This window comes from Cucurbita pepo, chromosome 20, assembly GCF_057944985.1.
Source record: "Cucurbita pepo subsp. pepo isolate OVF chromosome 20, ASM5794498v1, whole genome shotgun sequence".
NCBI classification, from domain to species: Eukaryota; Viridiplantae; Streptophyta; class Magnoliopsida; order Cucurbitales; family Cucurbitaceae; genus Cucurbita; species Cucurbita pepo.
This window is the reverse complement of record NC_141817.1, coordinates 7,640,040-7,703,976: the sequence shown is the minus strand read 5'-3', so window position 1 is coordinate 7,703,976 and position 63,937 is coordinate 7,640,040. Positions and strand designations below refer to the sequence as shown.

Genomic DNA, 63,937 nt, shown 5'->3' with positions numbered 1-63,937 from the left:
TTCCGAATGCATTACCTCGGTCAATCAGGTGAATAGAGAGTCCATTCATTAGATTAGCAGCTTTACCCTGGGAAATGAATGAGTAAGTAGGGAGAGGAGCAAAGCAAGTCTCCCTTCAAACAAAGACTTACAACTCAGAGAAGGTTCAGGCAGGGGAAGGAGCAGTTAAGCCAGCCGGAGCAGAGCAGTTAAGTTCTCTTGCATTTGGGCAATCTCTACTATAGTGTCCTACCCCTTGACATCTCCAACACTTTAAATCCCTATTTCGAACATTAGAATTTTCTACTTTTTCTTTCCCTGTTCTAGAACTCTCCCCTTTCTCAAATTTAGCTTGCGGCTTCTCATTAATCTCTGGATTTCTATGCTTATAATCATTGTTCTTACTATCCTTTTTCCATGTAGAAGTAGAATTGGGAAAAGTTTTAGAAGAATACTGTTGAGACCTTCTTTGGATTTGCCTCTCGATCTTAATTGCAATGTGAAACAACTCCTCAATATTAGAATAAGGCTGTAAATCAGTCTTGTCTGCAATCTCTGTGTTTAACCCATTAAGAAACCGCGCCATGAGAGCCTCCATGTCCTCATCGAGATCAAGTCGATCCATCAATGTATCCATCTCCTTGTAATAATCTTCCACAGACTTGCGTCCTTGTTTCAATGCTTGAAGCTTTTGCGCCATGTCCCATTGAACTCGTACCATGAATCAATTGGTGCTTCAAGGTTTCTTCTCCTACTTGACATCAATTTATCCCACCAAATTTGAGCATATTGTTTGAATTGAGCAATGCATAACAGTACCTTCTTTTTATCACTAAAATTTTGACAGTTGAAAACCGACTCCACCGTTTTCTCCCATTGAAGGTACTCCTCTGGATCTCCCATAAAACTTGGGAAGTTTTAATTTGATGCTCCCCATGTTACGATCAATTCTATCATCATAAGGAACTCGTTGTTGTAAATTATGATACCTTCTTCCATGGTCTCTTCCATGGTCGTGGTTCATATCACTTTTCATATTCTAGTGTTTTACTTTTGTATTTCCAAGAAGTATGACGTTTCAGAAATATCATGTCTAGGCCTGTCAGACATGAAATGTCTTAGAATGTACTATAGGGGGATACGACTAGTTGTCAACTTCTCCCTACCCAAGGTTATATACGGTAAGCCGTTGTTATTTCTCTCTTTCTTGCTTATATAACGTCTCTTTCAAAAATCTCTCTCTGCCCTCGCTTTCTAAAACCTTCTCTTAAAACCAAGGCCAGAGGCTCGAGTATACGTCGCTCGGCCGTAGGCGACGCAAGAACGAATTGGCTTAGCTTACTTGTCGTTGGAAAGTGAGTGCCGCACAATTGCAAGTCCGCTAACATTAAAAGTGCGATTGTGACAAGTGGTATCAGAGCTTTGTAAGCTCCGTGAAATAGCAAAGACCGAGACATGTCGACGACAAAGTCGACACCCAAAGCACAAGCCGACCGGCTTACTTTATTAGAGGAGGAAATGCTGTTCCTCAAAGAAGTCCCTGACACCATCCGCTTCCTGGAAGCACGGGTGAAAGAATTGAGTGGAAAATTCGTAGAGATCGACGCAATGGGTAACCGCCTGGATGGGTTGCCAATCGCAGAACTGATGTTTCGAGTGAACTCACTCGAAGAAAAGGTTGCTCCTACGAGCAGCCCAAGACCGTCTGGTAGCCTCGATAGCTCTGTCGCACACAAGGAGGGACGTGGCGAAGAGTTCGACGTGCTACAAAATTTATGATGAGTTTGTTCAATGGATTAGCTGACGAATTCAGAACAACGATCGATGACGTGCAAGAAAAGATGTCCGCCATGAGCACCTGAATCAAGGTGACCATAAAAGTCGTGGAGAATGTCTCGGCTGGGCAAACTAATACAGGATCCAACAAACTGAAGTTTTCCGAACCTAGACCTTTCAAAGGGAACCGGGATGTCAAAGAGTTGGAGAACTTCATCTTTGATGTCGAACAGTACTTCAAAGCCACACCGGCTTGTACCGACGACATGAAGGTGACAGTAGCCTCGATGTATCTCATAGACGATGCCAAACTTTGGTGGCGTATGAAAGAATGGATTGTGCACCATAGACTCGTGGGAAGACCTCAAGAGAGAGTTGAGAGACCAATTCCTCCCCGAAAACGTAGACCATCTAGCAATGGAAAAACTAATAGCCCTAAAGCAAACTGGAAGCATAAGGGACTGTGTCAGACAATTTTCGACCCTGATGCTAGATATTAGGGTAGGGGCACATCAGAGAAGGACAAGGTGTTCTTCTTTATAAATGGGTTACAACCGTGGGCCAAAACAAAAATACACGAGAAAAAGGTCGAAGACCTAGCTACCGCAATTGCCAGCGCCGAGAGACTCCTAGACTATGGGAATGAGACGAGTTACCAAAGAAAAACAACACAGGCCCCAAACACTGGGGGCAAAACATATAAGCCGCTAGGTCATCGAAATGGAAGCCCCAATAGGCCAAACGGAGGTAACGACAGACCAAGCGGGTGGATAGATAGACCTCCTCAGAACAACCAAGCGGGGACATCTCGAGGACCTTACCCTCAAAGGAACCACCCAACAACACCTTTACAATGCATATTGTGTAAAGGCCCCCACAAAGTGTCCTACTGTCCTCATCAGGCCTCCCTCACTGCACTCCAAGTGTCCATTCAAGAGAGCAACGACACAAGAGTCGAGACTATGCTAGACAAGAAGAAAGATCAAGACAACCCCCGAATGGGCGCGCTCAAATTTCTGTCAGCCCTCCAACGGAAGGTCGAACCGAAGGAGATAATAGAGAAAGGGCCCATGTTTGTGGATGCGACAATAAACTCTCGATCGAGCAAGAGCACTTTGATAAACTCAGGAGCGACTCACAACTACATCGTCGATCAAGAAGCCCGAAGATTGAGACTCACCATAGGAAAAGACCCTGGAAAAATGTAAGCTGTCAACTCCGAGGCCTTGCCTATTGTGGGAGTTTCCAAAAGAGTCCCCTTCAAATTAAGGACTTGGACGGGAGAGCTGGACCTTGTCATAGTTTGCATGGATGACTTTGACGTGGTACTTGGTATGGAGTTCCTCCTAGAACACAAAGTTAACCCAATGCCACTAACGAAATGCTTGGTGATCACCGACTGCAATCCCACAGTAATACCTGCAAGCATCAAGCAGCCAGGTAATCTTAGAATGATCTCAGCCATACAATTGAAAAGAGGACTCGCACGAGAGGAACCTACATTTATGGCTATACCACTGAGGGAAGAAGTGACTACTGAGGAAACTATCCCAGACGAAATCAAGGAGGTACTAAACAGTTATGCTGACATAATGCCAGAGAGCCTACCACAAACATTACCACCCCGTCGAGGCATTGATCACGAAATTGAACTCCTTCCCGGGGTTAAACCCCCAGCGAAGAATGCATACCGGATGGCTCCCCCTGAGCTAGCTGAATTGAGGAAACAACTAGATGAGTTGTTGACGGCAAGATTCATCCGCCCGGCAAAAGCACCTTACGGAGTCCCCGTACTATTTCAGAAAAAGAAGGATGGGACGTTGCGTCTGTGCATAGATTATAGATGATATGAACCACGACCAAGGAATTTCCATACCTCAAGGTCAAATTACAAGGACGAGAGCCAAGAAGCTACAACAAACCTTATACAGTTATATTCAAGCTATGATGAGCTCATCAAAGGAAATTCTAGAAGACGTTGGAGACCTCCCTTATATGTTATGCAAAGTTGAGCTTCAAGACAGAGATGAATTAAATGCACTTTAAGTTGCATTTAATGAACTCCGCTGAATTTATCAAATAGTCCAAGGATGACTAATAAGCACATTTTATTATTTTCATTATTTAATTATAGTTTAACTATTTGTTGTCATATTTAAGCTAGTTTTAAATATAGGAGTTAAGGTTATATTGTAACCCACATAGGTTACTATATTCCACCATTAACTAGCCATTTTAATATGGAGGTTATGAGTATTTCTCATTTACTAGCCCATTTAATTTTGGAGTTCTGTAAAGGTTTGTAAAGGCTATATAAAGCCTTCTTTTCTTTGATTAGACATCAAATTTTGGAATTAAAAATAGAATTTCTATTTTAGCTTTGTTGAGAGCTAAACTTTCTTTGCAAATTCTTGTGTTTAGAACTTGCATATAGAGTCATTCAAGTGGTATTGATCAAACCTCTTATGAAGTGATTCGAATCACGAGTTTAGAAACGAGTTTTCTTTACTCTTGATCTTGATCATCAAGGTAATCCGAATCTTATTCCCCTTGTATTGATTCCTTATCATATCAATAGAGCCTTAAACAAGGTGACGGTACGCAACAAGTACTCACTGCCGATAATATCTTACTTGTTCGGCCAACTTCATAGGGCCAAATACTTCACGAAGTTGGACTTACGATTAGGGTACTACCAAGTACGTATCGCCGAGGGGGACGAGTTCGAAGACGACGTGCGTGACAAGATATGGGGCCTTCAAGTTCCTAGTAATGCCCTTTGGCTTGACAAACGCCCCAGCTACGTTTTGCACGTTGATGAACAAGGTTTTCTACGAATACTTGGATCAGTTCGTCATAGTATACCTCGACGACATAGTTGTATACAGCACAACCCTAGAGGAACACAAGGTACACTTGAAGCTGATATTTGACAAGCTGCAGCAGAATCAGTTGTACGTCAAGAAAGAAAAATGTGCCTTCGCACAGACATGCATCAACTTCCTCGAACATGTCATCAGTTGTGGACAGATCGAGATGGATAGCGATAAGATAAAAGCTATCCAAGAGTGAAAAGTCCCTACTTCCGTATCCAATGTGCAGTCCTTCTTAGGATTAGCAAACTACTATAGGCAGTTCGTCGAAGGGTTTTCACGATGAGCCGCCCCCTTAACGGAGCTCCTGAAGAAAGACCACCCTTGGTCGTGCTCAAATAAATGTCAAATGGCCTTTGAAGGTCTAAAGGCAACCATGACGAGGGGTCCTGTCCTTGGGTTAGTAGATGTTACAAACCCATTTGAAATAGAAACATATGCTGCCGACTTTGCCTTAGGCGGTGTCCTTATTCAAGAAGGGCACCCCATCGCTTATGAAAGTCGAAAGCTCAATGATGCCGAACGGAGATACACTGTCTCCGGAAAAAGAAATGCTGGCTGTAGTTCATTGCCTACAAGTCTGGAGACAGTATCTCTTGGGATCACAGTTCATAGTGAAGATGGATAACAGCGGCATCTGCCACTTCTTCGATCAACCAAAATTGACGATAAAACAAGCCCGGTGGCAAGAGTCGTTGGCGGAATTCGACTTCAAATTCGAACACAAGGCAGGGAAGAGTAATCAAGCAGCTGATGCACTAAGTCGGAAGGGCGAACATGCGGCCCTGTGCATGTTAGCCCATATTCATTCAAGTAAGATCGATGGATCGATGTGCGACATCATCAAAGAACATTTACACAAGGTCCCATCGGCCAAAGCCATCGTCGAACTAGCTAAAGCTGGGAAGACACGACAGTTTTGGGTCGAGGGAGACCTTCTAATGACTAAAGGAAATAGGTTATACGTCCCAAGAACGGGAGAACTGAGGAATAAGCTCATTCAGGAATGTCATGATACCTTATGGGCAGGACACCCTGGCTGGCAAAGAACATATGCCCTAATAAAAAAGGGGTACTTCTGGCCGAATATGCGGGACGATATCATGCAGTACACCAAGACGTGCCTCATTTGCCAACAGGACAAAGTCGAGAAAGCCAAAGTCTCGGGACTCTTGGAACCTCTACCTGTGCCAACAAGACCTTGGGAAAGTGTGTCTCTGGACTTCATAACACACCTCCCAAAAGTCGGAGAATATGACGCCATCTTGGTTATCGTAGATCGGTTCTCAAAATATGCGACGTTTGTTCCCACTCCCAAATTATGCTCGGCTGAACTAACAGCACAACTATTTTTCAAACACGTTGTCAAGTTATGGGGCATTCTGTTGAGGATCATCAGTGATAGGGATGGTAGATTCATTGGCACATTTTGGACCGAACTATTCGCCTTCTTGGGAACGACTTTAAACATCTCTTCGAGCTACCATCCTCAAACCGATGAACAGACGGAACGGTTCAACTGCTTGCTCGAAGAATACTTACGTCACTTCGTTGACGCTCGCCCGAAGAACTGGATACAACTGCTAGTGTGGCCCAATGCTATTTCATATTTAGAGAAAGCTTCCAAGCTTATGAAGAAGTGGGTGGACAAGAAGCGTCGCCCCCTTCAATTCCGAGAAGGAGATCAAGTCCTCATCAAGTTGAGACCAGAACAGATCAGATTACGCAGCCGAAAGAACCAGCGACTAGTTCAAAAATATGAAGGCCCTGTTGAAGTCCTTAAAAAGATCGGGGCTACCTCCTACAGAGTTGCGCTACCCACATGGATAAAAATCCACCCAGTAATTCATGTGAGCAACTTGAAGCCTTGTTACCCTGACTCGGACGACGACCAGTGAAATGTAATCACAAGACCGAGCATCGATCTAAAACAAAGAGACAACAAAGAAATAGAGGAGATTCTAGCCGACAGGGTTAGGAAGATAGGAAGACCCGTACAGACGATCGTGAATTCCTTGTCAAATGGAAGAATCTCCCTACGGAGGAAACCAGCTGGGAACACGCCGAAGATCTGGACTCCGCCGCCACCCACATCGTTAGGTTCGAAAGTAGTCGGTTGACAGGGACGTCAACCAATTAGGTGGGGGAGGATGTCACGGTCATGCTCGTCCAAGGCATGTTGCCCATGGCCGCATGCCCATGACAAGCCCAACCCTTTATGTCTTTTCATATTCTAGTGTTTTACTTTTGTATTTTTAGGAAGTATGACGTTTCAGAAATATCATGTCTAGGCCTGTCAGACATGAAATGCCTCAGAATGTACTATAGGGGGATATGACTAGTTGTCAACTTCTCCCTACCCAAGGTTATATACTGTAAGCCGTTGTTATTTCTCTCTTGCTTGCTTATATAATGTCTCTTTCAAAAATCTCTCTTTCGAAATCTCTCTCTGCCCTCGCTTTCTAAAACCTTCTCTTAAAACCGAGGCCAGAGGCTCGAGCATACGTCGCTTGGCCGTAGGTGACACAAGAACGAATTGGCGTAGCTCACTTGTCGTTAGAAAGTGAGTGCCGCACAATCCCAAGTCCGCTGCCATTAAAAGTGCGATTGTGACACCATGCACACCCCATGCCTTAAGGATATGACCCTTCAAGTTGATAGGTACTACTCTACCACACCGTAAGTAACCCCCATACCATGGTGCATCACAAGATCATAATTCCTCTTATGGGCGAGATTCTCTATAGTATGTTTTCTTATCAGAATGTTACGTTTGAGCCTCATATTTTTTTACCTCACCTAGATGAGATGTTAGCACTATGTTTTACTTGTAGGATGTCACGTTCATGTTTAGTATTGATCTTTTATGGGGAGTGTTGAGTTATGGAGTCTGCTCCCTGTATTTATAGCTTGGTCAATGGCTATATCCGGTAAAGCTATATATGGTACATAGCTATATATAGTAGATGGTTAAATCTGGTAAAGCTATATTTAGTAGACTGAACCATATATATATCCCGTCCAGTAAAGCTCTTAAATGTACTTTTCTATTCTCTGTACTCTCTTGTTGTACATGCCTGAAGTCATCAATAAAAAATTCTTTTAGCCAGAGTTCTCCTTGCAACTTCTCTCTATCCTTCTCTTTGTGTTCATCTAGATCGAGCGTGTGCGTTGTTGTGCGATCCTAACAACTGGTATCGATCCTAACAACTGGTATCAGAGCAAGGCAAAATTCACCACGATCTGTGAAGATGGAAAGTTCAAAGATTGGAATTGAGAAGTTCGATGGATCCGATTTCGGTTTCTGGAAGATGCAGATTGAAGATTATCTGTACCAGAAAGATCTTCACGAACCTCTGTTGGGGGTGAAGCCGGATACCATGACCACGGAACAGTGGAAGCTCAAGGATCGACAAGCCTTAGGGATGATCCAGTTGACGCTATCCAGAAACGTGGCGTTTAACATCATCAAGGAGAAGACAACGTCAGATCTGATGAAGGCGCTGTCAAATATGTATGAAAAATCGTCGGCTATGAACAAGGTGTATTTGATGCGTAGATTGTTCAATCTACAGATGTTTGAAGGTGGACGTGTTGCGGATCATATAAATGAATTCAATATGATCATAAGTCAACTGGGTTCGGTGGAAATTAATTTCGAAGATGAAATTAAAGCGTTGATTTTGATGTCATCCTTACCCGAGTCATGGGATACTGTTGTTGCCGCAATCAGCAGTTCCCGAGGATCTGATAAACTGAAGTTTGATGAAATTCGAGATGTAGTTCTCAGCGAAAGTATTCGCAAACGGGAAACTGGAGATTTATCAGGCAATGCTCTCAGTGTTGATCGAAGGGGAAGAAGCAAATCAAAGAGCTCAAACAAACATGGGCGTTCAAAATCAAAGAACCGGGGAAAATCTCCAAACAAACCCAACGTAACGTGTTGGAGCTGTGGAGGAAAAGGACACTTTCGGACAGATTGTACAAAGCTAAAGAAGAAGCAGAATCATAAATCTGAAGATGATGATGATTCTATATACACAACAGAAGATGCTGAGGACGTTTTAATCCTTAGTGTGGATAGCCCAGCTGAATCCTGGATTTTGGATTCAGGTGCATCGTTCCATTCGTCTCCAAGTAAGGAATTGTTTCGAAATTTCAAATCAGGAAATTTCGGGAAGGTGTATCTTGCCGACAATAAAACCTTGGAGATTGAAGGAAAGGGAGATGTCTCCATACAAACTCCAGCAGGAAATCAATGGACATTACAAGATGTCAGATACATTCCTGGTCTCAAGAAGAACCTGATCTCTATTGGTCAGTTGGATAGCACAGGCTATGCAGCAAAGTTTGGAAAGAGTTCCTGGAAGATTGTGAAGGGCGCCATGGTTGTTGCGTGGCACAAAATCTGGAACCTTATACACTACTGCAGAGTGTATAAACATGACTGCTGCTGCTGAGAGTGCTTCCAATTCAAGTCTATGGCACAATAGACTTGGACATATGAGCGTCAAAGGAATGAAGATGCTCACTACGAAAGGAGCTTTAGAAGGCTTAAAATCTGTTGATATGGGTCTTTGTGAGAGCTGCGTTATGGGCAAACAGAAACGAGTTAGTTTCACAAAGGCTGCCAGAGAACCGAAGAAAGTGCGGTTGGAAATGGTCCATACAGACGTCTGGGGACCATCTCCAGTTTCATCACTTGGTGAATCAAGGTACTACGTCACCTTCATCGATGACTTCAGCAGGAAGGTATGGGTTTACTTTCTGAAACACAAGTCAGATGTGTTTACCACCTTCAAGAAGTGGAAAGCTGAAGTTGAAAATCAGACCGGCTTGAAGATCAAATGCCTGAGGTCTGACAATGGAGGAGAGTACAACAAATCAGAGTTTATAACATTTTGTGCAGCTGAGGGAATTAGATTAATAAGAACAATTCCCGGTAAGGCAAGACAAAATGGTATTGTAGAAAGGATGAACAGAACCTTGAATGAGCGAGCAAGAAGCATGAGGATTCATTCTGGATTGCCAAAGGCATTCTGGGCTGATGCTGTGAACACAGCAGCATATTTGATTAATAGAGGGCCGTCAGTACCCTTGAAGTTCAAATTGCCCGAAGAAGTATGGACAAGAAAAGAACTCAAGTACTCTCACTTGAGAACCTTTGGCTGTACTGCATATGTTCATGTTGATCCAGAGAAGAGAGATAAGCTTGATGCTAAGGCTGTGAAATGCTACTTCATAGGCTATGGCTCTGACATGTTCGGGTATAGGTTTTGGGATGAGAAAAATATGAAGATCCTAAGACACTGTGATGTGACCTTTGATGAAAATGTCATGTACAAGGACAGAGAGAAGATAAACTCTGAGACTACGAAGCAAGTGGGAGTTGAATTTGAGTGGCAAGAAAATTCACACAGTGATGGTACAATAGAAGCTCAAGAAACTCCTGATCCTATTGCTGAAGAACCAGACGTGACTGATCCTATTGCTGAAGAACCAGACGTGGAGCAAGTTGCACCTGAACAGGTGTTGAGAAGATCATCCAGAACTACCAAAGCACCAGACAGATATTCAACCTCATTACACTATCTGTTGCTGACTGACGAAGGAGAACCAGAGTCCTTTGATGAGGCCCTACAAGTGGAAGATTCAACTAAGTGGGAGCAAGCCATGGATGATGAGATGAGCTCACTTGAAAGGAATAATACGTGGGTGCTGACTGAGTTGCCTACAGGAAAGAGAGCTCTGTTGAACAAATGGGTGTTCAAAATCAAGGTTGAACCAGATGGCAGAAGGAGGTTTAAGGCTCGGTTAGTAGTTAAAGGATATTCACAAAGAAAAGGCATTGATTATGCTGAGATCTTTTCTCCAGTTGTGAAATTAACTACTATCCGAATTCTACTGAGTATTGTTGCATCGGAGAATTTGCACCTTGAGCAAATGGATGTAAAAACGGCATTTTTACATGGAGATCTAGATGAGGAGATCTATATGCAACAACCCGAAGGATTTGCAGCTCCAAGCAAGGAGCACATGGTGTGTAAGCTCAATAAGAGCTTGTATGGACTGAAACAAGCACCGAGACAATGGTACAAGAAGTTTGACTCCTTCATGAGCAAGAGTGGTTTCCACAGAAGTGAAAAGGATCAATGTTGCTACCTCAAGAAATACACTGATTCTTATGTGTTTCTACTCCTGTATGTGGATGATATACTAATTGCTGGATCATGTATGAGGGAGATAAACCACCTGAAGGCAAGCTTGTCTTCAGTATTTGAGATGAAAGATTTAGGTGCAGCGAAGCAGATCCTTGGGATGAGGATTTCTCGAGATAGATCTGCTGGCACATTAAATCTATCCCAAGAGCAGTACATTGAGAAGGTGTTGTCCAAATTCAAGATGAATAACGCTAAACCCAGGACTACCCCCTTGGCAAATCATATTAAATTGTCAAAGGGGCAATCTCCCAAGACAGTTGAGGAACGTGAGCACATGGCATCAGTTCCGTACGCTTCTGCAGTTGGGAGTTTGATGTATGCTATGGTCTGCACTAGACCTGACATAACACATGCAGTGGGAGTTGTTAGCAAGTACATGGCAAATCCAGGGAAGGAACATTGGGAAGCTGTGAAGTGGCTTTTGAGATATCTGAGAGGTACATCCAATACTACACTTTGTTATGGCAATGGCAAAGTAGTTCTGCAAGGTTTTGTGGATGCTGATCTGAGTGGAGATGTAGACTCCAGCAAGAGCACATCTGGGTATATCTACACTATAGATGGAACAACAGTGAGTTGGATGTCTAAGCTTCAGAAATGCGTTGCTCTTTCATCTACTGAAGCTGAGTACGTGGCCATAGCTGAAGCTGAAAAGGAGATGATATGGATGATAGACTATCTAGAAGAATTAGGCCGGAAGCAGTGCAAGAAGATCCTTTATACAGATAGTCAGAGTGCCATACAGTTGGTGAAAAACCCAGTCTATCATTCAAGAACAAAACACATTAGAAGACGGTACCATTTCACTCGCAGGTTAGTGGAAGAAGGCGATATGTGTTTGGAGAAGATAGAGGGTGCAAAGAATCCAGCAGACATGTTGACAAAATGTGTTGATGTTGGAAAATTAAAGCTATGCAAAGCCCTAATTGGTATGATGTAGGATCAGTCTCCAAGTGGGAGAATTGTTGAGTTATGGAGTCTGCTCCCTGTATTTATAGCTTGGTCAATGGCTATATCCGGTAAAGCTATATATGGTACATAGCTATATATAGTAGATGGTTAAATCTGGTAAAGCTATATTTAGTAGACTGAACCATATATATATCCCGTCCAGTAAAGCTCTTAAATGTACTTTTCTATTCTCTGTACTCTCTTGTTGTACATGCCTGAAGTCATCAATAAAAAATTCTTTTAGCCAGAGTTCTCCTTGCAACTTCTCTCTATCCTTCTCTTTGTGTTCATCTAGATCGAGCGTGTGCGTTGTTGTGCGATCCTAACAACTGGTATCGATCCTAACAGGGAGTACTCTAGGGCCACGTTAGGGGTAGTACCCAGGTTGACTATGTATCATGAACCCAAGCTAAGATTATATGTTAGGGTCCTAGTTGTTTTAGAAAAGGACAGTACCTTAACCCAGTCATGGACACAATTAAGAGCCTATAAGTAGTTTACTTACCGAGTTTTTGTACTCAATCTAAATTTTCCGTATTTTTCTGGTAACTACGGAGTTGGTCGATGATGGGAGTAGACTTTGGACTAGGAGCCATAGACTAACCACTGCAAAGCGTAAGCACAAAAGGTGGGACCATTCCCTTGATCTAGTTTACGGAAGCCTTCTTCAAAAACTTAAGAAAACCGTAAGAAGATTCTCTGCTTTATCATGGGCCTGAAGGAAGACATGCTAGGATCGGCCTATACCTCAAACGATTATGCCATAGCCTTGAGAGTCGCCACTCTATTGGACATGCATAAGTGGAAAGTTAATAAGACATAGTAAACCTCTACCGGGCAAAAGAGGTTGTTTGACAAGAATCAAAGGTTAAACTACAAACCAAACATGAGAAACAACAACAAGAGACAAACTCAACAAGACAAGCCCCAATGCTAGAAATGGCATAAGCATCATGATAATGAATGCCTAGCATGAACTAATGCCTTGTTCAATCGTGGCAAAGGAGGCCATAGGAATTGCATACATTGCATGATTGAGAAAACATACATGTAGGTCAGAACTAAGAAAGGTAAGAACCTCAAAATCAGAACCAGAACCAACGAGGCAGAAGAGCACCACCACAGACACGAGCTGTTGCATATGTTACTACGACAAAGAGAGCCGATAGTGGGGTGACTTACTGAGTATTTCATAAAATACTTAAGCCACGTGCTACCTACATTTTTCAGGTAAAGGCAAGACACCAATGTACGGTTGACGGTGGAGCTGAAGATTTCCATGGAAGTTAAAGAGAGGACATAATCATTATAATATGTTGTTATTTGGATTTTTTAGTATTATGTTGTCGTTTGGATTTTGAGTTAGGATGTTGAACGTTTATTTCATTTAAACTTTTGAATTCTGAAAGTTTTATTTTCGGAGATAGGTTTGTTTTTTTTTTTTTTTTGAAATTATGAATCCTTATGAAAAACTAGTGTTATTTTTCCAAAGTTATTTATTATGAGCTTCCGCGTAATGAGCTATGTATGCATGGGCAACGTCACTATTAAGGTTTAGAAAATTAGGGGCATTACACCTTCAATCTCCAAATCTTGTCAGCAAGATGCACCTTCTCGAAATTTCCAGACTTGAAATTTTGAAACAACTCTTTGCTTGGAGATGATTGAGAAGATGCATCTGAATCCAAAAGTCAGGATTCAATCAAACTATCCACATTGAGAATTAGAGCATCCCAAATATCTTCGGCTAAATTTACTGTAACAACCTTAAATTTCTCTACTTAACCTAAGTCCGCTACTCTACATTTAACCCTAAACATTTAATGCAGAACTAACTTTATTGGACCTTCTCATCAATTCAACATTAATTTCATACCTCATTTATAATTTCAAAAAAAAAAAAAAAACAATTAAACTAAATTAACTTTATTGGACCTTCTCATCAATTCAATATAAAGAAATTAACGAAGGAAACAATACAAAATAAAATGTCCTATAATAACCTATATACTACCAAGGGAAATACAATTAAACTAACCTATACTACCATAAATGAAAGTTCGAATTAAACTAACCTATATTTATTAAATGGAAAATACAACTCAACCTACACGTTACTATACTACTAAAGGAAATGCAAATCTATCCTATGCATGTGCCACAGTCTCGGGGTTGTGATGCCTCCATCAGCCTTACAAGGGTGACTCACCTTTATCTGAAAAATGTAGTAGCATGAGGCTTGAGTATTTTAAAAATTCTCAGTAAGCGAACCCCTATCAGGGTTATGATGCAAGAACATGCAGATGCAATGACGGGACCTAGCATACCAGTCTATTTTCCTACGGTACTATCCGAATGGGTAGCTTGGATTTGTACTTTATACTCTACACACGGCTCACACGTGCGAGTGTGGACCCATCAGTTGGTTCACACACCGCTGGGCCCCTTTCCTTGTCGGGCGAGCATGCTCTGGTAGCTCTCTATGTCGGACACCCATTAGAAGTAGTGGCCGTCATGGCAACATTATATAAAATATAATGGTCGTTCTACTACTTAGTAGAGTACGCGTCTGTACCATCGTGGAGGAATAGAGGTATCCCCAATGCATAAGCACACATTAATGCATGAGTCCCAATATTTTTCCATTTTCAACATTATTACATATAACCCCACTATCATTTTATTCATATCATATCATTTCTCATATTAGTTATCAATTCATGCTTATACCGGGGTTATTTCATGCTATTTATCATCTTTCATGTCATTCATATCATGCTATACATGCAATTCATAAGACATAATGTAACGCTTTCATGCTTCCAACATAACAATTTATAACGTGCAAATCATACAGTAGGTATCATAGCAGTCACATAATGTAGTCCGAGCATAACATAACACATCAATATATAACGCATATCAATTCATCCAAAGACAACATAACATTGACATTGCATAACATCTACGTATTAAATCCTAACGTCTATATATACAATTTATGACATGTGAGAAACTACGGGCATGTGCCAACATGCAACATACACTCATAACTTACTATGGAAGGGTCACTTACTTGGTAGGCCTTAGCCGGCCTTCTGCCTAATATTTTAATGTAAGCTCTCGGTCTTTGAAAGCATAATATTTTAATGTAAGCTCTCGCTCTTCGAAAGCATCTTATGTTATCGCCGGTCATCAGTTCCTATTAGATCGTTCATAGCTTTTGTTCGTATTTCACGATAATAATTATAAATCCAACTTGAAATTGTGAAATACGACATTAAAATGACTTTATTTACCTTAATTAAGGTCGAAAACAGGTTCGAGAGGATCGAAACGGTAGAATTTGGCCCAAAAATAGATCCCCGAGCTTAGAAGCCGCACCGGAGCCGCAGTTGAGTCGTTCAAGATGTCGGAGTCTAGAGGTTTTTGTGTCAGATGGTGACACGCGGCGAACTGGGAGCTATCACGTCTGCAGTCTGAATTGGGTTTGAGGCGAGGGTCGCAGGCGGGTCGTTGGTTCGATCACGGGTTCGGTGCAGGCGACTTGGACTGGAGTGGATCTGGGCTGGGTGGAGGCGTCTGTGGACTGCGGAAAATTGGGTTGCAGCAAATCAAGCTGAGCCGACGCTTTTGGGTTGGCTGAACGTTGGAATTGGGCCGCGGGTATTGAGCTGCAGAAACCGGACTGGGCCGAGGATTTGTTGGCGGTATGGGTTGGCGTCAGATGGGTTGAAGGGTTTTGGGCTACGGATCCGGGTTGACACGAAGTCGACCAACTTTGTCTTCTCTGCCTCTTTCTCTCGAAAATATTTGGTGATTTTCTCTCTCCTCTATAACGCCGGTGGCCTTTTTCTCTCGAAAATCCAAAAACTTCTCTTCCTCTATGGTTTACTACGTGCATGGGGCGTCGAAACTCGTCCCCGGTGTGTGTACAGGCCTCTATGATTCCTTTCGTGACAAAGTTCGAATGTATTCCACGTAGGTTTCTTGGTTTCGAGCTTTGTCGGTGTTTTATGTTAGATAAAAGTTATGTTTTTCCTATTTAGGTTATTCACACGTTTCAACTGAGTGAGTTGTTTTGTTGGTTTTTGGATAACTGAATTAACTAGAGCGTATTTGTTGCTGACCATTTACGCTAACTTTGGGCACAAGATTTAGGATAGGTAGTCATTTAAATATGTCACCTAAATGAAAATAACCATCCATCCGGTTTTCAGCTCAAATATTCTCTCTCCCTTTGTTTTTAGTTATTTTCTTACTCGAAGAAGTTGCCGTTTTTTACTCAATCAACCATTTCTCTCAATTGACCGGAGTCAACATTTCATCTTTTTTTTCCTTTTTCCTCTCTATCTCTTGTCTTTCTCAGTGTGCAGGTGTTCTGAGGTGTGAGGTGTGGTTGAAGGTTCAAGGATGGGTAACTGATATGAACCAAAAGACATCAATCATATAATATACTTCAATGAAGATGTGAAGAAAAGATTGTCAAAATTATCAAAAGATGTTTCAATTCATGCCACATTGAAGAAGAATGAAGTTTGATTGCTATAAATTTTGGGTGGGTTACAATTTAGAGTAATTTAGAGTTTATTGTATTTTAAGACTTTTTATTTACTTTAGGTTACATTTACCTAATATGGCTAATTAGGTAAAAAATCCAAGAGATATCTTATCATTTACATAATGATATGAACAAAGAGATATCTTATCATTTGGTATCAGAGCTTCAGGCTCAAGATCGGATATATGTTTCCTTGCGTTTCTTTTCAATTTGTTTTTATCTTTATAGTTTTTAATCGACCCAAAATAAAAAATCTAATTTGGGCTCTACTAAAAAATTTGAGAGGTGAGAATGAGAGCTTCATTTGTGTACATGAGTGCAAACAGAGTGACCTAAAATTCCTTGAGTATATACCTACTTATCAAATTTCATAAAACATCAGTTTCTCAGATTCTCAGGAATTGCTAATCACAGTAACACAGTATCTCACAACTTGAGTAAAGATAATATCAAAACCAATACCTTATTTCAGTTTACTTATAATCCTATTGAATTTACTTTATTAACAAGTACAAGTCTCATAACCTAACAATTAACCATCAATGATTTCATTTTTTATTTTGTTCACTAATGTTGTCGTTTAGCTAGTTATGTCTCTATTATTATTGCAGAGACGAAACCCTATTAGGCACAACTCAAAAGGGATAGAAAATCCCTACTTTTGCACATAGATTCATATAAATTGTCCACGTTTTTAACAATTCTTTTTGAGAAGGCCCAACTTAAGCACTTAAACCCAAAAAACAAAAGCATAAAACAAACGTATGAAACAATGTTAAATACAAATATAGAATGCCATTAATCTTGATCAAACATCATACCTAATTCTTAGTTCTAAATATTTTTTAAGTTATTTTTTCTTTTCTAAAAGTGTTTTAGTGCGTATGGGTGTGAGATTGTTTGATATTAGTGTTAAGTTCAAGTTTTAAGTAACCTTTTTTCCCTTGTACTTTAGTCTAAAGCTTAGCAATTACAAGTTTAGTGTTAAGTGGTAGTTCATTTTTGTTATAAATGTTCTTAGTTGGTGTGGTTGTGGGGTTGCTTGATATTAGTGTTAAGGGTAACCATTTTTTTCATTTTTAGTTCTAAATGCTTTTTAGTGTTATGTTTTGGTTCAACCTTTTTCTAAATGTTCTTTACTTTGCGGGATTGCTTGATATTAGAGTTAAGTTTATATTTTAGGTAACAAGTTGGATGAGTGACGTACACTTTAGACTGATATGTATTAGAGATCACTTGATTGAAGAATTTGAAGTTTGGGCTTGTCTAATTAAAAATCAAATGGATGCTCATTAACTGGCACGGGGTAAGATAGACCCATAGGGTAAACCAAAAGATGATAAAAAGAACGAGAATGAAGCGTAGGTCTATAATATTAGCATAATTTAATGCATAGGAGAGTTTAAAGCTCTGTATTCTCTCCTTTTTTTGGAATACATCAGCTAGCTCAATCTTCTTATTAAATCTATATGATAGTGGTAACTGATCACCATCTAGCATTAAAATAATTACCATCAATTTTGACCAAAAAAACTCTTCTTAGCTAGCAACATTTTTTTTCTTAAATGTTCTTTAGCGGGTGTGGACAAGGGATTGTGTTAAGTGAAGTTTTAAGTGATTTATAATTACAAAAAGTTTATTTTGCATGTTTCACCTTCACTTGATGTGTTATTTTTGCATCGGTAGAAGGAGCTGATGTTGATCTCTTTTGTGCATCGACATAAGCCTCATGCGACGATATTCTACCAAACCGGGGTTGTCTATTGTGAAAAGCTCTTTATGTGCATATGTAATATCAGATGGTTTTAATATACCAAATAAGAGCTATAATTTAATATACCAAATAAGAGCTATGTAAAGTTTAAAATAATTTGTATAGGTTTGGAAGAGATATGGTAAAAGAAATATTAAGGATGTCATTCATATTCATACTGAATTAAATATAAGATATGGAGATCCAACCATTCATGTTATCCCAAATTTGAACCATCGTCAATGAACACTTGGGTGCAAGAGATTCAACGGTTAGAATTGAGTTTTGAAGTCGACAAGATTGTGAACGGAATGGATTTTCTAATGTGTTACTTCGAGAATTTTAGAAAAACTGAAGTTTTCAATGACGGTGAATTCTCAAAGTTTGCATATCGAGTGTATTAAGCTTCTACCTTTTGAGTTTCCTACCATCGAGTTTCTCCAAATCCATGAGCTATGATCGGTCCACCATTTTCTCTCAAATTAGTCCCTACACATTCTAGAAGAAGTCGTGCACAAGTTTTGTGAAGAAGTCGAGGACTGAAAGTGGTCATAGTCATAGCCCCATTCCCCAATTCAATCAACCATTAAAAAAAAAAAAAAAAAACAAACAAACAAACAAAAGCTTCAAATTACAATCCAAGGTTATACGTAAATTTTTCATGTATAACTTAGCTCATACAATTCATGCACTCTCAAGGAGTAATTCTTGTAAAGACTATGAAGGCCAATAAGTTTGGGAGAGGAAAGAATTTAAGATTTTCATTTCGAGTCAATTTGAGGGTAAGTTTCAATTTTTTCTTTACCGTTCATTTTATCGTGAATTGATGGTTCTTTTATTTATAGAGGATTAAAATGAATATTTTTTAGGAAGGAGTTGTGATTTGAGGAAGTCAAAATGGAGCTACTCAAGAAAGCTCAATTTTATGTTTTAGTTGACTTGCAGACCGAAGTATTGACTCTGAAATTAGCCACAATCATCCAAAGTCGTCCTTCAAACATAAACAATTGTGGGCAAATTTTAATAGATTATAACATGATCTATGGTTCATCAAAAAGTATGAAATCGGTTTCTATCCTTACAATCTCATCTTTAAGTTTCTAGAAGGAATTAAAGGGAGAAATGCTCTAGAATAGGCTAGAGAAGTCGAGTCCCAAAAAAATTTATCTTCAATCCAGCCTCCCATTAACGTGAAACTCTATATACGATCTAAAGTTATGACTTTTGAGACTAGTACAATTTCATGGCCATTAGACCATTTTTGGGGCTCAAACCTTTACTTAGGTGTGAAATGACCATATTGTCCCATTGAGTAAAACCATGAATTACAAGAACTTAAGTAACTCCATTGGTCCATACTAACTTTAGGATTGGTTGACATGACATTATCAGAGTTTATGAATGAAATATAATCATGTTCAGGCTTGCTTTAGGGCTGTAGTTGTATCATGAATAAGGGTGTGATATAAATTTTCCTACAAACCAAGGGTTATACAAGTCACCATGCATCAATACACATCCGAGGACCATGTATCACGCCTTGCACACCCTATACCCTAAGGACATGACCCTTCAAGTTGATAGGTACTATTCTACTACACTCTAAGTAACCTATGACCCCTCACGACGCGGTGTATCACAAGACTCGTGATTCTTCTTTTGGGCAGGATTCTCTATAGCATGTTTTCCTATCCGATGTCATGTTTGAGCCTTCATGTGTTTTCTCTCACTTAGATGAGATGTCATGCACTATGTTTTACTTGTAGGATGTCACATTCTTGTTGGGAACTGATCATGTGACCTTTCTCGGACTTTCATGGGGAGTAATCTAGGGCCACCTTAGTGGTAGTAACTAGGTTGACTAGATATCATGAACCCAAGCCATGCCATGGACACAATTAAGAACCTATAAGTAGGTTATTTACTGAGTCTTTGTATTCACTCCAAGTTTTCTATATTTTTCTGATAACTAAACACTTGGTCAAGGATGGGAGCGGACTGTGGAGTAGGAGCCATAGACAAACCACCTTAGCCTCCAACTTTTTTTTATTTTGAATACTTTGAACCACTCTTTATTTTGTGTCTAAACTATGCATTAAAATTCTTATTTTATTTTGTGAAAAATTTAATGTGTTTATGAGTCACGATTCCTACTTTGAAAACTCTCGAAAATTGGATCGTGACAGATTTATATCAAAATGAAGATTTTTCTATGGCTCAACTTCATAGGCATCCCTTTGTGACAAGGGAAGTAGGGTGGTAAGACTCTAAGCTTAAGAATGACCATAGTTTTAAGTTATTAACTATATGATTTTTAGGGTTACTTTTTAGGATAAGATTGAAAGAACCTTAAGTCACATCTACCCTTGAAACCCCACCACCCTCCTTCATGAGGGAAACCTCGGAAACACAAAAAAGCCAAATAGTATAAGTCATCACTACTATCCAAAGCACACAGGCACCAAGGAGTTCTGAAGGGACAATCGAAGAGTCTAGATACCTTTGTTGGATGATGGAAGTCCCACATCGACTAATTTAGGGAATGATCATGGGTTTATAAGTGAGGAATACTAACTCCATTGGTATGAGGCCTTTTGGGGAAGCCCAAAGCAAAGCCATGAGAGCTTATGCTCAAAGTGGACAATATCATACCATTGTGGAGAGTCGTGTTCGTCTAACATGGTATCAGAGCCATGCCCTAAACTTAGTCGTGCCAATAGATTGATAAATCCTCAAATCCTCAAATATCGAACAAAGAACTCCTAAAAAAGGAGCCAAGCCCCTCCTCGAAGGCAGTAAAAAATGACTAAGACTCCAAAGGAGTCGAGCCTCGATTAAGGGGAGGCGTTAGATGATGGAAGTCCCACATCGACTAATTTAGGGAATGATCAAGGGAATGATCATGGGTTTATAAGTGAGGAATACTAACTCCATTGGTATGAGGCCTTTTGGGGAAACCCAAAGCAAAGCCATGAGAGCTTATGCTCAAAGTGGACAATATCATACCATTGTGGAGAGTCGTGTTCGTCTAACAACCTTAAGGACTTCCAACAATTTGATCCATCCACATTTGATGGAGGCAATGTGAAACCTATGATCGTAGAGGCATACGTGGATGTAGTAACGACAACCTTCTAGTATATGAAGTATCCCAAATATAGGTGAGATCAAAAATCACCGTGGAATTTAAAGTCCAAGTTTTCATTAATGTTTACGATGTTTAAATAGAATGCAAGCTACCATCTAATACTTAACCAATTACGAATATCTAAGATATATTCCATAACTAATTATTATAATATATTCTCATACTCCCCCTCAAGTTGGAGCGTGTAGGTTAATAACACCCAACTTGTCTTTACGAGTGTAGGTCAATAAGACTCAACTTGTCTTTGTGAAGAGAGTGTAGGTCAATAACACTTTTGTCTCCCCAATAGTGAAAATATCTGCCAAATTAGCTCTAAACAAGTATTTGCTCATGATCTGTACACATTGATTTTCTTTTTAGACTTCTCAAGAAATTATTGAATTTCCCAAAAAGATGCAAAACTCAGAAATAGACTGCCTTTGATGTATCTCAGAACTTGAAGAGCTTCTTGATTTATGCATAAATAATTTACTCCAGGGTTGGTAATTTGTTCCATTTAATTTTATTGGAACAAAAAGAATACCCTCGTTAATTAGAGTGATGAATATAATAATGATGTGTTAAATAAACATCCGAAGTTTTGAAGTTGGATAATAACACCAAGATCGGTGCTTTGGATCACTTGAGAGGTTGTGAAAGAAAATACTGATATCTAGAATATGCCACCTTTGAGCTTGGTGAGAAATTTGAAGATGCTTATAACATATTCTTGATATTGGATGATCGAGAACAGTTTGCCAACCACAATTCTCGGTCTAGTAGAATGATTGAGAATATCTGTAGCCAATTCAAGATCCAGATTAAGATTAAAAGGCTACCTGTTGATGACGGAATCTGGATAGCTCGCCACGAACATCTTGATAATGAATATGTTCTTGATTTTATTGTTGAGAAGAAAAAATATTGATGATTTGCGGTGCTCAATCAGAGACAATCACTATAGAGATTAGAAATTAACACTTTTAAGATGTGGGCTTAAAAGGATGATATATATCTCAATTCATCTGTCGTCCTCCCTTCTGATTTCTGTCACTTTTCTTTAGTTGTTCCTCTTTTGCTACTCTAAAATTTTCGACTCTTCTAACATGATGAACTAGTGGGTCTTAGTTTGGATAGAAATTGAGTCTAAAACAAAGTCATGATGGAAAAATCCTTCCTTAAACACGATTGGTTTGCGGAATAGTGGGTTTGGATTTTGGAAATTGATGGTATAGTGGGAATTATAGGTTTGCGGAATAGGTGTATATCAAAGTTATTGAATTTGAAAAACAAGTAGGATACCAATAGAAGCTAGGCTCATAGACTATTGCGATAGTAGTGGTAGTGCTAGGCTCATAGACTTGTGACTTGCAGTGATGTATGGACTAGTCGGAGACTGTAATTTATGACTTGAGGACTAGTAGTGGTTGCTTAAGGTTCGGAAGCAATGACAATGGTTTGGAAGCTGTTGAAAGCAGGAAGTTGTGGTTGTTGTGATACTCGATTGGACTTATCACGATGGATGATCGGCGGCTGTAAAGGCTTCATTGATTGAGTTAGGGTTTAGCTTTAGGCTCTGATGGATGATCGGCGGCTATAAAGGTTTTACCGATTGAATTAGTGTTTGGCTTTAGGTTTAACACTCCCCCTTGGTATAAGGGGAGTATTAGGAATACCAAGATCGGTGCTCTGATACCATATTAGGAATGAGAAATAAAATTGGGATCGAAGGTGTAACAAACATAGGTGGGATCAAAAGTCCGAGTGGGATCTAAAATACAAGTTTTCATTCATGTTCGCAGAGATACAAGCTTCCAACTAATACCTAAAAATAAGAAAAATATAAACTAACTAAATACTGAGAATAAAATAAAATATACTGCTAATCAAATCATGAAAAAATATTAACGGGATTACGAATATCTAAAATATATTTCCTAACTAATTGTTATAATATATTCTAATATCCTCTCTTGGATCTAGTTTAGGGAAGCGTTCTTCAAAAACTTGAAACTGTAAGAATATTCTCTGCTTTATCACGAGCCTGAAGGAAGACATGGTAGGATCAATTGCCTATGCCTCAAACAATTATGCCATAGCCTTGAGAGTCGTCACTCTATTGGACATGCATAAGTGAAAAGTTAATAAGACACAGTAAACCTCCATCGGGCAAAAGAGGTTGTTTGACAAGAATCAAAGGTCAAACTACAAACCAAACAACAAGAGACAAACTCAAGAAGACAAGCCCCAATGCTAGAAATGGCATAAGCATCATGATGATGAATGCCTAGCATGAACTAATGCCTTCATCAATTGTGTAGCATGAACTAATGCCTTCTTCAATTGTGAAAAAGGAGGCCACATGATTGTTGATTGCCTATAGAGGAAACAGACGTGTGGGTCAGAACTAAGAAAGGTAAGAGCCTCAAAATCGAACCAGAACCAGCAAGGCAGAGGAGCACCACCCCAAACACGAGCTGTTGCATATGCTACTACGACAAAGAGATCTGATGTCCCTACATTGTAGTCACAGGTACTATCCCCATCCTTGGATACTTCACTTACGCTCTATTTAACTCAGGCTTTACCCACTCTTTTATATCAAAAGAATTCAATAGACAAGCTAAGTTAGAGTTAGAGCCTTTAGAAATACCCCGTATGATTTCCGCACCTACTAGGATAAACTTGTTACCAACTCAAAAAGTAAATGTCGACATGGTTTTTATTTTAAGAAGAGACCTAAAGGTGACGTTGATTGTCCTAAACATGAATGACTTCGAGTCATCCAAAGTATGGACTGTCTAGCTGACAACCATGCCTACATAGCTGACAACCATGTCTACTATAGGGAGTTCAAGAAGGTAACAATAAAGAATAAGTATCTTTTACTAAGGATCGATGATCTCTTTGACCAATTGTAAGGAGTATCAATGTTTTCCAAGATAGATGGAAGATCAAGGTACCATCAACTAAGGATTAAGGAAGAGAACATACTAAAGACCGCATTTAGAAGTCGATATGGACTTTATGAATTCATAGTTTTGGTTGGACTACGTGGTGTATCACAAGGTCCATGATTCCTCTTCTAGGTGGGATGCCCTGTGTCATAACTTCACTGAGAGAAAATAGGTTGTGACCCCCACATACAAGACAGGCAAGGGGTGATCCTCAAGTGGTGCTCATTCAGCTACGTGAGGGCCAAGATTGAGAAGTGTCATGATGTGATCGAGGAGGACGGTGCATCATCCAACACATCAAGATTGTGTATTCAAGCTAAGCCAAAGCATACACAAGGTTGAAGAGAATGAGGTGACATGAGTGTTGAAGACAAGATCGAAGAGGGCTGGGTAGGGCCTCCAGCCATAACCTCAAAAGTTGTGGAGTTAAGTTTGTCTATATGAAAGATGAAAACTCACCAAATTTAGGTGTCAATCGGATACTTGACGAATGATGCACGGGTCGTATGTCTACTTGCCAAAATGCTTCTACTAAAAAAGGATTGGAAATGCCTCGAAATGTACTATAGGAGGAGGCATTGTGTCAGCTCTATACCACCCCTGGGCTTTGTAGCCTAAGCGTGCTACCTTGTGGCACATACGTATGTTAGAGGTAGGCAAGCGTCGCGGGACGAGCATCACGGGCGTAATCTTTTAAAAATGATCTTTTAAGAATAGTATTAGACGACACTCTGGTGTGTCGGTATTGTGCCCAACCCATGAGCTGTGCGCATTTTTAGCTTCTAAAAGGTAGCTTGTATTAGCTGTTGGGTTGCATGCATCTCGTGGGTCACATGTTAGGTTATATGCAAGCGTCCATGGGTTGGCTAGGCTAACCCAATCAAAATCTTGTTGAACCCAATCTGTGGGTTCTTCTTCAATACTCGAGAAAGAGAAACAATAAGACTACTTTTACTCTTTCAACATTCACTGAAACTCCTTTTTACTGATCTTTTGACCACTTTTTTGATCGCCTCTGATGACAATTCGTTCACCATTCGACTGTTACTTGATGAAGGATATCTCCCCTTTGATGACTATCGACAGCGACTGTTCCTACACACGATGATGATCGGGAGAAAACTATCATCCTCCTCTCTAATTTCAAACGAAAAGTTGAAACCCAAAGCTTGAAAAAAATGAAGGAAGGATTTACATACCAATTGAGGCTATTGAAATCACCTATCATTCCACCACTATGAGAAAGAGCTAATCCACGAATCTCGAGTAATGAAAAACGATTATATGTCCGCGAACTTGGATGGATGACATTCCTTGAGTCTACTATGTTTTCTCTCTTAGGGATGGTCGAATTTCACAATTAACCGAGGAAAAATATTTGATCGTTAAAACAGAAAGGAAAATAGTTGTTGTGGGTAGTTGAGATCACGTGAATTCCATCCACTCACCAAAATCCATGCTATTTTGTGGAGACATTTTTTTTTTATCTAACTATAAAGCCCAAACTCAAAATTCATCTCTTTGTTGGGTGATGACTCAAATCTTAACTTTTGAAAGCATGTGCAGCAAGCACCACACTAGCGTATAGATTTTTCTATTTTACAAATCATCTCTTCCTCCTAAAACTACAAATTTTATTGTGAATCAGATGAGTACCGTCACTCAAATTTGTGCATCAAATAGATCTATTGACTAATCTATGCTTTTAAATAATAAACGGTGACTATAGATATAGAGACAACCTTCCTATAAACAAATGATAGACCTAACTTATGTCTAATAAATTGACCTAAGATTATAAATATATAATTCAACAAACTATTTCATCGAATACGGACACGAAAATTAATATAAAATTATACAATTAATCATGAAACATGGGGCACCGCCCATTGCCCACATTATCCATGTCTATGGCATATGCCCAAACCAAGGCCTTGGAAACTTTAATCTCTGCTTAAATATTCTCATATTATTAATCAATTAATATATCATATCATACTATATATTATATATTATATAGTACTATACTATATTATATAGCTCATGTCTCGTGTCATCTACCCTAGTTTTCTTCCCACTCAAATGATGGGAAACATGTGAGTTTCCCAACTCCTAGACACCAATCTAGGCCGTCCATTATTTATAATTATTGATTTCAGTTTATTAATGTAACCACATTATAGGTCATACCATTCATTATTAAATATATTCCATCTCAATTAAATTTTATTTCTACATTTTAATTTTTTTAAAAATTAAAGTCTAATATTTCTTTTAATTTAAAAATATATATTTTTACCACCACATGTTTTATATTTTTAAATCGATTTTGGATAGCCATGATGTCAAAATTTTAGCTTTACAACTTACTTCTACTTTTTATAACTTTTATTCATTTATTTATTCAAACCAACGTGTGAAAAATAATATATATTTTTTTTAACTTTATTGATTAACTTTCGATATAGGAATATTTAAATTCTTAATATTATATATATAAAAAATTAAATTAATTAGGTTTCGTCACATATATCTAACATGGTTATCAAATTTGTCATCTCCACGCTCTATGCATCTTTGAAAGGCGTAAAGGCATAAATCATACCGACTTTTTGACCATTTTAGCTTTGGTTTTTTTTTTTTTTTATGCATTAAAAAAAACACATTAAATTAAATTAAATTAAATTAAAAACAAGGGGGAGTTAGCATATAATATAAGAGTAGAATCTAAGGCAGGGGCTTTTCATTAAAAAAAATAAAATAAAATAAATAAAAGAAAAGTTGATCATTGATGATTATGAAATTAAATCAGGCACATGGAAGAAGTAGTTGCCATAATGGAGGATTCTAGAGGCAATAAGAAATTAATAATGGGGAAACCATTTAAAAAATAATAAATTAATTAATAAACTAACTGAAAACCGACCCATAAATTATAATGGAGGTTTTGTATTTTATCTCCTTCTCGATTCACAAATCATCTCTTCTCTCCATCATCGATTGCTAGCTTCGTTTCTTACCGGGTTGCATCTGTTAGAACGAACACGACTCTCCACAATGGTATGATATTGTCCACTTTGAGCATAAGCACTCATGGCTTTGCTTTGGGCTTCCCCAAAAGACGTTACACCAATTGAGTTAATATTCTTCACTTATAAACTCATGATCATTCCCTAAATTAGCGATTGTTCAACGCGCTCGTCGAAAGTTTTTGTCTAGTTTTTTTTGTTATGCCCAACACCAGTTATGGGTAGTTGATTATGTACATTGTTAGTTTCTCACCAAATTCACTTTACTACTATTGACCATCGTTGTCGCCTTTCAATTTTCATTGTCCTTCTTGATAAGTCTCAATAAGATCTTTCTCTCTCATTTGTTGAATCTGCTAAAGGGTTGGTTTGGTTTGAGTTTAACTCAAGAAAAATGTTAGAATTTGTGAGGAGGTGCCCTTAAAAATGTTAGGATTCCGATTAGGAAGTCGAAATTTACTTGAAACATACCTGAACATGTAATTAATAGCTTTCTGGGAATAGTTTACTACCCATTAAATAAGTAAGGCCTAAAAATATTCTAAATTTATAGGGTTCGGATAGATTAAGACTAAGGAATCAAATAAACAAGTAGGTTCATTATTGAAGTTCGTTTTGGGTAATATGGACAATCAATTGAATATAAATAGTAATTAGACAAATTTTGTTCATTGAAAAGATAAAATTATTTTAAGATGTCGAAGATTATATGCATGATTTTTAGTCAGGATCATCTGGCTCGACCCAAAATGCACAAAAATGTTAATAATGCGTTTGGAATCATAAAATGTAACATTAATTTGTACATCACAAAAGTTCAGGTCTAACTGGTGGTTCTTTGTTCAATTCGAACCGGCAACCCACCTCTCCAGCTAGCCGTCAGACCGGGAGCAAACCGGGCAACCCGGTCAGTTCCAACCAACCGGATCTTAAATTTCCGAATCAAAACCACCGCAGTACATTTCACGTCCATCACCGCCAACTCCTTCCCCAAACAAACCCGTAAACCGGCCTGAAAAACAGGGAATTTAAACGGGTTTACAGGTGCAAAGCTTCCATTCTTGAGCCACCTCTCCGGTTTAAACTGGAGACAATCGGGTCCCCAAATCCGGTCCATCCGACCCATGGCGTAGGGGTGATAAGTTACCCTTGTACCCTTCTGAACAAACGTGCCGTCCGGCAAGATATCGTCTTCCTCAGCGAACTTGGAGTCGAACTGAACCGGTGGAAAGAGGCGCAGATTCTCGTACACCGCTGCGTGAAGATATTGCATGTCTTTAAGGTTGTCGAAACTGGGTACCGCGTCCGGGTCGGGTCCCATGACCCGATCCGACTCGGCGAGAATCTCGTCCTCCACTTCTGGGTTTTGAGATAGTAGCCAGAAGAAGCTAGTCAAAGCCGACGCCACCGTGTCCCGCCCGGCAAGGAGGAAGCTGACAACAATGTCTCTAAGATATCTGTATGGGCAAAAATTTAAAATTATTGATCCATCCAAATATGTCGAAACAAATAAAAAAATTTGACGAGCAACAGATTTCAAAACAAAGAAATTTTAACCATTTAGCTTTGCAATTCAATTTTATTGTTGTCTTCTCGTGAAATAAGCATACATTTTAGTATTTATAGCGGAGAAAATACTAATTAACTTCGTAAACTTTCTCTTCGATTTAACAATTTTAAACTTTCTCCTCAACTTAAGAACACTACACTTTTACTAATTAAAGTGTAAAACTTAGTTCATAGTTATAAAATTTGGTCGACAATTTGACAACTATTACCAATTCATGTATAGTTACTCCATTAGTTAACTTGTTCTACTAAGTCTACTAACAATTTTCATAAATTACTGTATAAGTTGGTAACTTATCCGCTTTCGCTCACCCAATCGAAAAATGAAAAATGAGTAATGTTAATAGTTTTAAAAATCAAACTTTTAACAAATGGGGTCAATCAATTAAGTAAATTTTGTTCTTATCTATGTTTTTTTCAAGAAATTAGAAGGAAAAAACAAAATTTTCAAAACTAATTATAGAAATAAAAGATACCCATGTCAACAAAACACATGTTTGTATGATCCAACAAAAAAAAAAAAAAAAAAAAAAAAAAAGAGAAGAGGGAAATTAGTTAAAAGATTGATACCTGTCATCATCAACGGAAGCCATGAATCTAGAGAGAAGATCATTCCGATGAGAGAATCCAATTTCCCGGCGTTGGCGTATGACTTCCATGGCAAGATGATCCACCATTTTAATAGCATCCCTAAGCTTCCTCTCCGACCCAAATCCAAACAGCCGCTTAATCCTCCACATAACAGGGTAAGGCGTAATAGCCCTCTCCGCCGACAATCTAGACGCCAAGTCAAAGGCAACAGCAAACTCCGAAATAGGCAAAGACAAGCTCAAACAGCCCGGGTCCAACCCAAAGGAGAATCGACAAATATTATCAAAAGAAAATCGTTTAAAAATATCCTGTAAATCCAGCATGTCGCGATTCGAACACAGGACCGGAAGCAGCCTTGTCTGAATCTGAGAGGTTAGGATGTGGAAGGCGTGGGAGCGGACGGAGAGGCTGCCGAGCTCCAAGCTAGCCATTTTGCGTTGGAAGGTCCAGGAGTGGCCGTCGACGTTGAAGATGCCTTGGCCGAGGAGGTCGCCGAGGATGGAGGAGAAGGGTTTGCCCTTTGGGTAGTTGTGGAAGTTGGTTTTGAGGATGTGGTGGACGTTGTCGGGGTTGGCGGTGAGGATGTTGGAGAGGACGTGGATGGTGATGGTGGCGGTGGGGGAGTGGGAGAGGAGGTGGGCGTACCAATCGGATAAGTTGGGGAAGGAGGAGAGCCATGTGGAGGAGAGGTAGGAGTGGCAGATGGGGCAGTTGCAGCAGGGTCTAAGGCGGAGGATGAACAAAGAGAAGGAGAACACCGTGAAGGCCGCCGTGAAGGAGAAGAACAAGATGGAGATGAGGGTGGGGAGAGAGTGGAATAAGAACATGATGGTTGAAGCCATTGTTGTTAGTATGAGGGTTCAGGGATTGATTGGGGTGTGGATTTTATATGATGTTGTTGGGGGAAGGAAGAGATAAAATAGGATTGAAATTGCGTTGTGGTGGGACCGATGTGTTGGGGATTGGTTCTAATTTTAAGTTTGTGGTATTGGGAGTTTTGGGAGGCCGCTGTTTTGACAGGCGGATTGATGGGGACGTAATCGACAGGGAACCCATAATTTAAGCGTGCTTAAATTAACAAAAATTTGGGGACTTCATTTTTCCACCCATTCATTTCCCCATTTACATCACGTGCGTTTTGTTGTTTCCTTTTTTTTTTTTTTTTCGTTGGATTAAACTCATATGATCCCACACTTTTGTTTAATATTTCTTTATTTTGTTCTTTTTTTGTGGAGGTTGATGTGCTTTCGGAATTGGAGGGTTATTTAACTTCTCACCCAAGCATTACTTAGTGTGGTTATGGATAATTTATTTGATATAATTTAAGTTTTACTATATGGTAAACTTCAAGGTAAATATCAATTAAATTAATAAATAAATAAGGAGGTTTGGCCACATCTCGTCCTTCCTAAAACACCAATGAACATGATGGATGTAACGATCGGATAAAAAAAATTGTCAATCACTGGTGGATGGGAAAATTGGTCGCTGGAATTTTTGCGTTCCACACGACAGTGAACTCCACAGACCGCCAAAGGAACTCCCACCCCTCTACCACCTACCTTCGACCTTAGAACACCTGCAAGTTGACAAACGGTGCGAAGGAAGCGAACCCTGGTAATCTTTAGAGCAACTCTTGAGGACCAGGAGCTTATGTTAATTAAGTTAGGAAGTACTTCGACTAAGGCCATCCAAGGAAGTGACCTTACTATAGGATAGACTAGAAATTGTATGAGTTATGATGATATATGAGATGTATTGTACGATGTTGTATGCTAGTTATATGATGATGTATGAGCTATGATGATGTATTGTGTGTCGTACGATGTCGTACACTAGTTATATGATGATGTATTATGTGTTGTACGATGTCGTACACTAGTTATATGATGATGTATGATTTATAATGTATGAGCTATGATGCTTGATGATGTACGTGAGTTATATTACGATGTATGACGTACTTGACATGCTTGATGCGCTTAATGGCATTATGATGAGTATGATGTGTTTGCATGTCGTTTGTTTGAATATGTTGATGTTTTCCATATTAAGCATACTATATGATGATGAGTGTCATATTGCATCACGTCGATAGAGCGACCTAGGACACAACCTTAGGAGTATGAAAATGATATTAATATAAATATCTAACGAGCATGTGTTACTAAGCGTAACAAAGAGATGTGACTATGGTTGTGTCAGAAGAGATGGTAAGATGAGAATTAGAGGGACCTCATGCATGTCGTGTGTACATAAGCATAAAGATACTTCCCCTTTATGATGATGAGTGCAGATGAGCACAGTATGATAATGAGTGCAGACGCACACAATATGATGATGAAACTGTTCATGGGGGAGCATGACACCAGGGATTCCGCTGACCTCCGAACGTTGCTACAGACAACTAACTTAACTAGAGAGGGTCCAGGGGGTGTGTGAGCCGCCTGAGGATCCACACTCGTACATGTGGGTTGTGTGTAGGGAAGTACTACACATCCATATTATTCCGAACTGGAAGCCACCCCTAGCATAAGATGAGATAGAGATAGGTCCCAAGAGCATATTTGCATGTGATTACATTTAACATGGTCTCTATAGTCGGGTCACTTAATGAGTATTCTTTGAAATACTCAGGCCGTGTGCCACATTATTTTTCAGGTAAAGGCGAGACGCCCATGTACAGATGACAGCGATATCGTGAGCAGAGACGGTGACACTTGCATAAGGTAGACTCATACATAAATTCCTTATCTTAGGTTAGAATAGGTTGTTTCGCATTTCATTGATTTAAATTATTTTTTTTTTAATTTTTTATTTCTTTAAATCTTAGTATTTCGCATTAAACACGTAAGACCATAGCTGTGTTTCTGAAAGATAGAAGATGTTTAAGTGTTTTCGACATTTATACTATAGATGAAGTTTTCTTTTAAAAGTTATATTCTGTATTTAAAAGAGCATGAGACGTTAGTAGGAACTTTGAGTAAGTAGAAATTTAGGATTGTTACACTAGATCATTTTGTGTTGAATTGGATTGAAGGAGGGATGGGAGGAAAGTTGGACAACAACCATGAGTTCAAAATGTGTCGAGACTCAAATGTAGATCAGTGACGATTTCATTGGACTTTCTAAGAGACTTTGAAGAGGCTATATTTTTAAAAGGCATAGAATAGGTTTATCATAATCTACTTCATTGAGGGTCCAGCGTCTTCGCTAGCACACTACCTGATGGCTGACTCTAATACCATTTGTAACAGCTCAAGCCCATTGCTAGCAAATATTATCCGCTTTGGCCCATTACGTATCATCGTCAGCTTTACAGTTTTAAAACACATTTGATAGGGAGATGTTTCCACCCCTTATAAGGAATGATTTGTTCCCCTCACCAACCGATGTAAGATCTCATAATCTACCCCCCTTGGTGGCCAGCGTCTTCACTTGCACACTGCCTGATGTCTTAAGCTAGTATTATTTGTAACAGCCCAAGCCCACTGCTAGCAAATATTTTCTGCTTTGGTCCATTATGTATCGTAGTCAACTTCACAATTTTAAAATAAATCTACTAGGGAGAGGTTTTCGAATGCTTCGTTCCCCTCTCCAACCGATATCGAATCTCACAGACCTATTTCTAGCTATTTCTAGCTATCTTATTTATGGTAGGATGGAAGAAATATCGCTATAAATGATTTCTCTATGTTTCTTGCCAATGAGTCTATCACTTTGCTTAAAGGACCGATATCAACCAAGTTCGCTAGCTATCAAAAAATACGTTTTTAGACTTACGAGAGTCAAATTTTCAAATCATTTTCATTAGTTTCCTCTCTTGACTCATTTTAGGACTCACTTGATGAATTTGAGAGGATTTAAACTTCCAAAAGCAAGAAAGCCTAGCATCTAAACCTTACAAATACTTTTAAGTATCCATTTTCAACTTTTTGCACAAGTTTATTTTTAGGGTGACTTGGAATAGCATGAGCATTTAGTTATGAACTTGTATCTGGAAGTATGCATGCATAAGACTAAAAGTCTCATTTAGAATCTCGTGACCTACATTAATTTTTGTTGTACATGAACTTCACAAGATGGATTAGAAAACTTACCTAAACTAGGTACACATCCACTTTGACCCTTAGCATTCCTCTACCCTATCATCCTTAGTGATGCTTAGTATCAACCCCCTTGTTATCCTTCTTTTGGGGCAACCTCTATTCTTTGGTGACAACCTCTAGCGCTCGAACCTCTCTCACTTTGATAACGTGAAGTGTGATGACTTAGATGTGCTCTTGTGCCAACTCCACCCTGGACGACAACCATATAGTCTTACTCATGAAGGTAACATACCCGATTTACCCAAACCCATGACAATATTATATCCCCTCACAACAGGAAACCACCATGGCACTCCTCCCTTAAGTGACTAGCCATGTTTCCTTTTTTGGTGACTACTCCAAATGGTAGCTTCTTCCCCTCATTCCAACTACTACGAGCAGACAGTAATAAAATATGGCTTGTGATTTGCCCCTTTAAACAAGGTATGGCACTAACCTACAATCATGGTATTTAAATACAATCATGGTATTTAAATAGTAGGTTGAGTGTATCACTTTTCATATTTGATCAATTGTAACCCTGGAATCTCATCTATTTTAAGGTTGATCAAAGTTATTGATGTACTCTTAAACAATAGGTGGTTCACATGCCCAATCATTATTACAATCCAATTTTTTAGATTTTGAATCTCATCCCGTGACTAAAAAGAGGAAGAAAAAAGCAAATAAAAACAGAAGTAAAAAATAAGGGAAAATCAAATAAAAACAACACTACCAAAATTAAATACAAAATAAAAATAAATTATAAGAAAGTGTAGTTCAAATTTATTACAAATTGGGAAAATGTTTAGTGTACAATTATAAATAGAAATACAAGACTCGTACAAAAATAGTATGACGCTCTGAAAGGACACCCTATATGACTGCACAACCCTCAAATGCTCCTCCCCTATTTCGACGGTCAGTTTGCAAACACTTGAAAAAGAGAGAGAAAGAGGTGAGTATAAAAATAAACAGGAAGCAACCTCCTGGTAGACTCTTATCCCATCTTTAATCCAATAGGTATCTACAAGCTTTTACTCTAGACTCTAGGAAGTTCGATTATGAAACTTCGAGGCACCCGAGAAGGCCGAACTTCCTAGAGTATTTTCTCTAGACACAAGTTTCACTCTTAGGTATCCACAAGCTTGTGTCTAGGAAGCTTCACTATAGACATCCACAAGCTTCACTCTGGATCCACACGGTTAAGTTCGAAGGTCTAGGAGTTCACGATCCACAAGGATATTGAGTATTTTCTTAACCAAGTTGTAATAATTGACGAAGGTTGTTGTGACATCTAAAAAAGAAAGAGGTACATAAATGAAACGAAACCACATTCGAAAGAGAGTAATCTTAAGGTTAGGATCTCGTCGCGATAGGTAAATACAAAAACCATCAAGTACTGATTCCGAATTTTGAATCCTAAGCATGAGGCGTTACAAATGATATAAGAATCATAGCTCTCCCAATTGGATGTAGCTTGAAAATGAACAAAAACAGAAACTGGTGGACATGTGACACTAGAGTAAAGAAGAGATATATGAATAAACCGAGATCATATTTGAATGAGAGTGAAGTCTTGAGAAAGACTTAAAAAAATTGAAGTCAATACCTATACCAATAAGGGTTCGGATACCGAATAAAATACAAACTCAAAACCATTTCAAAAGGCTAATTGAGCGGTGCAGATGTGACTAAGTGGGCACACCCATGCTTGCAACATTATCAGAATTGCTTTCTATTATTTGGTTGGTGTCAGGGATGAATCCATGTTGGGGGAGTAGGTTCATAAAGTTATTGCCTTTTTTGTATACTCTTTGAATTTGACACGTTTGTTGTTCATGCTCGTGAAAACCACTGCCCAAAGTTTTTTCATTCTTTATATCTTTTTATAACATTGTAATTAAATTACTTCATCCAACACAATATTATATGTCATTGCATTTAAACTTATATTTATACAAAAATAAAATTATAAATTTAGTATATGGCCTTTTAAATTTTAAAATTTGTGCTATTAATTGTTGGATGATAAAAGTCCCACGTCCCCTAGTTAAGGGAACGATCCTGAATTTATAATTAAAGAATACTCTCTCCATTAGTATGAAGCCCTTTGGGAAGCTCAAAACAAAGTCATGGGAGCTTATGCTCAAAGTGGACAATATCATTCCGGAGAGTCATGTTTATCTAATATGGTATCAGAGTCATGCCTTAAACTTAGTCATGACAATAGATTAGTAAATTCTCAAATGTCGAACAAAGGACTCCAAAAGAAAAGGAGTCGAGCCTCGATTAAGGGGAGACATACTTTGTTTTATTAAAGATCTCATTTTTTATTGTAATTCTTTTACCTTCAAATTAAGTTGTATTTCTTGTTTTCATTGTTTCTAAATTGTGTTTGATAGTAACCTTTAAATTAAAAAAATACATTCGCTTCAAGAATTCAAATAAGGAGACCAACCAATATTTTTTTACCAATATTCTTTGGCTTCAAGCATTCGTTTAAGTCTATGATATCGTTTATGAAATATTTTAAATGAATGCTTCTGCACTTATAATCATGTCATGCATGTAGTAGCAATTTTATAGAGTCGTATACCTCATCACACTAGTATGCTCACACAAATGTAAGTCCTAAAACCATTCAAAAACATTAATCATGAAGTCCTTGCCTGTAATCAATTCCCAAACATCATAGACCACTTCTATAATAGATATATCATTCTTTTAAGTTCACATCTTAAAGTTTTAATATCTGATGTCTATAGCGATGGTCTCTAATTGAGCATCATTCCTAACATAGTAGCAGAGCAGGAGAAGAGGAGGAACAGAAAAAAAGTGACAAAGATTAGAACAGAGAATTTTCGATCCCATCTCTATTACTCGTTTGTAACATGGTATCAGAGAATCGTTCTTAATCGAGTACGTACAATTTGAGTTAGGTGGAAGAGAGGGGAATATGAATTACTTAGTTGGTAGGATAGAGTAGGATAGAGTGAAAGATGAGAGTGAAAAAAGAGGAGAGGGAATATTAATGAGTATTGCATGTAATCAGAGACCCAGAGAAGAGCAGAGAACAGATATCGATGGGGCTTTGCATGTTACAAAAATGGCGTTCCATGCACCTCACCCATCAACACATGTCACTTCAGTTCACTTTTTGGTCTTTTTTTATTTCATCCCTATTTCATTTTACTTTATTGGAAACAATTTCCGTAATTTCCATTTTCACTCTAAATTTATTAAAATTTATATCAAATTTTTAATAGTCCATAAAATATCTATTTACTTATTTTTAATACATTTAATCAAAAAATTTAATTCTTGAAAAATTACTTTTCCATGGATTAAAATTATTTATTTTTAAATATTTAATAAAAATTATAACTCAACCTCAATATATATTTTAAAAAATTATCTTCTTAGAAAGAATAAATAATAAAATAAAATAAAAATAAATTTAATATATACATATTTTATATCTTTAAAACAAAAATATTTTTCATTTATTTGAACCCAATCAATTTAAATAAATTTACAATTCAACCTAAATAATATAGGTTGGACGGATCATATTTTGAATGTTTGTGTTTTTTTCTAACTATCTCAAATTATTTTTTTATGTGATTAATAAATTATAATAGTACGATATATAATTAACAAAATTTTGGATATAGTTAGTTTATTTAAGTTAAATTATTAAAATAATTTTAACCAATGAAATTGAATGGTTGAATATCCAAAACTTTGTTAATTTTATTTGAATATACTATATATATATATTTAAAAGTATGCTAAATACTTTGTAATTATTTATTCATTTAACAATGTTTCACATTTATAATTACCCCATGTGATAAATATGTTTGGTTCCTTTACCAGGTTCATGGACCAAAATTTCTCCTCTTTTTAATGAAATTACAAAGTAATATAAAAATAAATAATAATTAAAAAAAAAATACAAATTGAAGCATAGCTTGTTGAAAAGAAAATTACCAATATATTCAATTATTTATTTTATTTCTCATACTAATAGTGTAATTAAATCAGATTAACATGTGAAAAACAAAAATAAGAATAAAGAAGAAGATAAATTAATAATATATTATTATTATTATGTGAAGACAAGTAGAATTAATGTATGGCAGACTTTGAAAATCCACAACTTTGGAGGGTAACAAAAGATTGACGTAAACTTTATTAAATGACGCGGTAAAACTTTATGAACAATATAGGTTGAAAGCTTGAAAAAAATATGGGTTTAGAAATTGTAAGTCCACTCTGCCTTTAAAACGTTCCCATCGAATCATCCTTGGAAAATAGATTTGAGATAACAATTATAGTTTCCGTTGTTTTGTGCCTAACTTTCTATAGTCTTCATTGTGGCTTTCTATGACTTTGTAATTCATCTACTTTCACATTTACACTTGCCCCAAACATCAATCATTTCATACCCTCTTTTCATCCATTTTCATTTTAACAATAATTATAAAGATGACTATTTATTGAGTAGAGGATTGAAAAAGAAATGAGAAAAGAGGTGAGTATAAAAATACTTAGTAACCAACCTCTTTGTAGGCTCTCTTTGCATTTTTGACCTCGTTAAGTTACCTAGACTTTTCTGAGTAGTTCTCTTACGGCAAAAACTAGGGAGGAGGAGAAAGAAACGATAAGGCACGGACGCGATGCAACTTTGACTTTGGGGTTTGACTCGTTGGTATAAAAAGATGGGTAATTTTTTTGCGAAATAAAACAAAGAGAACTTAAACATTATATCAAATAGAGTTCATACATAAATAGTTAAAAATAAAAAAATAAGGAGCAAACACAAAATATTTAAAAATAAATGGGGTTGAAGACGACGGTTGAGGCTTGTCTATGTCACCTGCTCTAGAGTCCACTCTCGTCCTCAACTAGCTCCTTATTTACTTGAGAAAACATGGAGTAAGTAGAAAGACTTAGGAAGTAACTTACTTGTAGGTTCTTATTCATGTCTTTGATATGCTTAGGTACCACTTATCTTGTTCTGATACTTGCATGAATATGCTTAGGTACCACTTATCTTGTTCTGATTCTTGTTGCAAGTACTTAGGCCCTTTTGGTTCTGTCCTTCACTTGTGAGTTCTTATCATGGTCTATCCTAAGGACCTTCGTTCTTGGATTATGAAGTCTCAACCTTGGTTTAGATCTAAGGGATTAGTACTATGGTTCTAGTTTCTTGTCTTCAAAACTTGGATGTTGATTAATGTTCTAGTTCATGATTGTTGTCTTGTACTTGGTTACTTTTTAGGCTCTTGTTTTATTCTTGTTTTGTTCTTGGTTTGTTCTCCAAGACACTCCCCCTAAGATTTACGGTACAAGTCATGAACCCTGACAAACTGTATCCAAGGCTTCATACGTTTCAAGCAACATAATATGTACCTACGTCCAAGGCTTCATGCATTCCAAGCGACGTAGTCTGAATCTGCATCCAGGACTTAATACGTTCCCTGCGACGCGGTCTAAAAACCTATATCCAAGGCTTCATGCGTTCCAAGCAGCATAGTTTGAATACCTATGCTTAAGGCTTCTTACGTTCCAAGTAGCGTAGTTTGAAAACCTACATCCAAGGTTTCTTACGTTTCAAGTGATGTAGTCGGATCCTGCACCCAGGACTTCATGCGTTCCTTGTGATATAGTCTGAATATCTATGCCCAAGTCTTCATACGTTCCAAGTGACGTAGTTTGAATACCTACACTCAAGGCTTCATACGTCCAAGCAGTGTAGTCTGAAAATCTACATCCAAGACTTCTTACGTTCCAAGCGACATAGTCTGAGCCATGAACATGTTTTACCATAGGAGGTTTAGGAGTTCCTTGAGTTTTTGAGTTTGAGGATCTTGATCCCTAATTCTTGAGTGGTACCTAGCATTCTTCTTATTTTAGTGAGTGTAGAGCTTGTGTGGTATTATTCTTGGTTCTCATTTTATAAATTTCTAGGGTTCTTAATTTCTTGAAGCATATGTCGTAACATGCATTCTCAAGCTCTATAGTTATCTATCATTCACAATAGCGCGCATGAGTCATTCAAAATGTCATGAAGCCATGTGTTCTTTAGACCATTCTAGAAGAGTCTTGAATCTTCGGTAATAGTTACTTGAGGTATTTTCTTAAAGCGTTTCTTAGGTCCTAACTTGGTTTAGGTTCCAAACTTGCTCTAATCAACTTGAAATCTTGAACCTATCTTTATGTCCTTAGTAATAGGCCTCATAAAAATTATTAAGTCATTTGGAGCATGTATAAGCCTTGAATTTCACAAGGAGTCCTAGGGGCATTTTAGTCATTTGACACCCTAATCCTTGATTTAGCCTCCAAACATGTTCTAATCACTTTCAAACTTTACCAATTAGATCCTAACCATACTAAGAAAGTTCAAAATTGAGGTTGTGTCCCCATCATCCCTACTTGATTGCCTAGTCACCCAAAAATATTTGTGGGACCTAATGTGGGTTCTAAAATGAAGGGAATATGTGTAATAACGGCTTATGTTCATGCATATTCATATCTATTCTCTCTAAGACACAACATATATCTAATATCATATCCGAGCATACAAGGGGTACATAATTCCTATAACAACTACCGTGCATAATACATACATATGACAATATCCAACATACTCAATTAACAGGTTTATAAACATACGAGATATGCTAGAGTCTTCATTAAAGTGAGACTAATCAAGGTTTACATCATGCAAGTAGAACCTTTAAACATATTATCACGTTAAACCAAAACACGTAAAGGTTTCTAGACTTAACTATATGCAACCTAATTAATTAGATTTGTCATCAAATTTTCTAATAAATATACAAGTAGATCAAATAGACTCGTTACCATGCTGCCAAATAAATATCCAACTGAATTAACTAGGTTTGTCATCATGGTTCCAAATGAATATCCAACTTGATTAACTATGTTGTCATCATGCTTCCTCATGAATATGCAACTTGACTAATTAAGCAAACATGTTTCCTAATAAATTTTGTCAATTGTCCTAATCAACCCCTCTAAGTATTATTTAAAATGATCCACGTGCTACTTACTTATTTGTTGACTTCCTAAGTTTGTTTCAGGTCTTCAAGAGTTTATAAATTCTAAGACAAATCCTCAATTAGTTCATACGTTAAGAAAAAATATTACAACTGTTGAAATTGAGGTTCGAGTCTTACCAAATGGGTTGAGTTAGCTAAGCGGTTCAGGTCAGTGAATCAGGTCTGATTTGGGTAGAAGAACTGAACCGCTTAGCGGGTTGGTCAAGTGCTCGAGTAAGAAGCCAAGCAGGTCTGATAAGATAAGGAATCAACTACAAGGGGAATAAGATTCGGATTACCTTGTTGATCGAATATCTCAAGGCAAGAACATTGTTTGAGATTCGAATCACTCCACAAGCAAGATCGATCATGTCTAGCTTGAATGATTCTTGTTGATCAAATATCTCAAACACTTGTTTGAGATTCAAATCACTCCACAAGCAAGACTGATCATGTCGAGCTTGAATGATTCTACTTGCAACCTAAAACTACATAGAATTGCAAACAAACTTAGCCATTGGCTAAAGAAAAGCACAAATGCTTCTTTTACTATATTTTTCAAGTCTACCTTACAAATACAACATACATGGCTTTATATAGCCTCAAAATGAAACTCTTAAAGGCATTCCAAATTGTAACCCACCCAAAATTTACAACAATCAAACTTCATTCTTCTTCAATGTAGCATGAATTGAAACATCTTTTGATAATTTTGACAACCTTTTCTTCACATCTTCATTGAAGTATATTGTATGATTGATGTCTCTTGGTTCATATCATTCTCCACTTCTTCAAGAGGATTTGTCCTCGAATCTATTTGTGAAACTTTGCTGCAAAAAAATAAGTTATGGAAATACGAAGGACCTTACAACACTCTCTCACGAGTATACACTCAAGGAATTTTAGGACACTCTTTTACACTCGGTTACACAAATGAAGCTCTCATTCTCACCTCCCAAAATTTTAAATAGAGCAAAGATTGAATTTTGAACTCTGGGTTGATTAAAAACTAAAAAGATGAAAATAAATGAAAATCAAATTGAGAAGAAACGCAAAGGAAACATATATCCGATCTTGAGCCTGAAGCTCTGATACCAAATGATAAGATAAGGAATCACTACAAAGGGAGTAAGATTCGGATTACCTTGATGATCGAATATCTCAAGCCAAGAACACTTTGTTTGAGATTCGAATCACTCCAGAAGCAAGATCGATCATGTCTAGCTTCAATGATTCTTGTTGATCAAATATCTCAAGACAAAAACACTTGATTGAGATTCGAATCACTCCACAAGCAAGATTGATCATGTCGAGCTTAAATGATTCTACATGCAACCTAAACTACATAGAGTTGCATAGAAACTTAGCCATTGGCTAAAGAAAAGCACAAATACTCATTTTACTATATTTTCCAAGTCTACCTTACAAATACAACATACATGGCTTTATATAGCCTCAAAATGAAACTATTAAAGGCATTCCAAAAGTTGTAACATTCATACTTAATGGCCATAATTAACCATTATGTAAATGTAACCTAAAGTAAATAAAATGTCTTAAAATACAATAACTCTAAATTACTCTAAATTGTAACCCACCCAAAATTTATAACCATCAAACTTCATTCCTCTTCAATGTGACATGAATTGCAACCTCTTTTGATAATTTTGACAACATTTTCTTCACATCTTCATTGAAGTATATTGTATGAATGATGTCTCTTGGTTCATATCAAGGTCAGGTCAAGGTGGCAGTTCGCGGGTCAAATGCTCGGGTCAAACCACTTCTTCTTCAACATCCCTCGCAATTTTGCCTTCTTTTCTTCACATGTTGCTGAGAACCACGAGCCCTCCTTCTTCGACTTCTCTCCCAAGGACCATCGGCGCTTTCTTCCTTCAAAAAATGCTTAGACCTCGTCGGCTCCAACCTAACCTATTCGAAATAGGCATGCTTTCATTATGGTTTCAATGAAAATGATGGAGGGGTCATTCCATTTATATTTATGGTGTGCAAGAAATTTCTGTATGATATTGGCCGTTAAAGAATTTTTAATTTTTTTTTTACAACTATCTATATTCTTTCCTTTAATTTTTCTTGCCATAATCCACTAGATTATCCCTCCCACCCATAATTCTTTTTTATTTTTTTTCAACTTTTATCCCCTTTTTTTGTTTCTTTTTTCAATGTATTCATTTATTTTTTGTGTGATGTATTTTACTAATCATCTTGTGATCTTTGCACATATATTATAATAATAAATTATATACTACTGGATATAATGTATGGAATAATGTGTACTTAAATATATACGATACAAATATCAATACTTTTTCCATAAAATATATCATGCATTAAAATATACACATTAACATGTACTCAACATTAGCACTTTTGGTATAAATTCAATATAGAATATGATAAAAGACATACTATAGAATATAACATTCACGTGGAGCTCAATTCACGGATGTTACTACCGTATTATATTTTATAAAAATATTTCATATTTTATATTATTTTAAATTCATAAAATATATTATTTTAAACTCGAATCTAAGTAAGATTTCTAAGTCTACAATTCATCCACGTCATCATCTCAATCACATTATGTTTTGTGTATCTAAAAAAAATAGAAAACTTTTCCACGAGTAATTATAGATTTTTGGTCGGGATCGAGTCGTTAGTGAGTGATCTGTACTTAGATATATGATAAGATATGAGTATATAATCATTGTGTTTTTTGTTTAGGTAATAATCTTATTCTCTTATACATGATTTATGACAGGGGTATGAATGAAACAGACCCACTTCGTCTACTTTGGTTCATCGGTAGATAAGTAACATATAAGAGCATACATGCTCGGGGGGCATGCCTTTTTCGATCAGGGCATGTAGAGCTTGTTCCCACATTTGCATCTCCAGACTTTCGGGAAATCATCACCGATGCCTGGAGGTCCCGACAGCACCGACACAAGAACAGTAGTGTAGGGCGTGCAGCTCCCACACTTTGAGCTGCAGTTTGGCGGCGACGATCCCGGCCCACCCAATCCTCTTCTTGGCAAGGTCAACTCCTGATCTTCATGATTAGTTATGGGCTGGCATAGTATATTAGCATTAAATTTTTTGGGTGCAAAAATAGGTATTTGTAAGAAAATATATGAGGAAGGTGATGAATAAGCCATTATAATAGTGGAACTAAAATAAATTTACCTAGATATGTGCATGGATTCAGTAGATGAGCAACGCCTAGTGTTGTCCGAGGACAATATGAAGATAATGAAAAACAAGAAAAAGAAGATGGGTTTAGGTTTAGGTTTGAAATATGCTATAAAGAGGGAAGGAAATTTTAAAAAAAAGGACATTTTCTCCTATAATTTATCTTTTATTTTAAAAATTTTTACTCCATTGGTTTTCTCTCCCTTAGTTAATAATGAGGTCTACCCAAAAATGATTGGAAATGTCTGAAAATGTACCTTAAGGATGACATGGTGTCAACTCTCCACCACCTCTAGACCCTGTGGTCTAAGCGAGCTACCTTGTGGCACATGTGTATGTCACTATCCAATCGTCCCAAGATCTATCGAAGTGATGAACGAATTCGAGTAGGTGGCCGACCCATCTCCTTCCTCTATCAATCCTCTATTCTTCTATGTGTATTTTTTTTACTATGGAGGCCGCTAGCCACAGCTTACGACAAACGGCTACCACCTCTGTTTTAAACTTACAATTTAAATTTTCAGCCGTCACCACGTCCCTCTTCATTTACAACCATTTCCATACAACCATAATACAAGAAGTAGTTAAATATGAATATAAAGTAGGAAAAAGTTTGGCACAATATCATATATCCATTTGGCTAAGCATTAATTTGGAATTATGTGGAAGGTGTTTATGATGTAGAGGGACAAGATTCGTTGAACACAAACGACAATGACAAAATTCCCCCAACGAATCCAAATTAAAACGACCAAGTTGGCCAATCCATAAATAGCTCCCATTGCTCCATCCCAAATTGCGGCGCCAAATTGTCAGATAATACAACAAAAAAGGAAAGAAGCAAAACATGCACGTGTTTGTCTCTTTACTTTTTGTTTTTTCGTGTCCATTCTGCGTTCGATTGTGACTTTTGTTGAATTGTTGTGTAGGGTAGGGTTGTTGTCTTTGCCTGCCGACATCATTCCCTTATTACTATCCTCCACTTCCTCCTCTTTTTTGTCACATTCTCATAATTAAGAGCTTGTAATAATGAAAACGGATTCCGTATGGCATAATGTATGAAAGAAAAAATAAATTCAACGGTAACATCTTAAGCCCATCGCTAATAGGTATTGTTTGTTCTCTTCTTTGAGCTTCTACTCAAAGTTTTTAAAATGGATTTCTTAGAAAAAGGTTTTTACACCCTTATAACGAAGGTATCATTTGTATGATACATTTTCATATATAATGTTATGTTATTTGTCGCTATATGATATGCCAAATAATATTATGGTATAAATGAAATATCATGCAATGTTACAATAAGCTATGTTATGTTATGAGATGCATAACCCCAATGCCATGATTTGAAATTTATGTTATGAATGAAACGATTTATGCGAGTTTATGTATGCATATCATACGTGATTAAAGACTGGGGTTCTCTTACATGATTTATGATGCAATGATGAAAATATGGGGACATCATGCATAATTGTATGTTCACATGCATCGAGATAATTTTCTTTTATGATGAGTATGAATGCGTACACTATGAGACGTGAATGACCATCATGCTTACCATGATGCTATGGCGGTCGCTATTCCTTCTGGGTGTCCCGACAACAACTCAAAGAAGCGAGCCCACTTGGTGGGTCCATGCTCACACGTGTGGATGATGAGTAGAGAAGTACTACACATCCAATTTGCCCAGACTGAAAAGTCGCCACGAAAAGACGATTTTAAATGATAGGTCTAATAATTTTGTATGTGTTTGCATTCCCCGCCCCCAATAGAAAGGTCACTTATTTAATATTTCTCAAAATACTCAAGTTTTGTGCTATTCTTGTATTTTAGGTAAAGGCAGGATACCCCTACAGATGACGGTAGTGTGTCGCATTGAAGACCATGAAATTTGTGTTAGAATAGTTATATTTTATTTATTTCGTAACTCTTAAGTCAGATTAGAGCATCATTTTAATCTCATATTTTAATGTTTGTTGTTCAGTTTTAAGGGTTGTAATGTGAATGTTTAAGTCTATGACATCGTTTTATGAATTATTTTAAATGAATGTTTCTGCATAAAAGGGTCACGTCATGCATACAGTAGCCACTCTATTTCAGTAGCAAAACAGTCTCCGACAAATATTTGTATAAATTTGAGATAGAAATAAGAAATATATTCATTATAAAACTCATCTAATGTATTTATTAATTTAACTTCGTTAGTTGCTTCATATGATTGAATACTTGTAAACTAGGTTAGTGGTAATCTAAGGCTAGTTCATGTTTTGTTTTCATGACAAAGCTACCAAACCAAACACTTCTCGTTGCTTCATATGATTGAATACTTGTAAACTAGGTTAGTGGTAATCTAAGGCTAGTTCATGTTTTGTTTTCATGACAAAGCTACCAAACCAAACACTTCTACACATAAAACCAAATCTTCCTACCTAACTTTTCATATCGTGTCTCATCTTCGACATGATCACTCATTATCATAACCCACCGATACTTTGTATTTGTTCAACTTTTAATAATATCATTAAAAGCTTTCTACCCATTTTAATACATAGTATAACAACTGGATCAAATTAGAAGTAGGATCAAAACTTTTTAAATTTTGGAGGCTCACAGTGTAATTACTAATATTTAATCTCAATCTTTGATTAACATTTATATTTATTTATTTTATTGATTCAAAATGATATAAGATTAAATTAATATATGAGATATAAAGAAATATCTGTATTAATTAATGTAAATATTATATTAATAATAAAATATTCTGAAATAGTTAAAAGGATTATATTTAATGATGTTGATGCTTTTTTTCAAGAACACCATTGTCGCTATTTTTTTATCTAAGTATGGTGAAAGTTTCATTTTATTTTTTCAACCTTTATTTATTTCTTATTTTTTTGTTTGAGTACACAAATAAAGGAAGTAATGAAAAATATGTAAGATAAGGTTACTTTATATTTTAATCTTTGGAGTTTTATGGTTAGTTTGGTAACACATTTTTATAACTATTCTTATTTCTTATTTCTTTAAAAAGACATAAGCATGTTAAAGTTTGAATTTGATATTTTAAATTAGGTTGGTTAATATGAGTACGTTCATAGAGACTAATTTATAAAATGTCTGATAATCTTTATAAATTTTCAACGATCATTAATTTATCACGCATGATATCGATATATTTTTGTTGCAACTTGATAATGAGACGTTTATTTAAAGCTATAAAATTGAGCAAACTCATAAACTTTATTTTTATTTGTTTGTTAAAGAATGCATGTGTTTCACATTAGCTAATGATACACATTAAAGATATTGTGTGGGTTCGATGTATGCATATTAGTAATTAAGATTTGTGTTTGTTTTAGATTATTGTGTTCAATGTATACACATGGAATATTCTGTGTTTGCGAACACGTTTTTTTTGGAAAAAGCATACACGCAACGTTGCATTTCTTCAAATTAAGGGAGTGAACGGTGAGCACTCAAAGTATTATAATAAAATTTAGGTTAATTTGTATTATGTTTACCATATTTTCTGAATTTACATGTTATTTGTTTAGAGTTTTGGGTGTTTTCTATTGGGATCTAAATTTTATTTTTGATACGAACTTACTTTGGATGTTAACTTTTATGGTTTTTTATATTTAATTTTTTAAACGAACAAAAGGTGTGAACAGGTAGATATAACGGACATCCACATTGAGATGATATTGTTCACTTTGAATTTAACATCTCATGACTTTACTTTTGTTTTCCGAAAAGACCTGAACCTATTGAGATATTGCTCTTTACTTATATACTCATGATCTTCCCTTAATTATTTAACGTAGGACTCTAATAATCCTAAGTAATTCTTCTTTCCGACAAAGTATACCATAGAGCATCTTTTAAGACCTTCAACTTCACGGATGAGTTGAAGTTGAAGTTGGATTCTTGAGTGACTAATATATTGTTGTTAATATAATCAAAATGTGGATGCCCACAAGCTACAACAAGTTGTTTGTTATAATGCCCCAAAATGACTTGGTGAGTTGAAGTAGAATAATTTATGAATATGTACAGAAATGGGTTGATGAGTGTGGCTAGCATTTGTTTGTTTGGTGAGTATCAATATGCAAGAATGAAGCCCAACTCGATCACTTTTGCAAGTTGAGAATGTGTCATTGAGTTTCTTAGTGTCAAACATTGGAAGGAAATTCATGGTTACGTAGTAAGTAATACATGTAGTTTGAATGTGTTTTGGAAAAGTTCTTTACTTGATATATACTTCAAATGCAAGGATGTGGAAAGGTCAAATTGATATTGTAGCACGCACAACATTGATTTCAGGATACACACTTAATGGGATAAACCATGTAGAGAGAATGAAGCCAATTTATGCGACTTTTGCGAGTATCTTTCTAGCAAAATCGACGTAGTCGACAACAGTTGTTCCTGCGTCGATAACGGTTGTTCCAAGTCGTTAACTCGTGTAAGTGGTTGTCTTCAACACGATGGCTTCTATTCGGCCAAACTTTGCCCTTTTAGCTAATTTTACCCGTTTTGGACTGCTCCTAAAGTATTATTGATCTAATGAATGCGGAAAATTTGTTCTTGTAATATTTGATCATTCATAATTATTTATGATTGTTATAAGTAATTAAGTTCTATTAGCTCCCTGATTAGATTTTAAGCTCAATTTTCTGACTTGATGAGATAAAATAGGTGAAATCGAACTACATGAAGTTGAACCTAGAAATTTTCGTTAAAAGTAAGCTTTAAAACCCAAGTTGAATATGTTTTGTGTTTTGTGATTGTTGACGTGTATTATGTTATGTTCATGCTATGCTATAATTTGTGTATTATCTTATGTTCATGCTATGCTATAATTTATATCATGAGATGATTATGTTATGTTATGAATCTTTTTGTGAACTCAATGTTGCATCATGCATGAAGCCTCTATGTTATACCAAACATACTATGGAAGCATATTCACTCTAGGTTTATGAGCATGAAACCTCTATGTTATGCCAAGCATACTATGTAAGCATATTAACTCTAAGTTTATGAGACGTTAAGTCACATATGTGATTCAAAAAAGTTATGTTTATGAAAAGAACGGAGGTATGACTTGCATCATACATATATGCCATGATTTAAACATATGGGAACCTCATGTATTTTGTATATCGTATAGATCATGATACTTCTCTATTATGGTTAAGACAAACATATACACTAGATATTATGTACACTAGGATATTAATGTGCTCCTTTCTTTTTGTAGTTTTTTTGACAGCATGAGTGTACGTTAGTTGAAGGCCAAGTCTAGGGGTATGTATACAAGCCTGCCTTAGGGTCCATGTGTGCATGTATGAACCGTGTGTAGATAAGTATTGCACATATAATTTGGTCAAGATTGAAAAGTGAGAGAAAAACCCCAATATTGATGAAAAGATATGTCCCAATCATGATTGCATGTGATTGCACTTCATAACCCCAATATTGCTCACTACTTCTTAAAATCTCCAGACATGTGCTATTCTTATTTTTCAAGTAAAGGTAAGGTGTCTCTGTACGGATGATGACATCGTTGTGAAGGCTATAGAATCGAAGCTAGGATAGTTGCATTTATATTTACATTGTTGCCCTTAGGTTATATTAGAGTGTTTTGTTACTTTGAACTTTTATAAGACATTCTTGACTTAAACACTAATCCCAGAATAACTCTTGTTCCTATAGTGTTTTTAGTTATCTCTATTTTGGTCAAGAATATACTAACTCTTAGTAATTCTTCGTAAGTGTGACCCGCCATTTTCAGACCTCAGAGATCGGTCCCAACAATGCTATCGAATGAAAAAGCCAAAGTTGGGAACGGACCTAAGAAATCCTATCCATTTCTGAAGTTTGCGTTGTTTCGACTCCCATGTTACGACCCTCTGAATGGGTAGTTGCACTAGGGCAACATGCAGGTGGAACATGGGAATCTCACGGTGCAACCTAGTGGTGGAGACCATAGGACGTGTTTGATATACTTCCTTCTCCCACTTACTATAAATACTTTCTCTATTCACCTTGTTATTGACTCATGCAAATACCTTCGAATGGAGGACGTTCCCAGGGCGACACGAGGCCAAGCATGAATCTCACGGTGTGAATTTTCCAGAGAGCGTAAAAGGAAAACGATGTATCTCATATATCTTTTTCCTCCCACTAAGTATTTTAGACGGTTAGGTAGACTTATTACTTAGGTATATTCCGGCTAATTAAATATAACTTAAGTCTAGGTGATTTTTCTAAAACTTATATCACTTAAGCATGCTCATAAAACTGAGCTAACTAAGCTCAAGTATTGGTCCGATCTCCAGGTAGTAGGTGTTCCGTAAACCGTCAACTTAAGTACCTCCAGCCTTAGACAAGATCGTGCCAGGTGAGCTTTCTCGTAACCGCAATTTTGTAAGACATCGACCTATTTTAACTATTAAAATTGATCGTGCTCGGTTCTTAACCCTAAGTGAGCATGCACTTATCTTTATTATAGATTTTAACGTCTATCTCATTTTATGACGTTCAAAATAACCTATAACATGCATCTAACATGCTTTATATAACAATTATATAATCATTCATTCCATGCAACAATATAACAATTTATATCTATCACTCATAGAACCCTAAACATGCATACTATACATTATAGCACTTATAACATACTTGGAATGCATGAAACATGCTTAGCTTATGGTGGGATTTTAAATCTATATGACATACTTCATGCATATACATTTTCTATTTAATTGAAACATACATTCATAATGCATAATTAATTAAACACGCTAAAGTGGATTGATTTTGGCATTTTAAAACAAGCAATTAACTAAATTATTACATTAATAATTAAAAATAACTTGAACCGCTCCCGAGGATTACGAACTGGGCGAACCAACCCTTAAAAACGTTGAACCGGACCCCAAAGGCAGAAAAAACACCCGAACCGCCTCTTCCATCTTCTTCTTTGGTTCAGCTTGCTATCTCTTCCATTTCGATCAATTACAACCTAAAATGGACTCAAATGACTCCATAAAAATTACAGACCTTTCTTCCTTCATTAAAGCCCACACATTAGGCTTATTACAATAATTGTATCAAATGGGAGCATAAAAAAAAATGCCAAAACCAAAACCATCCACTTTAGCAACCACAAAATTTCATTCATGAAATGGCACCCACCATGATCAAATTAATGTAAATAAAGTGCTTAAAACTTGCTCTGATACCAATTGATGGTGTTAATATAACACATGCGGAAGCAATTTGGATCTTAGGCACTTTTAGAACATCAATTATAGTAAATAACTAGCATGTTCATAAGTATTAAAACTTAATGAGTTTAAATACTAACCTTTTGTAGTTCAAATTCTTTTTTCCTCACGAACCGGTTTCGAACCACCACTAGTGTCTTCTCCACTATCTTCCGGCCTTAGAACGGGATTGTGGAATCCGGTGAGTGACTAAACTTGGGAGGGATTTTGTATATATGAAGAGAGTGTTTGTGAGAGGTTTTTCTCAAGGTTTTTCACCAAGAAGACCTTTCATGTACCATGATCACTCTATTTATAGAGTCATGTTTGCATGTTCATGCAAATTTGAGATCACCAAATTTTGACACTCAAAATTCCACTCAAACTTGTGGAGTTTATTTGGCAAGCATGCAAGTTTTGTTAAACCAAATTTTGACACCTCAAAATTCCACTAACATGGATTTTCCCATGAAGTCAACATTTTTTTCTTTTTTCATTTTAATTCAACAATTCATTTGAATAATTAATTTCAAATTAAAGTAATATTAAATGATTAATTAAACTATTTAATTAATATTTAATATTAACTCAAAAGCCAATCCCAATCAATTCCGACACATATTTGATTAAAATATTTAAAATTTATTTAAATATCTCAAATTCTCTCTTTTTGTTTAATTCGTAAATAAAACAAAAATGCGGTGAAATATATCGTATATATGTAGCGCATATTCCCTAATTTGAATTTGAACACTTCGAACTCACTCGTCACACTATTCTATTGTTTTGTCCGATATGAGCTAGCAGAGGGACCTGATGGACCTATAGATCATGGGCTCCAACGATCCAAGATTAACCGGTTAAACTCATTAACCTTGTTAATCAACAACACTCGTTAACTACTATGACACTCCACTATAGCCTAGTAGTTGCACTCCCCTCACTATAGATATATTTCTGTCCATTTGATATAACCATGATTAGTAAGCCGATCCTTCACAGTTGTTCGTAGCTAAAGCTGGGTCAATTAGTCATTTTACCCCTGAAGTTGCTTCTTGTTCCTTATGTCCCACTGATCCTCTTATGAACAATTGGTTTGTGGTCCAACCAGTAAACCGAATCCCTCTCAGGCCAATGAGTGGGTGGGGCCCCTTGTTCAAGACCTGGAGTCAGTACTTAAGGGAACTACCTCTCTTCTATCCCTAAAAGTGGGTAGGAGCGAATTCCATCTTGCACCCCACATCCCCAGCTATTCACCCAGTTTTACCCCTGAAATGGGAGGCCTATTGAGTCGGCAAACTCGAGCCACTCTCACCCATGCAAATCTAAGGATAATTCCGAATAAACAGGGATTCATGGTTAGCTCAGGATTAAGATTGAGTTACCTAGATCATCGAATGAAAAGAAAATCAGTCTCAACAGTAAACGACATTGTAAAGTGAGAGTGGTTTTCTTCATGGTCCGATCTTATGCAATACTCATTGCATAGGACGCCCCCACTCACATTTCTCCACATGTACAATTTAGTGATCACATTGTTTATATCATATACAAAAGTGAGCTGCATCCATAGTGCCCCAAGAATACTCAGCCTTATCCTTATACTATAGATCATTTTGACTATATACTTGAACTTGATCCACTCTTATGTCTCTACGTATAGTTCAAGTAATCATACTATATAGCCAGAGTGTTCTTAGTTTATTGGATTTAGATTAATTATCGTAAAGTTCACTTTATTCAATAACAATTTTTACTGAATAAACAACAATAATAACTTTTATTGAAAATAGAATATGTTTTTGTTTACAAACTATGAGTTTTAGGACATAAAACCCAACACACATCACGAACTAACACCTTTTCAAATTCTAAAACTTGGAACAAGGATAATTTTGTGAACAGAAATGAATCGTTGTCACCAAAAGAAAAGTCTCGCCTCTCCTTAATTCAAGAGCTGGGAAGTCAAGACTGACGATTAATGAGAACGAAACCGATAGGAAGAGGAAATGCAATTGTTGCTGCTAAAATAAAAGGGTGGTGGCTAAGAGTTCCAATTGTAAAAAGAATGAAGCTTCAAAGACGGTAAAGGAGAAGTCTAGTTCTATTCAATGTTGGAAGTGCAAAGGGTTTGGACACGAGCAAAGAGTGTGCTAATAAAAAAGTTATGGTGATAAGGAATGGTATATTTGATTCAGATGATGAATGTGAGGATCATGATTCACAGCTTGTGGAAGAAATCGCAGCATATGATGATGAGTATGTTGAAGAAGGTAATTCCATATCTTTGATCACAAGAAGGGTACTCAATGTTCAAATCAAGGAAGAGAAATTTGAAGATCAAAGGGAAAACTTGTTCCACACAAGATGTTTGATCAAAGGAAACCCATGCAGCTTGGTGATTGATAGTGGAAGTTGCACAAATGTGGTAAGCAACTTCCTTGTAAAAAGACTTCAACTTTTTGTCCATCCACATCCAAAACGGTACAAACTTCAATGGTTGACAAACAATGAAGAAATTAAGGTGAACTCCCAAGCTCTTATTTCTTTTACTCTTGGAAGATATAAAGATGAAGTCCTTTGTGATGTCGTACCAATGCATGCAGGGGACATCTTGTTCGGCCAACCTTGGCAATATGATAGAAATATAACATTTGATGGTTTGATGAACAAGTATACTTTTACTTTGTGTGGGAAAAAATTTACTTTACTTGTCTCCATATGAAGTACATTGTGACCAATTGAAATTAAAGAAGAAAAGAAAAGAATGTGAAGAACCACGGTGGAGAGAAGAAACTAAGGTAAAAGAGAGAGATAAGAGTGATAAAAAAAGAGAAAAGTGAGGGGCAAAGGATGAGAGAAAACAAAGAAAGAAAAAAAGTGACGACCTTGTTATGCATGCTCCTTTCCCACTATAATATTATGCATGCTCCTTTCCCTCTACAACTTTTCTGGCAGTGTGAGTGTACGCTAGTCGAATGCAAGGTTTAGAGGTACATATACACACATGGGCCATGTATAGAGAAGTAATTCACATCCAATCGCCGAGAACTATAAAGTTTGACTAAGGTCATGATGATAATAAAAGAATAGGTCCCAACATGATTGCGTACGTTTACATTTCTCGACCCCAATAGTGGAGTTAATTATTGAGTATTTTTAAATACTCAAGTCATGTGTTATTTCCTTTCCGGTAAATGTAAGACATTCGTATATAGATGATGACATCTATGAGTTCACAGAATCGAAGTTATGATAGCTGTGTTTATGTTTACATTGTAGCCGATAAAAGTTAGAAATATAAATGAAAACATGTATTTTGAATTACATGAACGTACAATAAGAAAGAAAAACAAATAGTAGTTTCAAGAACATGAGATGGACAGCTCATAAATTGCTGGAAACAGAACAGTTTGGACCAAGTTGTTTAAACCAGACAACGATAGAGACCGTTTATGTTGCACCATATTTTTGTTTCATCATATTTGCCCACATATTTTCCATTTTCTAATTATCACGTTTGGAAATTAATAATAAAAACTGAATGAACCCTCAATTATTCCTCAACGATATCAAATATGCAGGTTTAAGTTAAATTAAATATCAACTAGCAACTATTTAAAGCTTTTTAGTGGCATTAAGTGTCTCACTACATGCAAAAGCCTTTATTAACGTATGGGGAAAACTTATATGAAACTACTAAAGAAAAACATATGAAACTACTCAAGAAAAACAATGCATACTACTACACCGTCATCCGTGTTGGAACGCTTTAACTTTACGTGAAATATAAAAGTATTATGTGGCTTGAGTATTTTAAGAAATACTAAGTAAATAACATCACGGTTGGGGTTAGGTAAAACAAACACATACATACATGATGGGCCTATACTTTAAAAACAATATGGCATGACCTTGAACTCTTTCCAATCCAGGTAGGGTTGGATGTGTGGTACTTATCCACACACGACCCACGAACGCGCACATGGACCGATAAGGTAGGCTCATATACGTACCTCTTCGGCTTGGCTCGTCGAGCTAAATGTACTAACGCATTGTCGGATGCTACAGAGGGAAAGATCTGTATAGATATCATGGCAAAATAAAAACCCTTAATCTTCCATGAGTCATTCCAAGAGTTGTAACTATATATTTTTTTTATCATAATTAGTCCCTATGTATACATTATGGCTATAATTAACTACTATGTAAATAAGCCTTAAAATACATTAAATAAACACCATAACTCACCATTATGATCCACCCAAATTATAACAATGAAACTTGCATCTTCTTTACTGTGACATGAATTGACGCATCTTTTGATAATTTTGACAATATTTTCTTCACAATTTCCTTGAAATTTATATTGCATGATTGATGTCTTGGTTCATATCAGTATACCTTGGTTAGTAAACATTTGTCGCCATTTTTGCACTGGAACAAGATGGAACCCTTTGCCTTGGATTGGTACAATTGATCCATCGCTAAACAACACGTTTCCAATGAGCTTCTCATCAAGCGCCTTGAACTTTGTTCAATCTTCGATCATGTGGTCTCTACTCGTCTTCTCCTTTTGTGAGAAGTTTCACCATAATCTTTTCTTCATTGAGCATCAACAAGTTGGGCATCTTCTCAACCAACATCAGTGCGGGCTTTGATCTTGCATGAGTGTGAGATTTGTCTCCTCATCTCGATTCTTCTTGCGGCACTCTACCGTATAGTGCCCATATTTTCCACAAAGTAACAGTTGATCATTCTCTTGTCCTTCCAAGGGCTGACAATGTCATGAATTTTTGAGGTATTGTCACAGCCGCTTCTACCACCACGGTAACGACCATGTCTGCGACCATGTCTGCGACCACGTCCACGACCTTTGTTTTCCTTGTATGGCTACCCCGCCCTCTTGTACTTGAAAAAAAATGTCAGCTACATCATTCTTTTTCGTCCGTGCGAGCCACTCCTCATGTGTGAGTAAGAAGTTTTTTTTTTCCTTCTCTTTGTCTTCATAGCCACGAAGTCTCTCCTCATGGACCTTAAGACAACCAACGACCTCCTCAACTGACATGTTCTTGAGGTCGCCAAATTGCTCGATGGAGGTAACAATTTGCATGAATCTTGGGGGAACAACTCGAAGGAACTTCTTGACGACGGAGATCTCCTCCACCATGTCGCCTAATGAACGTATGTCGCTGACGATCATCGTTAACTTCATGGAAAATTCATTTATTGACTCACCTGTTAGATAAATCCTTGTTTTAGGTTAAAAGTCATTCCTAATTTTTAGTTAACTACTTTTTAGTTAAAGCCGCACAATTGAAGTTAGTGGAATATCCACGTCAAGTGGATTGGATTTAATTAAGTCCCACTCCTTTCCATTTTTAGGATATATTGTTATTTAAATATCCAATTGAATGAAAAATAAGATGTATTCAGCAGAATCTGAAATACGTTTGTCTCTCTCCTGTGTTTTTCCTATTTTTTCTTGTTCAAACGATAGGTTGTTTTTCCTCCCAAAATTTCCTCGTCAAATTGCTCAGTCAAAACAAGTGGTTTCAGAGCAAGGTTTATCTACCGGTGATATATTATTGTGGAGAAGCCAAGTCTATCAAAAGCCAAGTTGAATAGCTCAATTGGTTAGAACGTCGACCTAACAAAGCGAGTGTGGGAATCCAACATCGGGCAGCTGCGGAAGCAGCTCTTGGAGATTCGCTTTGAGGATGGGAAATCCGTCGATGATTTTTCAATGCGGATCATGGTGACCGGAAGATTGCGCAATGACGAGCAGTGGAATAAGAATGTCACTTCAACTATCGACAAACAGGGTCGTCTTCTCCTCACTCAGGAGGAACGGCTTGCACGCCTGAAGCTCTAACAACTCCGACAAGAGAAACGAGTCCACCGATAGTAAAGAAGGCAAGAAGTAGTGGAAATCTCACAAGCGCACGTGGAAAAGAAGAGGATTAAAAGAAGGAGTCGATCCGAGGAGGAAGAGCCGACTCTTTTCATGGTGAGTGCAACAGTCCTACCCGATGTCCCCAATTCCGATTCCAAATCTACGGGGGTAATTGACGACGGCGTAACTGCTCCGGTGAGCATCGAACCCGAGGAAGAGCTCTAATTAGGCGTAACAAAGGCACTGGCTGGGAAGCCAATTCAGCTGAAAGAGGAGCGAGTGTTCGCTCAAATTAGTGAAAGAGGCGAGTAGCAAGAGCACACCGACGATGGGTCCTCGACATAGGGGCTACAAACCATATGACCGGGTCCAAGTCTACGTTCTCCGTCGTCGAGATCGAAGGGCGCGGCACCATCCTGTTCGTCGGCAAGGGAGGCGAGCACCGCAAGCTGACTAGCGTCTACTTCATCCCGAGGCTCAAGGCTAACCTTGTGAGCCTAAGTCAACTCGATGAGGCTGGCTGCCACATTTCCATTGAGCGCGGGCTACTCAAGATCTGCGATGATTGACGACGGTTGCTCTTGTAAGTTTGGTGCACAACGAACCGCTTTTACATCCTGAAGTTGGAGATAGTGCAACCGGTCAGTCTCTCGGCCAGGACTAAAGAAGTATCTTGGAGGTGGCACCCAAGGTATGGGCACCTGAGCTTTCCTGCCCTACAAAAACTACACAAGGAGGAGGTGATGCACGACTAGGCATGAACAGGCTGTGCGACGGATGTCTCATCAGCAAGATAGAGGCGCACCCCCTTTCCATCTCAGGCATCCTACAGCGTCGGTGAGCCGTTGGAGCTCGTGCACGGTGATATCTATGGGCCCATCAAGCTGGCAACCCTGATGGCAAGACCCTCTTCCTCCTGTTGGTCGATTACAAATGCCGCTTCATGTACTGCGATGACACATTCACCTCGGCGAGCTTCGGTAAGTACTGCGACGAGCTTGACATACAGCAACACCTAACGGTGCCCTACTCTGCCCAACAGAACGGGGTGGTGGAGTCCCAAAATCAGACCATCGTCGGGACAGCAAGGTCATTGCTGATGACGATCGGGATGCCCGAGAGGTTATGGGGAGAGACGGTAATGATGACTATCTACTTCCTCAATTGGTTGCCAATGCGAAGCCTGGACGGGAAGACGCCACACGAGGCCTGGTACAACAAGAAGCCAGCAGTACATCATCTTTGAGTGTTCGGCTGCGTCGCATACATGAAGGACGCGCGTCCCCACCTCACCAAGCTCGATCATAGGGTGTTGAAGGTCATTTTCATTAGCTATGAACCCCGGAGCAAGGCGTACAGGCTCTATGATCCTGCGGAGGGGCGAGCTCACATGTCGCGCGACGTCATCTTTGATGAAAGTACCTTCTTGAAGTAGAACGATGTGACCGAGGCAGACCAAAACTCAAATCAATTCACGGTGGAGTTCCTTGTCATCGAGCCGAGAGAAGAAGGAGCACAGCATCGAGAATCGTCACCGTCGCTAGTAGTTGCACTGGGCACACCTGCGGATTCGTCACCGTCGCTAGTAGTTGCATCGGGAATCGTCACCGTCGCCAACCCCAACCACAACTCCGACTGCACCCCCTGAACCAATGGAGTTCGCAACACCACGTACTGTAGATTCGATGCTGGATGCCGATCACGATGATAGTCTGCTGGCCAGGTACCAGAGGATGGAATACCTACTAGGAGGAGGTGAACCACTTGGACTGGCGGCGCGCGAGCTCGAAGAAGAGATGGCGTCCATCACTAAGAACAAGGCATGGAGTCTAGAGGACATGTCGTCGGGACACTAAGCCATAGAGCTAAAATCAGAATTCAAACAAGACTAAGACAGAGTTGGAAGTGAAAGAGTTGTGAACTGTAAGAGGAAAGACTCAAGATGACTGATCCTGAACTCCGGCTCCTATTTATGCTATTAAGGTAGATATATACCACAAGGGCTTTAGGAGGAGATTGTTAGATAAATCCCTGTTTTAATTTTAAAATCATTTCTAATTTTTAGTTAAAGCCGCACAATTGAAGTTAGTGGAATATCCGTGTCGAGTGGATTGACTTTAATTAAGTCGCCACTTCTTTCCGGTGGATTGACTTTAATTAAGTCGCCACTTCTTTCCGGTGGATTGACTTTAATTAAGTCGCCACTTCTTTCCATTTTTAGGATATATTGTTATTTAAATATCCAATTGAATGAAAAAAAGATCATCCGGTATTCAGCAGAATATGAAATACGTCTGTCTCTCTCTAGTGATTTTTCTATTTTTTCTTCTTCAAACGATAGGTTGTTTTTCCTCCCACAATTTCCTCATCAAAATTGCTCAGCCAAAACAACATCACCGTCCTTCAGGATAGCCTTGAACTCACTCTTCAAGGTCTGCGCCTTTGATTCCTTGACATGTTCTACACCTATATGCATTGTTTGCAGCATCTCCCACGCTGCCTTTGTAGAGTCCTTCTTGCCAACATGAGAAGAACGTCCTTCAAGACTACTTGGTAGATGGTGGCAAGAGCCATCTTGTCCTTGCGCTACTCAATGTCACCAATGCTCGATGGCGTCCCACACACTATGTGCTATTAAGTTGACACGCATCTTGATCGATGTTGTGTAGTTACTCTTCTTGAGTAACGGGTACTGGAGCATTACACTCCCCTCCTTTATGCTCTTTATCATTGTCACTTCTCCTCTGGTGACTTTGTTTGGTGACAACATTTGTTTGGGCATCCTAGCTCTGATACTAAATGTTGGATTTCACCAACGATTGAGATATGTCGAAACAAGTAAAAGAGGCAAAGGAAAAACTTGAGGGGAGAGAGCTTTTGGAACAAATTAATCTTAAGCACTTAGCTTTTCAATTCTTTTTTGTTGTTGTGTTGTAAAAAAAAGCATACTTCTCATGAATATTTATAGTGGAGAAAGTACTAACTTGCTTCTTAAACTTTCTCCTCAAGTTAAAAACCACTAACAATCTTCCTAATTAAAGCATAAAGCTTGGTCCACAACCATAAAACTTGGTCCACAATTTGACAAGTCAATTCTCCTATAGTTGCTCCTTAAGTTAATAAGATAAGTTAGTAACTTATTCTATTAAGTTTACTAGCAATTGATAAGATAAGGAATCACTACAAGGGAAATAAGATTCGGATTATCTTGTTGATCGAATATCTCAAGGCAAGAACATTGTTTGAGATTCGAATCACTCCACAAGCAAGATCGATCATGTCTAGCTTGAATGATTCTTGTTGATCAAATATCTCAACGCAAGAATACTTGATTGAGATTCGAATCACTCCACAAGCAAGATTGATCATGTCGAGCTTGAATGATTCTACAGGCAACCTAAACTACATAGAATTGCAAAGAAACTTAGCCATTGGCTAAAGAAAAGCACAAATGCTTCTTTTACTATATTTTCCAAGTCTACCTCACAAATACAACATACATATAGCCTCAAAATGAAACTATTAAAGGCATTCCAAAAGTTGTAACATTCATACTTAATGACCATAATTAGCCATTATGTAAATGTAACCTAAAGTAAATAAAATGTCTTAAAATACAATAACTCTAAATTACTCTAAACTGTAACCCACCCAAAATTTGTAACAATCAAACTTCATTCTTCTTCAATGTGGCATGACTTGAAACATCTTTTGATAATTTCAACAATATTTTCTTTGGATCTTCATTGAAGTATATTGTATGATTGATGTCTCATGGTTCATACCATTCTCCACTTCTTCAAGAGGATTCGTCCTCGAATCTATTTGTGAAACTTTCCTGCAAAAAATAAGTTATGGAAATACATAGGACCTCACAACACTCTCTCACGAGTATACACTCAAGGAATTTTAGGCCACTCTTTTTACACTCATTTAAACAAATGAAGCTTTCATTCTCACTTCTCAAAATTTTAAATAGAGCAAAGATTCGACTTGAACTCTGGGTCGATTAAAAACTAAAAAGATAAAAATAAATAAAAATCAAATTGAGAAAAAAAAAATGCAAAGGAAACATATATCCGATCTTGAGCCTGAAACTCTAATACCAAATGATTCGGATTACCTTGTTTATCGAATATCTCAAGACAAGAACATTGTTTGAGATTCGAATCACTCCACAAGCAAGATCGATCATGTCTAGCTTGAATGATTCTTGTTGATCAAAAATCTCAACGCAAGAACACTTGATTAAGATTCGAATCACTCCACAAGCAAGATTGATCATGTCGAGTTTGAATGATTCTACATGCAACCTAAACTACATAGAATTGCAAAGAAACTTAGCCATTGGCTAAAGAAAAGCACAAATGCTTCTTTTACTACATTTTCCAAGTCTACCTTACAAATACAACATACACGACTTTATATAGCCTCAAAATGAAACTATTAAAGACATTCCAAAAGTTGTAACATTCATACTTAATTACCATAATTAGCCATTATGTAAATGTAACCTAAAGTAAATAAAATGTCTTAAAATACAATATCTCTAAATTACTCTAAACTGTAACCCACCCAAAATTTGTAACAATCAAACTTCATTCTTCTTCAATATGGCATGAATTGAAACATCTTTTGATAATTTCAACAATATTTTCTTCTGATCTTCATTAAAGTATATTGTATGATTGATGTCTCTTGGTTCATACCAGCAATTCTCTTTCAGACTTGTTTATACAACTTCGTAACAAGAATAAGAACAACTTTGGTGATGGAAATGAAGGCTTAAAGTCACTAGGAGTAAAGATCCCATAAGTTGACTTTCGGTAAGTTTTTGAGTTTTAAATTTCATAAGTTTGACCAAAATATTCTGCTTACACAAGATGAGTCTTTTTATGGATCTTAAACCTTTAGTTTTAGAGTAAACCAGGAGTGTTTTGTTGAACAACTAAAGGTTTGATAAACCCTATCTTGTCCAAACTGAGAGTGAGTTTGGATTTTAAAACTATGTAAGAACCAATGAGCTAAAATCTCTTCATTCGATCCATGGTACGTAGGACAAAAAGTTTCATGAAAAAATTGAGAGCTAAAATGTTGAAGACGTTGATGTGGCAACTTCTAAGCCTACTACATCACACAATTTTTATTTTCAAACCTTTAGCCGTTATTTTGACTGGTTCAACTTTTTTTTAGACCGATTCTAACCAATAAATTTTATCGAAATTGCACTCAATTTGGGACCTATGGAAGAAATTTTAGAAAGAAATAAGAAAGATCATTAAAAGTGATCTCCAACACGGGTTAAGAGGTAAAGCACTAAATTTGATGACATTTGCAATCTTTTTTTTGACATATTTACCCTTGTTTAGATTTGTTCTCATAAAACTATTTTTTTGTTCCAACACACTCGAGGAGCATATGATTAGAAATAAACTTCACGAAGGCTGAGAATCAGAAACTCAAACTCACTCGAGGAGCATATGATTAAAAATCATAGTTAGGAACCTAATTGACCTAGTATCATGATAGCTAAACCTAGAAATGTATATAGTTTACGGTTTAATAAAGTTTATAGCTTTATAGTTTCTGTTTGCATGTTCAAGAACACTAATAATCTTAACTTGTTTATGAGATTTCCAGTATACCTGGATTGATTTTTATTCCTTGTATTGACTATGTTGCACATGATCTTTTTTATGATTTTCCTTAGATACATGCTAGAGGGTTTAGAAATTCGTTTATACACAATTATGCTTTGGATGATCGCTATGTGCCATAGAGTATCTCTTATGCTGGTTATAGATTGTGAACCACTATTTTATGTTATTAAGGTACTAGAACCTACTTATAGGTCTCCATTGTTGGATGAAAGTCCCACCTCGGCTAATTTAGGGAATGATTATGGGTTAATCAAAAAGTACTATTTCCATTGGTATGAGGCCTTTTGGGGAAGCCCTAAGCAAAGCCATGAGAGCTTATGCTTAAAGTGGACAATACTCCATTGTGGAGAGTTGTGTTGATCTAACATGGTATTAGAGCCAAGGTTTATTCATTAACAATGTCTAACATATCTTCTTCCTCCTCCCCATCCACCATCTCCAACACGATCTCATCTACCATGGCATCGACCTTTGGCTCAATTGCTCTCCACCACGCTGTCACAATCTGTCTCACCAAAAACAACTTCATCATATGGTGTGTCTAGCTCATCCCCTACCTACAAAGTACAAAGCTTAGGGGCTACCTCGATGGCACCATTGCCACACCTGCAAACCTGGTCCCTTCCTCAACCGTTGCTGCTGTCGCGACCTTCTCTCCTCCATGTCTGAGGAGATTCTTCACGATGTGGTTGCCACTACTACATCCAAGGAGGCGTGGGATACCCTGCAGCTGGTGTTCAGCAGATGAACCGTGGGCGTAGGGATCGTGGATGTGGCCGTTCTTAAGATGGTGCGCCCTCTCGTCCTGCTGCTGATCGTCGTGACCTTTCTGCTCGTCCTTCCTACCAGATCTGCCCCAAAGTGGAGCATACTGTCGTTTGCTGTGGGGCATACTGTCGTTCACTGCTAGCATAGGATGGATGAGTTCTATTAAGATGAACCTTCTTCTGCTCCTTCTACGGCACTAGCAGCTACTTTCTCTTACAAGATTGATCGAAATTGGTATTGCGACATAGGCACCACTGATCATATCATCAGTGACCTGGATTGTCTCGCTGTGAGTTAACACTATCATGGAGATGAACAAGTTCAAGTCGGCAATGGAGCAGACCAACGGTCGAGGAAAAATCTTCTAGATGGGAGGTGTGAGTCTAGTATCTATCTTATTAAGCCATCGGATGGTGATGATCTCAAGCATGCCTTAGTGAGCAGATCTACTACTCACGCCCAGTGGCATGCACGTCTTGGACATCCTTCATCTCAATTAGTAAAGTCAATTTTGTGTCTCAATAATATTTCATGTGCTAGTGAATCTCTTTTGCCAGTTTTTA

The 63,937-nt window shown here is 37.5% G+C and overlaps 1 protein-coding gene and 1 long non-coding RNA gene across 2 annotated transcripts; one reads left to right on the top strand and one right to left on the bottom strand.

Moving 5' to 3' along the window:
• Positions 1–14,008: 14,008 nt before the first annotated feature.
• Positions 14,009–15,899, top strand: LOC111783273 (uncharacterized). Its single transcript, XR_002813339.2, has 2 exons — positions 14,009–14,915; positions 15,110–15,899. It is a non-coding gene; the product is annotated as an uncharacterized LOC111783273 (long non-coding RNA).
• A 12,091-nt stretch (positions 15,900–27,990) lies between these two features.
• On the bottom strand, positions 27,991–30,267 carry LOC111783715 (cytochrome P450 94C1). The gene is made up of 2 exons (XM_023664634.2): positions 29,370–30,267; positions 27,991–28,687 (listed from the first exon to the last, which is right to left on the bottom strand). Exons 1-2 carry the CDS (start codon positions 30,230–30,232, stop codon positions 28,054–28,056), a joined length of 1,497 nt encoding a protein of 498 aa, XP_023520402.1. The 5' UTR covers positions 30,233–30,267; the 3' UTR covers positions 27,991–28,053.
• Between the last annotated feature and the right edge of the window lie 33,670 nt (positions 30,268–63,937).

Excerpts from the sequence above, each read along its gene's own strand:
- LOC111783715 (XM_023664634.2), bottom strand. The coding sequence starts at position 30,232 with ATGGCTTCAACCATCATGTTCTTATTCCACTCTCTCCCCACCCTCATC. Across the intron at positions 28,688-29,369 it reads GCTTCCGTTGATGATGACAG|ATATCTTAGAGACATTGTTG; the intron begins GTATCAATCTTT and ends TTGCCCATACAG.